At 34.9% G+C, this 54029-nt stretch overlaps 5 protein-coding genes and 1 long non-coding RNA gene across 10 annotated transcripts; 2 read left to right on the top strand and 4 right to left on the bottom strand.

Annotated features, from left to right (window-relative positions):
• Nucleotides 1–411: 411 nt before the first annotated feature.
• Nucleotides 412–1122, bottom strand: LOC127904905 (uncharacterized). The gene is made up of 2 exons (XR_008058335.1): nucleotides 858–1122; nucleotides 412–757 (listed from the first exon to the last, which is right to left on the bottom strand). It is a non-coding gene; the product is annotated as an uncharacterized LOC127904905 (long non-coding RNA).
• A 19058-nt stretch (nucleotides 1123–20180) lies between these two features.
• LOC7478508 (protein CIA1) lies at nucleotides 20181–23611 on the top strand. Its single transcript, XM_002299752.4, has 9 exons — nucleotides 20181–20608; nucleotides 20700–20918; nucleotides 21058–21119; nucleotides 21274–21339; nucleotides 21484–21555; nucleotides 22184–22246; nucleotides 22475–22544; nucleotides 22662–22745; nucleotides 23261–23611. The coding sequence occupies exons 1-9, from the start codon at nucleotides 20264–20266 to the stop codon at nucleotides 23330–23332; spliced, it is 1053 nt and encodes a 350-aa protein (XP_002299788.2). The 5' UTR covers nucleotides 20181–20263; the 3' UTR covers nucleotides 23333–23611.
• A 1273-nt stretch (nucleotides 23612–24884) lies between these two features.
• On the top strand, nucleotides 24885–26084 carry LOC7467972 (thaumatin-like protein 1). The gene is made up of 2 exons (XM_002299751.4): nucleotides 24885–25136; nucleotides 25233–26084. Exons 1-2 carry the CDS (start codon nucleotides 25088–25090, stop codon nucleotides 25925–25927), a joined length of 744 nt encoding a protein of 247 aa, XP_002299787.1. The 5' UTR covers nucleotides 24885–25087; the 3' UTR covers nucleotides 25928–26084.
• A 971-nt stretch (nucleotides 26085–27055) lies between these two features.
• LOC7467971 (SNF1-related protein kinase regulatory subunit beta-1) lies at nucleotides 27056–29677 on the bottom strand. Its single transcript, XM_002298254.4, has 4 exons — nucleotides 29157–29677; nucleotides 28130–28314; nucleotides 27870–28032; nucleotides 27056–27461 (listed from the first exon to the last, which is right to left on the bottom strand). The coding sequence occupies exons 1-4, from the start codon at nucleotides 29376–29378 to the stop codon at nucleotides 27159–27161; spliced, it is 873 nt and encodes a 290-aa protein (XP_002298290.3). The 5' UTR covers nucleotides 29379–29677; the 3' UTR covers nucleotides 27056–27158.
• Nucleotides 29678–37420: 7743 nt separating this feature from the next.
• LOC7467970 (ABSCISIC ACID-INSENSITIVE 5-like protein 2) lies at nucleotides 37421–40826 on the bottom strand. Of its 3 annotated transcripts, none has more exons than XM_002298253.4 (4): nucleotides 40686–40826; nucleotides 39437–40110; nucleotides 39264–39335; nucleotides 37421–37829 (listed from the first exon to the last, which is right to left on the bottom strand). In XM_002298253.4, exons 2-4 carry the CDS (start codon nucleotides 40082–40084, stop codon nucleotides 37749–37751), a joined length of 801 nt encoding a protein of 266 aa, XP_002298289.3. In that variant the 5' UTR covers nucleotides 40085–40110; nucleotides 40686–40826; the 3' UTR covers nucleotides 37421–37748. The 3 variants fall into 3 exon arrangements, with proteins under 3 accessions (XP_002298289.3, XP_024449588.2, XP_024449589.2); XM_024593821.2 differs by lacking the exon at nucleotides 37421–37829 and adding an exon at nucleotides 38116–38303; XM_024593820.2 differs by having other exon boundaries at nucleotides 39437–40806.
• A 4127-nt stretch (nucleotides 40827–44953) lies between these two features.
• On the bottom strand, nucleotides 44954–48254 carry LOC7467969 (UBP1-associated protein 2A). Of its 3 annotated transcripts, none has more exons than XR_002978973.2 (3): nucleotides 46679–48254; nucleotides 45467–45667; nucleotides 44954–45260 (listed from the first exon to the last, which is right to left on the bottom strand). XR_002978973.2 is itself a non-coding variant. In XM_024589979.2 (2 exons), exon 1 carries the CDS (start codon nucleotides 48116–48118, stop codon nucleotides 46679–46681), a length of 1440 nt encoding a protein of 479 aa, XP_024445747.2. In that variant the 5' UTR covers nucleotides 48119–48254; the 3' UTR covers nucleotides 44954–45260. The 3 variants fall into 3 exon arrangements, 1 of the variants encoding a protein (XP_024445747.2); XR_002978976.2 differs by having other exon boundaries at nucleotides 45511–45667; XM_024589979.2 differs by lacking the exon at nucleotides 45467–45667.
• Nucleotides 48255–54029: the final 5775 nt, after the last annotated feature.

Below are 54029 nucleotides of genomic sequence, written 5' to 3'. Positions count from 1 at the left end.
AGAAATCCAAAAAATAATAGGAGCGAGAAAAGGATGTTGGAATGCCGAAAAAATGCCAAAATTGGTTGAAGAAGTTCAAAAATGTAAAAGGTTAAAATTTGACAGTATATTTTTTGACAGATGAGAACCCTATTGACAAAGAAAATTCAAGTTGAGGAAGAAAAGTCTAAAATCAGATGTTTATGGACTCAATTAAATTTTATCTAAGGTTTAATTGAATTTATGGAGGGTTGGATTGTAAGAAAATTGAGTGTTAAGTCAACATAGGCTTTTATTGGGACAAATTAAAGTTCTGGGTCCAATTATAATTTTGAAAGAGTTGATTTGGCCAAATTAGGGGTTTAATTGTATAATTATTAAAGTTTGATGGTCAATTAGGGACTTAATTGAAACAATCCGAGACCAAGGACCAAACTAGAAAAGGCGCTAACATTAAGGGATCCAATTACAATTTTGTTGGGGATTTGATTACAAAACTGCAAAACATTCAATGGCCAAATTGAAAGAAACCCAAGCAGCGCCGTTTCCACCATTTCATTGCCTGCAACAGCTGGTATTCTGTGATAATAAAGGAAGGAGACGTTGGCAGCGATAATGGAGCCGATTCCAAATCAAGAAGGGAGCGTATCGCGGCTGACAACCCTCGCCACCGTGATGCACGCCGGCTTACCAAAAACACTCGCGTCCTCTGGCTATAAAAGCCAGAAGAAGAACCGAACGCAGAGAGGAGAAAAAGGGAGAGAGAGGAGAGGCTACACTGAAAAAAATAGGAGTGAAACAGCTTAGGGGAAAATGTAAGAAATAGGAGGGAGCAGAAAAATATTGAGAAAGCAAAAGGGAGAGCAGAGGAATCAAACCGAACAGAAACAGAGGACACGGTGAAGCAAAGAACCCAGCACCACCATCGTCTTCGCCTTCGTCTTCTCAAAATCAGGTATGTTCGATGCCCTTCCCCGTTTCCCTGCAAAATGAGATGATGCATGTTAGTATGTAAAAAACAGAAAGAAAACATAAGGAAACCGACACCAGAAATCGCCAGTTACAATGCTCTGTTTTGTTTTCTTTTTTCATTCTCGCACTGCAACAAAGATGGTTAACAGAGCGAAGGTAATTTAATTACCTTCGCCCTGTCCATGTAAGGCTAAAAAATATTATGGTGCCGTTGGTTAAAAGTATGTCTTGCAGTCTAGATGGTCAGCTTACCCGGATCTCATCCAAGAGACCCGGTTTCAAGTCCCAACAAGGGAATTCCTTTTTGAAGATGGTCACTGGCATGGGCCAGTGACCATGCTGGGCTGGCTGAATCCAGCCCAGCTACGCAGGTTGGCTGGGGTCCAGCCCAGCTATATAGGCCGGGTTGGGCCCAACAAAATAATAATAATAAAAAAAAAAATTATCAAAGAAATTATTTAAATATCTGTGATTTTCCGCCAATTTTTACTGCATTTTAATCAATACCGGTTTGTATTTTTATACTGTAAAGATACAAATCCGGTATTAAAATACCACGTTTTCGTCCAGACATAAAAAAAAATGTTTTGATTTCATGCATACGGCCAAGTCTCTCAAAAAAATAAAAAAATCATATTGTATTTTCATACAGCAAAGAAAATTTCAAAAAAAATATGTATTAGCATGCATTTTGGCTTTAATAACCAGTTTATTAAAGTCACGAGAACTAAGCCAATATTTCAAAAATTCTAAAAAATTTTATTTTGTTTTCTTTTAATATCTGGGGTTATGATCTTATACGTAAGACGTGTTCCGGATATTAAATTTTCTTTGTTGGCATTAGACCAGTTAGGTTTTACCCGATAAGATAAGGATCTCTTTACCGAAGAGAACTTTTCTTAAGCCATAGATGGATCAACAAATAAAAAGCACGACATGACCTTAGATTTTATCAGACAATAAAACAATGCAGCTTACCTTAGGTAGGGCGTATTTGGGGTGCTAATACCTTCCCTTTACGCAACCAGTCCCCGTACCCGATCTCTGAGACCAGTTAGAGTTCCTAATGACCAAAATACTAGGTGGCGACTCCCATTCCATTTTTCCACTAATAAAAGACAAGAATTCCTTGTCTCCACACATTTGCCACATAAGATTAGATTTTGAGGGTGGATGTTTTCGCCGCGACGCCGCACCCGTGCGACAAGCTTAGTAAGCATTAATTGGAAGGAAGAAAAATCTAGTGAAGGTGAATAGAAAAGGAGAAAGGAAGTTCGACGAAGATTAAATAAGAAAAGGAGTTGGAGGCTTGAATTGGGTAGTGTTTAGAGTTTAATTACTTGCTTGGTAAGGCATTCTAAAGACTTTTGATCTGATTTTTAATGGCTTAAAGTCCTTAATTGATTGAATTTTTGAAATTTGAAAAGTTAGGGTTCTTGAATGAATTTGGGGGAAATAAAAATTTACTGTAAATTGTCATGGGGAATAATGTGAAAGTTAGAGTAAAGTGATTAAATTATTGTAGCTGAAGTAAAAAAAATTGATAATTAAATAGAGCTAGTGGTCAGCCAATGAGGAGAGTCTTTCAATCTTGTTTTATGCTACTTTGTTAATGCTTTATACTCCATGATGTGTGTTGTTACTCATTTTTTGACCCCACGTGCTGGAGACGGTGTATACCTCTTTTGAACTGAGTGTTGGAGTTTAGCTCATGTTTGCTAGAAGATTGACAAAAATAGAGAAAGAAATATTTTTTCGAAACCCTGTTTGAGCTATTTTTTGCTCTCTTTATCCTTCCCCTTTGCTGCCAAAGTGGTCAGGTTTTCTTAGATAGAGCAGGAGTCTTCATAATGCTAAATTTGTTCCTTCTTTATCTGGTCTTTAAAGTTGGATAAATCCCTCAGAATTTGCACTAAAAAAATGGTTATGCTGCTGTCGTAATTTTTTGTTCCAACTTAGGCTCTGATTCTGACTCGGTTTCGTACGATATCTGACCATTCTAGGTATATTTTGTCACTCATGACATGTTGAAAAATTGATGTACACCTTTATTAGGTCCTAGGGATCATTGTTCTTAGGGCAGATTCTCAGTCAGATTTGGATGCTCAGCATTGTCAGATGAAGAACCTTTTTGACCAACTAGATTACTGCCAGATTATGTTCTCTAAAACAATTTTATCTCACTTCGAATCCTTCATCAAAGTTGTATTCCTAGACGCGTAGATGATTTTGGGCTTTTGAATCGCTTGATTTCGATATCAGAAGCTCAAGATATTCCTGTTTGAATATCTAACGTAAAGGTAGAGAATTCTGCCGCGAGAAGGATATTGACCCGAGTCTGCCCTAAAAAAACTCTATTTTTGGCCTAGTTTTTGTGATTTTTGTTCTTAGTTCATACTCTCAGTCATATCAGGATTCTCGGCATTCGTCAGTTTTTGAGTTAGACTTGGAGATCCCTTTTGACCAACCAAATTACTGCTAGATTCTGTTCTGTAAAAAGATTTTATCTCACTTCGACTCCTTCATCAAAGTTGTAGTCCTAGACGCATAGATGAATTTGGGATTTTGAATCACTTGATTTAGATATCAGAAGCTCAAGATATTCCCATTTTAATATCTAACATGAAGGCAGAAAATTTTGCCGCGGGAAGGATATAGCCCAAGTTCGCGGGACTGATTCAAAAGATTTTTTTTGGACCAAGGACTGAATCGAAAAGTGTTAAAATGAGGGGTTGAATTGAAGAAGGATATTGAAAGCTGGAGAGGGGGGCTGAATCATCATAAATAACAGGATTTTTTCCACACCGAATAAGGAAAATGAGACTTTGCAGCTGCACCCTCCATCTGATTTTTTCCTTTTTTCGCTGCAAATTCCTGCTGTTTTTCCTTTATCATCATGCCTGATTTTTGGAGCTGCAACCATGTTTTTTCTTGCCTCATTTCAAAGGGAGCAGCTGGCCCTATGGAAGGAAAGAAAAGAGCCACACCCTCCTCTAAAACTGGAAAGAAATCAGACGTAAAGCACCAACACAAAATCAGAATATTGCAGTTTCCTTTTTGCGTTTTTTTACTGCAAATCAGTAGGGATTTGCGTCCTAGGATTAATGCATTGAATCCTTCCTGAATAGAGACATAATTAGACTATATAAAGCCCTTCTAATGACCTAACGGTGGCAAAAAAAAATAGAGAGGAGAAAAAAGGAGAAAAATAAGAAAAGAGAGGAGAGAATAGAGAACGAGAGAAAAACAGCAAAAGAAAGAGAAGAAAAACGCAAGAGAGAGGCAGTAGAAAAAAATGCAGAAAACAAGACGGAGTCAGGGGTTTTGCTCTAAACTTTGACAGCAACGTTCGTTTGGTTTATATTTCAGCTGCTGCAGTAAAACATTTCAGTGAGACCTGCAGGTACTTGTTTTTTATGTTTAAAAAACTGTTTTGTCTTCTGGTTTTGCACCTTCGTTTTCTATCTTAGCAATAAATTTGCATGCTTGCCCACTGTTCCTCCCATGTCTTTGAGTTAAGAATTTTTTATTTATGTTAGAGCTGCGTTTGTTTTGCTCTCTTATTGAGGGGAACTCTAAACTTTAAGGGTCTTCATCATTCCTTCATTTCTTTGTCCGAGTGCTCTCTGTTAGAACGTTGCATAGGAATAGTTGGCATATAGGCGCAGTTTGTTTTTTTACAGAGACAGAAAAAATAAAAACATGAGGGAGAGCACTTGCTAGTTAAGGGATTTTTGTTGGTTTTTTGGCAGATTCGTGGGTTCACGCTGTCCTGTGCTTTGCTTTGCAGAAATAAGATAGCAGGCATTTTCCTTTAGCCTTAGTATTTACTACACGTTCCTTTTTTTTGGTGTGAAAAAAAAAGAACATGGCAGTGCTTAAAAAAAAAAGGGAGAGGCGTGAGTCAGGGGTTTTGCCATAGGATTGGGTTCAAAGGGTTGTTTTTTTTTTATGTGATATGGACTTACTTTTTTTTCTGTCGAAAATAATGGGTCATGCTATGTTTAGGTTCTGAGTGATTTGATGGATCAAATTCTATTTGATGAGTTTTGGCTTTAGAGTGCTTTCCTTTTTTTATTTTTCTCGTGCTTTATTTTAGCTGAAATGTTTAAGGCTTATGATTTTATTTTATTTTTTTGAAATATATGTGATGACTTGTTGTCTTTATTTGTGATTACCGTGATGCTTTTGTTTCGATCAAATAAAAAACGTTTTCTTGTGTGTTGCATACGGCCAATACCCTAACATGTTTTGAATGCTCTTTTTTTTTATACAAAAAATATTGGAAGTTTTGAAAATGTGTTTTCGCATGGATTTCTTAAACACACAAAAAAATTTGTTTTCTAATATTTCTGGATTTTACAACATGTTTGTAAAACTCCAAAGGGTATTGGCCAATATTCCAAAAAATATAAAAATCTTATTTTGGGGGGAATTCATCTATTATTCACCGCTAATGTTTGGATAAAGAAATCCTTAAATGACAAATATCCAAAATATTATTGGGAATAATTTGTTATTATTCACTGTTAATATTTGGATAAAGAAACCCGGAGTGGTAGATATCCAAAATAATTTTCTAGGAATAATAAATCCGCACACATCCTTGAAAGAAACCTTGATTATAATCGAGGACATTTCAATTTTTTACTCCACGGTTTACGAGCCGTGAGAGTATAAAACACTAAGACAAAAAAAAAAGGCTTTTAAAGCACCCTAGATTTCTAAATTTTTGTCCCTCCTCCTTGCGATTTACGAGTCGCAAAATCTTGAAATACTAAGGGGAAAATAAGCTTTTAAAGCACATGGAACCTCCTTGGATTTCTATCTTAATAAACTTAGTTTGAATCAAACCTAAAAAAACTGATAGGATTAGAAAACACCAACACCATAGCAATTATAAAGCAAACCAAACACCAAGCAACTTATCTTAGGTAGGGCGTACTAGGGGTGTTAATACCTTCCCTTTACGCAACCAGTCCCTTGCCTTAGAATCTCTGAAAGACCAGTTAGGTTTCCTAGTGACCATAATACTAGGTGGCGACTCCTATTCACAAAACAAAACAAAAGACCCCGAAATCAATCGAGGATCACCGCGCTCCGCCAGGAGGGTGCGACAATGTGAATTGATGAATAATGTAGGCAGTAGAATAATTAGTACTTAAAAGTGCATTTTTATCAAGGTTTTATATCATCATTTTGCACTTGAAGTATCAATAACTCCTTAACTAGAGCATGTTTTATAATAACATGTCTAATAATATAAAATACCTTTAATTTATGGTAAATGTTCATCTTAAATGCAGGCCTATCACATAAATCAAAGGATTGATTGATGAGTTTAACTACTGAAATTGAGAAGACAAAGAGAGGATTAAGCTTAGAAAAGAGATGTTGGTTCAATCCAAACTGGAACACCATTCGGTTATTGGATCATAACTAGAGCTGTAGAACTTGGATTTAGGTCTGGTTTATATGTATGGAAAGCTAAGACATAAGCCTAAAACTTTCATAAAGAGTTCAAGATTTAAAAGTTCCATTTTCGAGTTCAAATGGTAGCAACAACGGAGAAGTCGGAATCTGTCCTGCAGCCTAGACACTTTTCAGTGTTCATCCCATATCTCGAGTTCTAGAAGTCCAACTATACTGATTCTTATTTTGTTGGAAAGCTGAGACAATTTTCCAGAACTTTCATGAAGACTATCTGTTCAAATTCTGATGTTAGCAATGATGTTTTGTTCAAACAAGAAGATAAGGATTGTCATCAAGTCAAGATGTGGTCACCCACTCAACAATTAGTCATCAAATCAATAGTTATGAATTTTGGCCTATAAAAGGAGGCATTTGCCATGCATTTAGGCATCTTGGTTTTTCAGATCAAGATCATTTCCTTACTTGCTTTCTTTATTTGTAGTTTTAATGTTCTAGTTTTATTTCATGTTATAGTTTCATTAATATCTTGTTTATGTCTTTCATTTCATTTACTATACTTATATAATTATGTTCTCATCTTGTTTATTTATATTTCTCTTCTTTGTCGTAACCCATTTTTGGGTTCTTCCAAGTTACATTTTATTTTCTGAAAAAAAAAAAAAAACCAGAACACTTTGAACGCATTGTTCTCCTTCTTCCCTACGCATGCAGAGGCAGGGAAGAAGAAGATTTTAAATGTTTTTTTCCGCTCTCTCTCTCCACCCCACTTGCCTAGGAAACCCGACACTACCCATACCCACACATACCCTGCCACCATGATGAAAAAACCAGGAGAGCCTTGCCTTGTGGACAGCCATGCTCCGCCCCTACCCTGCGCCAAGACAGTGGCAGGGTAGCCACCTTACCCTGCTCCGTGGCAGAGGTAAGGTGCCCCTCTCTTTGTGCGCCTATAAATACAGAGAGGAGGGAAGGAAAAAAGGAGAAAAGAAACGAGAGTAAACAAAAAATGGCCGGGTGTTTCGAGTAGTTGAAAACAAAAAAAACTGGGGGCAAAATTTTGGAGAAGGAGAGCAAGAGAAGTGACAGAGAGGGAAGTGAGACGAGAGAAGGGAGAAAGGAATAGAAAACAGAAACTGCGGTCTCTACACAGAGAAGAAGAAGAACTGTCCTCACCCCCGGGCACCACCGCTGCTCCTCTCTCTCCACCGTGGCCTTCGGCCACCACCATCCAGCACCGCCATTCCGCCACCATCAGCGCTGCCAACGCCAACAGAACCAGAGAGTGGGAGAAGGAATAAAACAGAGAGAGGAGGACGTTATTGACAGAGGCAACACACGGGGAAGAAGAAAAAACCGCAGCAGCTGCCGCCGTGCCTCTCCCCCGCCACCGTGATCCACTGTGAACAGGAGGGAGGCCACACATCCACTGCAGAGAAGGAAGAAACCATGTTGACAGAGAGAACGAAAAACAGAGGAAGAAAACAGCACAGAGAAGCAGAGGGGAGAAGAAGAAAGACCGCCGCCTCAGCCACCGTCTGCCACCACCACTGGCACCACGCTGCCCTTCACGCCGACCAGACCACCGTCATCGCAGGTCAGCCTTCCTCCCCCCTTCTTCTTCTTCTTCTCCTCCCCCGCTATTCACTGCATGAACAGTAGGCGTGAATTAATTCACGCCTTCTGTTCATGCATGAACAGTGGGCATGAATTATAATTCACGTCCACTATTCATGCAGCAGTGGGATCCAGCCTAAAATGAGTGGGCCGGGTCCGGCCAGTAAAAACAAATTTCAAAAATACTATTTTAAGAAAATTTTTTATTTCCCCGTGTAATTTTGTACTAAATTTTGTTTAATATTGGTTTGTATTTTTATATCGTAAAAATACAAATCCGGTATTAAAATACCGGTTTTCATCAAAACTAAAAAAAAATGTTTTTGTTTTCATGCATACGCCCAAGTCTCTAAAAGCAAAAAAATCATATTGTATTTTCATACAACAAATAAAACTTCAAAAAAAAAATTTATGTTTTAGCATGCATTTTGGCTTTAATAACCAGTTTATTAAAGTCACGAGAACTTGGCCAATATTTCAAAATAATCCAAAAAATTATTTTGTTTTCTTTTTATATCAGGGATTACGAATTTACACGTAAAACGTATTCCTAATATTAAAACAATAGTTCTTTTATAGATATTAGAACAGTTAGGCTTTACCCGATAAGATAAGGACCTCTTTACCGAGGAGGACTTTTCTTAAACCATAGACAGACCAACAATTAGAAATACAATGAAACCTTAGCATTTATCAGACAATTAAACAATGCAGCTTACCTTAGGTAGGGCGTATTTGGGGTGCTAATACCTTCCCTTTACGCAACCAGTCTCCATACCCGATCTCTAAGATCAGTTAGTGTTCCTAGTAACCAAAATGTAATAGTCCCGACATAATCAATGTTAAAAGATTCCAACATATCCTCTTTATTTGAGGGTAATTTTTTTTTTTTTTTCAAAATTTCGGCAGAGTTTCGTTTGCATTTAGGATATCCCAAGTTATCGACTACTATCAGTTTACTCAAACGACCCATCATCACAAGGTCCCTTAATTCCGGACCTCATATCAAACCTCATAATTCCACACACAATATATATATATATATATATATATATATATATATATATATATATATATATATTGTGTGTGGAATTATGAGGTTTGATATATATATATATATATATATATATATATATATATATATATATCCTACGAGTAAGTTCAATATGAACATAGTCCAACACAATTATATCATAAAATTTAAAGGAAAAGGAATACTAACATGCAAAGAAAGTATTTACAATATAAGAAGTGTTCTTAGATATTTCAAAAAGGTTAATTACAAGACAACTAAAATACTACATGTTAAGCTGAACCCTTATAAATACATCAAGGCTTGCACAAAAGTATACTACATAAACACGTTAATTCCCTTTTGTTTTAAGTTAAATATTTACATAAATTTTGCAAGGTAGAGTCCTAAACTAATGATCTTCCTGGATGTTTGATGGACCTGTTACATAAATAAACATACAATTATGTTGATAAAGAATATATGTATGCTCATGTAATGAATACGAATGAAGTATTAACTTTCTATCGAATCCATGAGAATTCTAACAAAGAACATATATTTTGCTTGTAAATCTTTTAAACCCAATTAACACCCATTTGTATATTCTTAATTGAATAATCTTATTTACTTGCATAAACTGGGTGACCTTGCAAGCTAATCGTGTAAATCATATCCCAGCAATCCCATCACAGATGCCATTAGCCGAAGCTAATCATGTAAGTCATATCCCGGCAATCCCATCACGGATGCCATTAGCCGAAGCTAATAATGTAAGTCATATCTCGGCAATCCCATCACGGATGCCATTAGCCGAAGTTAATCTTGTAAATACACTAGGCTTTATTTACATTGAACACGATATTTATTATAATTGCATTCACCAGAAGGATTCTAAATTATATAAGTGCAAATAGGAGGGAAAATCACGCACCTGCTTCGCCTGTCTCGCGACCTCCCCTAACAGAAGATCCGATCCTGGTTGCTCCTCCTGAATCACAAGGAAGTTTTTTTTTTTTGTTATGATTCTTTCAAGCCGATATTATAAAGAATTCATATTCATCCATTACTCATATGTTACTTTCTATGCATGTTCAATTCCTCATAATAACATACATACATATATCATGTATATTTTCAGAGTTAATATCTCAATACACAAGTGTTCGTATGACTCAATTCTTTTATATTCTTATTTATAGTATTAACATGAAAGTCTACTGTTACTGTCCAATTTCCAACTGTTACTGTTTGACTTTGAACTGTTACTGTTTGACTTTGAACTGTTGCTGTTTGACTTTTCCAACCGTTACTGTCTGACTTTTCCAACCGTTACTGTCTGACTTTGAACTGTTACTGTTTGACTTCCAATTGTTACTGTTTGACTTTGAACTGTTACTGTCCAATTTCCAACTGTTACTGTCTGAACACTCATCAGATTTTTAACTATATCTAAAGTTCTAAAACTCCATTTTACATTTTTATTTGCTATAAAGGAGTGAGTGGCACCAGAATCAAACAAAACATGCATTTGATAGTCATTCATTTGCAGCATACCTGCCACCACATCTGATGCTGCTCTGACATCCTCCTGGGTCATATGGAAAACCCTTCCTTGATCCCTTTCATTTTGCACTCTAGGTCGTCCCCTATTTGAGTTAGCTCCTGACTGAGTTGACCTTCCCGGTCTATTTACTGTGATAGACTGCTGATGACTCTGACTTTGCTGCCTATGTCTCTGAGGCTGTTCAGTGTTTAACTGGGGGCATTCCATTTTAAAGTGACCCTTCTCACCACAGTGATGACATCCTATTCCCAAGTACTGACAGGTTTTCCACTTATGACCTTCTCCTCGACATATATAGCATCGTCCAGGAGAAACCATACAACTCCCAGGGTGTCTTTGTTCACACTGAGCACATCGAGGGTAGCCAATTTCCTTCTGATCATTATGCCCCCTTGCAGCTATAACCCTGGAGCGGGTCTGACCACTTCCCGACCTCCCACTGATATCCTAGTCGGAAGCTAGTTGACGTCCCCCCCTTTCTTTTTGAATTGAAGGAACTGTTCGCCTCTACCTTTCTTTGGAAGTGGTGGCCTGCCTAAAAATTCCATATCCTTTCGTTTTCCTGCACCCCCATGACTCTGTTGGCCTTCTTCCATACAAGCCTCCAAGGCCTGTGCTGCTTCAATCAGTTCCCTTACTGTCTTGAATTGCAAAGCAATCAACCCCTACTTCAATTCTTGTCTGAAGCCATCCCTTAACTTTTCTATCATGTGTTGTTCTGATGGGACATAATGTGGTGCGAATAGTGAGAGATCATGAAATCGTCTCTCATACTCGAGTACTAACATTCCCTCCTGTCTCAAAGCTAGGAATTCTTGTTCCTTCATCTTTCGATGATATTTGGAGTAATATTGATTCTCAAACTCTATCTTGAAGTCATCCCAGGATAGGGTTTCTGTAGCCCTCCTCAACTGAACTATCTCTCACCAAGTCATAGCACCGTCTGATAGTAATTGAGTAGCACAATCTACCCGCAGATCATGTGGTATCTTAATTTGAATCATGGTTTTCTCCACCTTTCTAATCCACCTTCCTGCCACTTCAGCATTCTGTTCACCTGAGTAGGGTTCACAACCCATTTCTCTCATACTTTTCACCAAACGAACTAGTTGTACCACGTCATTAGTAGTTGTAGCTGCTTCTGAAACGGTTGGTATGATGGGTACAGGTGGGGGTGCTGGCATAGGAGTGGCAGCATTAGCCATACCTTCCATTACTGCTTTGACTAGCTGGGCCAAGAGCATCGGATCAACATAAGAAACAGATGGCCCTGCAGGTGTAGTCTGAGGGGGCTCCTCTACTCGTTCCCGTGGGGCTGACGTGGTCGGCCGAACATCCCCAGTTTGCCTTGGTGCCTATCTAATTTGAGGCCCCGACGATTCTTCATGCCCTGCTTGAGTCGATACTACCGGTGCATGTGAAGCAGTATCTTCCAAAGGGCTCTCTTCTTGCCCCTCAGAAAAGTCTATATTTCTATTCCCCCTCCCTGCAGTGGATAGATCTGTTCTAATCTCTTGACGGGTACGTACCATCCTGCAATAAATTAATGAACATCAACAACCCTTTTTGATTTCTTCCCAGAACCTATACCAGGGCTCTGATACCAACTGTAATAGTCCCGACATAATCAATGTTAAAAGATTCCAACATATCCTCTTTATTTGAGGGTAATTTTTTTTTTTTTTTTAATTTCGGCAGAGTTTCGTTTGCATTTAGGACATCTCAAGTTATCGACTACTATCAGTTTACTCAAACGACCCATCATCACAAGGTCCCTTAATTCCGGACCTCATATCAAACCTCATAATTCCACACCTCATACAATCTACACACACACACACACACACATATATATATATATATATATATATATATATATATATATATATATATATATCCTACGAGTAAGTTCAATATGAACATAGTCCAACACAATTATATCATAAAATTTAAAGGAAAAGGAATACTAACATGCAAAGAAAGTATTTACAATATAAGAAGTGTTCTTAGATATTTCAAAAGGGTTAATTACAAGATAACTAAAATACTACATGTTAAGCTGAACCTTTATAAATACATCAAGGCTTGCACAAAAGTATACTACATAAACACGTTAATTCCCTTTTGTTTTAAGTTAAATATTTACATAAATTTTGCAAGGTAGAGTCCTAAACTAATGATCTTCCTGGATGTTTGATGGACCTATTACATAAATAAACATACCATTATGTTGATAAAGAATATATGTATGCTCATGTAATGAATACGAATGAAGTATTAACTTTCTATCGAATCCATGAGAATTCTAACAAAGAACTTATATTTTGCTTTTAAATCTTTTAAACCCAATTAACACCCATTTGTATATTCTTAATTGAATAATCTTATTTACTTGCATAAACTGGGTGACCTTGCAAGCTAATCGTGTAAATCATATCCCGGCAATCCCATCACGGATGCCATTAGCCGAAGCTAATCATGATCCCATCACGGATGCCATTAGCCGAAGCTAATCATGTAAATCATATCCCGGCAATCCCATCATGGATGCCATTAGCCGAAGCTAATCATGTAAATCATATCCCGGCAATCCCATCACGGATGCCATTAGCCGAAGCTAATCTTGTAAATACACTAGGCTTTATTTACATTGAACACGATATTTATTATAATTGCATTCACCAGAAGGATTCTAAATTGTATAAGTGCAAATAGGATGAAAAATCACGCACCTGCTTCGCCTGTCTCGCGACCTCCCCTAACAGAAGATCCGATCCTGGTTGCTCCTCCTGAATCACAAGGAAGTTTTTTTTTTTTTTGTTACGATTCTTTCAAGCCGATATTATAGAGAATTCATATTCATCCATTACTCATATGTTACTTTCTATGCATGTTCATTTCCTCATAATAACATACATACATATATCATGTATATTTTCAGAGTTAATATCTCAATACACAAGTGTTTGTATGACTCAATTCTTTTATATTCTTATCTATAGTATTAACATGAAAGTCTACTGTTACTGTCCAATTTTCAACTGTTACTGTTTGACTTTGAACTGTTACTGTTTGACTTTGAACTGTTGCTGTTTGACTTTTCCAACCGTTACTGTCTGACTTTTCCAACCGTTACTGTCTGACTTTGAACTGGTACTGTTTGACTTCCAACTGTTACTGTCTAACTTTGAACTGTTACTGTCCAATTTTCAACTGTTACTGTCTGAACACTCATCAGATTTTTAACTATATCCAAAGTTCTAAAACTCCATTTTAACTGAGATTGATCTCGTTGGAAAGCTAAGACACGAGGCTACTAGTTCTCTGAGGGAGGAGAACCCAGTTTTGCCTTCAAGATAGTCAAAAGTGTTCATTTACTAATTAGTCCTACTGCCCTACATAATCAGTCACAACTCAGTCTCAATTGGTAACCCATAACTGGAGTTTTACATTTCCAAATTGAGCAAGACCAGTTTCCTTAGTTAGCTAACATTCAAATCTACAATTTCTATGAGGAACCCGATCCTAATCCCCTCATCCTCCTACCCGACATCTCATCGAAAGTTAGGAGACAAGTCTGTCCAGACTCGTCTCCCCCTTCCCTTCACACAATACTTTCATAAACTACATACCACACACATGAATTAACTTAATCTCAATAATAAGTATTTTTTCCCCAATTTATGTCTAAGAACCCTAACCTATGATTCAATATCAAGGCATCAATTCTTTATCGAATTTAAAAAAATGATTTTTTTTTTAGATCAAGTTTAGAATACCTTACCCGGTACAAATTAAGATTTTGATCTTCAACCAGTTGAAGATTCTCAACTCCCTCTTTTCTTTTCTTCTTGTTCAATTCCTCTCCTGTCTTTTCTTCTTGTTCAATTTCTTGGTAATCCTTTGCTCTCAAGTGTTTATCCCATCTTTAAGCTCTTAATCTTGGATGGGTTCTTAAAATTTTAGTGTTTCTCTCTTGATTTCTCGAGAATGGGTATAAAACTCCCTATTTTCTCTCCTTATGGTTCCTACAGATTTTTTTTGATGAGGAGAGAGTATTTATACTCTATATTTTCCCTTATTTACATTTAGACCCCCTTTTTTTTCCTTTAAGTGCATTATTCTCTTCAATTAAATCTAACCCTCAACAGTACCAGGTTTATTATAATGTCTCGAATTATTTCGCCCAGAAATTTATATTCAAAAATTTCTGAATTTCTGTTTTTATTTAATCATATACATGAATTTCTTCACTTTTATTTATTTATTATTATTTTTTTCCCGGGGTTTACACAAAATATTAGGTGGCGACTCTCATTCCATTTTTCCACTGATAAGAGACAAGAATTTCTTGTCTCCCCATATTTTCCAGATACACACATTTGAGTGTGGAGGACGATCACCGCGACGTCGCACACGTACGACATTCTTCATAATGTTTAGCTAAGTTTAATATGTCAAGGTAAAAAGGTTTCACTAATGGTGTTAGGATATGTATAATATAAACTCAATATGGACTTCAATGCTTACATCCAAGAAAGTTTGATATTAACATGTCTTATCATTTTTATCTTATTAATTCTTAATACCTTACTTGTTAAATGGTTAATCTAGATTTATGTTGTATAACACTTGGTACAATAAATGTGTGATCCTTCATAGCCAACTGTATGGTATAACCGACACCTGTGCTATGAAAGGAACTTGATTTGTTGTTAACATAAGTTAGCATCATGAATTCCTGACAATATTTAAAAGTATTGGTGTTACTTAAATAAGATAACTAATATGATCATGTTAATAATTTATAATGAGCTATTAATGACAAATCATCCGATTGGAACCTCCTTTGTGTGTGGTTTCCAGTTGAGTAATAAAAGGAATTTATATTATACTTATTTGAAATATCATTAGTGGATCCTCTAACCTTGACATTTATTTTTATTATTGTTTAATCCTCACATTAATCTCACATCTCAAAATTCTCTTTAACTCATTATTATTATTATTATTTATAATTTATATAGTTAAACTTTATGTAGTTTGACTCCGGTCTTACCGGATTATTTATTACTTCGACATTCCTGCACTTGGGATAAGACATCAATCTTTTGATCGTGTCAAGTATTGTGCCCTTCCCCTGTATGATGGATAGTATTTGCTGAATATGCAAATCTGAAAATCCAGTCATAACTGAAGATGCCTCATGCATGAGCTAACCCTTTTTAACATTGTTAGTAGAAAACTGAGTGCCATTATTGCGCTTGAACTGAGCCTGCCTGGAGCAAACTTGTTGGATGGATTTTTAGGGTGTTATGGTGAATATCCATTCAGTTTCCAACAGGTTTCTCGCATATGATGACCACAATCATAGTAAGAGCAATGCAAGGGTTAGCAGATAAAGAACGAGAATGAGCACATTGTCCACGTCTAGCAGCCAGGGCCACTGATTCTGCCTTCCGCACAGCCATGGCAGAATTATCTAATATTTCATGAATACTCCTCAGGCTACGCTGCTTCTCTTCCTGCATAACAGAAGCATAGGCCTTAGCAGCGTCAGGTAATGGGTTCATCAACATAATCTGACCCTGAATGGCACTATAGGTGTCATTGAGTCCCATGAGGAACTGCATCAGTCGGTGTCTTCTATGGTCTGCCCCACAAGAACAAATGGTATTATTATAGGATCCTTTAAGTTTTGTGTAGTAAACCGCAACAGTCATCTGATCTTGAGTAAGATAAGAAATATCTCGTTCAATCTGAAAAATGATAAGGAGCATTGCTTTGTGAAAAATGATCCCGAGAGTCTTCCCATACCACTTGTGATGTGGCTGAAAAAATGACATTGTCCGCAATGTCTTATGTGAGCGAATTAAGAATCCAAGAGATAATCATATCACTGCACTTTTTCCATGAAGCATACTCATCTGGCTTGTTTGTTTTAAACAGCATGGTAGTGGTTCCATCTTAAAACCTAGCTTGGATTTGGCATTCAAAGAAATCATCATGGCCCTACTCCGTGTCAGGTAATTATTGCCGTTAATTAAGAGGCTTTGAAACGAGCATCATACCTGGATGATGTTAATGGTGCAGGAAATATGAATTGTTTTTTTATATATATAATTATCCAGAGTATATTAAAAAGGTGTTAACATCCAAGATAAAATATAGAAACATAACAAAAAAAAGGAACAAATTTAGGAAAAATAATAAAATTAATCTACTACAACAAAAACAAAAAGATTACCTAAGATTTATTATTACATCATAATTTGATGTCATCAGAAGATCTTAAAAGGTCATTTCCTGTATAAGTGAAGTTTAAATTCAGAGTATACAACTAAATAGTAACCCGATAAAGGATAGTGGAGAAACAAGCTTATAGTTCCCTCCTCAAAAACAATTTTGTTCTTCAATAACCAAATACTCCAAGTAGTAAATACTACTGGAGATTAGTCTCCAAGCTAATCTTTGAAATTTGTCTGGCACTAATATTTCAAACCATTGCAGAAGTAACAAGTCTAGTGTGTTCAGTAAACAACATTGGATACTCCACTAATTCAAAACTTTCATCCAAACACTTCTAGAAAAGTTACAGTGTATATAAATATGTTATAAAGTTTTCAAATCTAAGCTGCAAAAGACATATGAAGCTTATATGACAAACAAAACATTTCAATGATAGAGAAAAGCTTTGTACTAACTTTATCCTTCAAGTTTGTTCCTTCATGCTGGTCTGTGGCCCAAGCTAAAGACACCTGGCACTGGGGCTGCCATGCCCTGGGTGCTAGGGCCAGACCCGCGCGCTGGATCTGCAAAATCGTGCGCTTGGCCTGGTGCTGACTAGCACGCAGGTGCTAGGGCCAGACTCGCGCGCTTGCGGTCTGCAGACCTGCGTGCTAGTCAGCACCTAGGCCAAGCGCACGATTTTGCAGATCCAGCGCGCGGGTCTGGCCCTAGCACCCAGGGCATGGCAGCCTCAGCGCCAGGTGTCTTCAGCTTGGGGCACAACCTCACACACCCCCCTGCAACCTTTGGAACTCTCTGTGGCAGGGCATGGCAGCCCAAGTGCCAGGTGTCTGCAGCCTGGAACCTGCAGCCATACCGTGCTCCACTAAAATTTGCATTGACCGTTTTCTCCCAAACTATCCCTTCAATGCCAAACGCTATATCCCAATGAAAAGACAACCCCACCCTTCTCCTGTAGTTTTTGCAACTCTCTAGCAATGACAGCTCTACCATTACACTGCTTCAATCCATAGTGTCATGAATCTTGATGAACAGGACTTTTACTAGCACTGCTCCAATCCACAGTATAATAAATCTTGATAAACAGGACTTTCCCCGTACAATTTTGCTTTGTGTATAATAATTGTTGCCAACAATACAACCAAAAAAAAGTTAAATATGCAAGTTTTCTTGTTGGAAACAGTGCAATCTCAAGAAATTACATAGGTTATGTTGTTCGCAACCTAAACATTTTAATAAAAAAATATTTGAGTTATGTCAGTGGAAATAACATAACTTACAGATTACGCTATTCTCAACTGCACATCTCCATAAGATGTGCTATTTCCTCAGCAAAATTTTTAAGGTCATATTATTTTTTCAAAACCTTTTTTTGAAAAAGTTCTAATTTAAAAAAAAATCAATATGAGGTATGTAAAAGCTCTGGACATGAATATTATATACATTGTGTAATACATCCAAAACATTCATGGTTATCAAACTGGCTAAGGTTCACGATTTTTCGAGTTAATCTAAATTAACTCTAAAATAATATTATTTTAATATTTTTAAAATAAAATAACTTTATTCTAAATAAAAAATAAATCTTGTAGTTGACCTGACAAGGTCTAACTCATCCCCACTAGCCCAGTCAGGTATTTTGCTTGATTCCGAAAAAAGAAGAAGAAGAACACCTGAATATGGATTTCAATATATATGCCTTATAAATCCTGCACAAATTCTAAGAATAATCTCTAATAATTCATCAAACAATTAAGGAAGTTACAATCAAATCATTTAAAAAATATTTTATTTCCTTGTGTATCTTTAAATGTATTTCTTTTGACCAATCTCCTGTTAATTTCTCCTCTCGATTCATCTGTTTAATTTCTCCACAGGCTGCGACTGTCGAGTGATGCGAATTTAATATTAATTTGCACACACAATCTTTTCAATATATATATATATAGTGTTTCTTGCTCACCTCAAATCTCTTAAAAAAAGACTGGAAAAAATCTTCATTCAGCCGATCGATTTTCAAGCAGCAGTGTCCTGAAGCTTATAGTTATGCTTATGATGATGAAACGAGCACGTTTACTTGTCCTAGCGGAGGCAACTATTTGACTACCTTTTGTCCATGATCAACTATTTGATTTACTAATCAGCTTATATATATTTTGATTAATTTTATAATTTCTAAATATAACTTTTTCTTTTTATGGAAAGAATTGGAGGACAACACATTTAATAAATGGAGTATCTTAATTAGATAAATTCAAAAGAAACGGAGTACTAGATTTGGGATTCACATACCAATGCGATTAGAAAAAAGTTAGGGTTTAGACGGACCTTTTTTTTTTCTTTTTTTTTCTAATTTCATTTTTTTTTAACTTTTTAATTTTATTTTCAACATTTTATTGTTTCTGAAATAGTTTGGTTATAATTTTATTTTTATTTATTTTCTGTAATATTATTGCAATCTCAAACAAATATTTTAATATTTGATTGGTGAGTTAAATTATGAAACCTATATTAATTCAATATATCATTATCTTAATATTAGAAAAATATTATCTTTAATTTTCTAAAAAAATAAAATCACGCTTTTACCGCTCAACCATTGCCCTTACTCAATTCTAATCTTGAAATCTTTACCTGATCTGATTGGCTTTGAATAAGCTAAGTCTACTAGGTCACGTAGAAACAACTTCCATGTAAATTAATTTTAAGCTCTAGTTAGGTAAGGAATCGAATCGGAAGATTTCAAGGATACTCACTAGATTAGGTTTAATAACAATATCAAATAGTTTTTTTATTTTTTAATTATATTTTTTAAATTTTTTTTTAGATATTTTTTTTAATATTTAATTGATTTTGAATTACTTTTCATAATTTATTTTAGTTTGTTTTATATAAGGTTATTGTAATTTTAAATAAATATCATTTTATTTTGGTTGATGTTTAATTTTTAAAAATTTTATTTTTATTATTATATTATTAAATAAAATAATTATTAAATTCAATAGAATCTTAACGGGGATTACAAATTTGGTGAGTTATACTAAATGAATGTCGTTCTTTTTATTAAAAAAAAATATAATAAAAATTACAAGGAAGAGTGTCAAGCTGGTCATTCTTCTAATAAACTAAAAATATAATTAATAACATTATAATTATATTATATATAAAATATCTAAATTAGATATATAATTATATTAAAATTAATTTAATATAAAATATATTAAAATATAAATGGTTTTTTTAAATAATTTTTTATTATTAAAATATATATAATTAAAAAAACTATATTAATATTATTTAAAAAATTATTTTATTAATTTAGCTCGTTAATTTAGCTATTTAGATGGAGATCCTCTAAAATTACATAAGGTAATTAAGAGAGAGAGAGAGAGAGACGTATAGAAGCTTAACATCGGGAAGCCGAATTGATTTTGACCATGGAGGATTTGTGCGATGGCAACATGGAGTTGAAGGAGATTCAAACCCTGGCAGGACACTCCGATAGGGTTTGGAGCTTGGCTTGGAATCCGGCCACCGGAACTTCTAATAATCCTCCTGTATTGGCTTCTTGTAGTGGCGATAAGACTGTTCGAATTTGGGAGCAGACTCCTTCCAATCGCCTTTGGCATTGCAAGGCAGTTCTGGAAGAAACCCACACTCGAACTGTTCGGTCTTGTGCCTGGTCTCCTTGTGGGAAATTTTTGGCCACCGCCAGCTTTGATGCCACCACCGCCATTTGGGAGAACATTGGCGGTGATTTCGAATGCGTTTCTACTTTAGAGGTATTTTATTTAAAAATCTCAACTTTTGGTATATGTTCCCGCAGAATGGTGTAAAAAGATGCTAATTTTTTTTATGGGTTTTGAACAATAGGGTCATGAAAATGAAGTGAAGTGTGTGAGTTGGAATGCATCAGGTTCGCTCCTGGCGACGTGTAGTAGGGATAAGACTGTTTGGATATGGGAAGTGATGCCTGGGAATGAATTTGAGTGTGTTTCAGTTTTGCAAGGACATACACAAGATGTTAAAATGGTTAAATGGCATCCAACTATGGATGTTTTGTTTTCTTGTAGCTATGATAACACTGTTAAGGTACTCTTTGTGGGTAAATTTGCTTATCCCATCTTTTATTTTCTCTTCAACGACTAAGATTGTGTAAATGTTTCGTTGCTGCTTTCGAAATCAGTTTAAGAAAATGTAGAACAATGTTGAATTTTTGGTAGAATTACAGGTTTGGGCTGAGGATGGTACTGGTGATTGGCATTGTGTTCAATCCTTAGGTGAATCTAACAAGTACTACCTCTCTCCTTTTGTAGCTGATATATATAGGTTTTACATAGATTGAAATTTGTGTTACTCAGTTCATGTTATTTGTTGGTTTATTATCAACTCTTGTTTTATGATATGACGAGTTTATCTAATTGGAAAAGGGTTGATTTCTACTCAGTGGTCACTCTTCTACTGTCTGGGCACTTGCTTTTAATGCTGAAGGAAACAGAATGGTTACCTGTAGGTATGTAAATCTTTTTTTCTCTGTTCTTTTTCATTTTGATGATCATTGATTGGGGTGATTTTTAAAAAAAAAGTAATTTAGGTGAAAAAAACAGAGCTGTTCATGGAAGGGAATTGAACAGGTGTTTTTGGATTGATTTTGCAGTGATGATCTTACACTAAAAATATGGGAAACAGATGTTGGAGGGATGCAATCAGGCAATGACCTTGTTTCTTGGTGAGAAACATGTTCTCTATGCATAATGGATCTTCTACTTTTCATTTTATTACAGCATATTGAAATGTTCCTTGGATGAATTTTAATCAGTTATAGAATTTGTTCTTGTTAATGTTAGAATTCAAGTAAAGAAAAGGCTTTGAATCAAGTGTGGATGAAACTCATGACAGAAATATTTGAAATTCGTGATGGAAATTATGGTGGTGCTAAGTGGTAGGCTGCATGATAACAGTTATTAGTATTTTCGCACCTGATGATAGATTATTGGTTATGGTGCTCTTAGGATACATTTACCATGTGAAATGATGTGAGATTTATGCAATGTGAGAGAATTGTACCATATGATCTCCATCCCAAATTAGAGTTGCACCTTATTTTAGGATGTCCAGAATGTCTTTCCATGTTCATCAACATATCCTATTTATTGGTTTTATTAAAGTTTATTTAGTTATGTTGGTTACAAAAAAGAATGGAGTAATAGATTTGGGATTAAATTCCCTGAGGGATCGATTATTCATTTTCATGCTCTGTTTGTTATGGTGAAACTATAGGCCTTTCTTTTTGGATTGTGCAGCATACATGCCCAAACACAAAGCAACACTTATTGATAACTTGGTTTGTTTTTCAGGAATCACCTTTGCACTCTCTCGGGTTATCATGATAGAACAATCTTTTCAGTTCATTGGTCAAGGTAGCAGCCCTGCAAATTAAGTTTACTAATTATCATGTCCAACTCATGGTTTTACTTGGTTTTTGGCTGCTGTTGTGCTCTTCAATTTCGAACCACCGTTACCTTCCTTTCTTGTGTTTTGTTGTCATTGGATGCTCTTCTAGACTTTTTCTGGGCTATCCTTTGTCTTTTTGCACAGTTTTTTTCCCCCTAAATTCTCAGTTTTTACACCTCTTCACACTTGAATAGGGAAGGTATTATAGCAAGTGGAGCAGCTGATGATGCACTGCGGTTTTTCGTGGAGAGCAAAGATGGTTTGGTATTCAAGATTTATATCCTCATATCTATTATATCTACCGATTCAATTTAACATAGAAAGTGCAACGATCCTTCATGTAATGAAAAATCAAATGAGACAATTGCGTGTTTGTTACAGGTTGATGGTCCTTCATATAAACTGTTGTTGAAAAGGGAAAAGGCTCATGAAATGGACATAAACTCAGTGCAATGGGGCCCTGGGGTAAGATTTGTTCTGGATATGTGAGATTAAATTTATGCATATAGCTATCTTTGTATAATGGATATGATGAGAGGAATGAGAAGCAGGGTTGTTTGTAGATTCTTGGATTCTGTGGCGATCTAGTAATGCTTTCCATTCAAGTGTCTTGGTAAACTGAATAGATATTTCCCTGCTCACCCTGACATTATATATTACTTGAAGCATACTACACTACTGTACCCTGCACAGAAAAAATAATGAAAAAGAAAAACCATCCTGTCACTTGATCATGGGCTGCTGGTGACCCTGCAGGTGGTTCCAACAAACAACCCACTGGATCAGCGCAAGCTTCCAGCACTCCTAAAATTTGAAACCATGTCTTGATTTTTGTTCTTCTCTTGTGTGCGTGTGGGTGGGGGCAAGGGCGGGGTGGCATGGTGTTGGGCTTGTTATGTATTCATGTGGGTTTAATGGTTAGTGTTGAAGTTACGACTGTATTCTTAATGTGTTCTGTATATGATTGTCATTTTTGCTAGGAAACCGGGCTGCTTGCTTCCACAAGTGATGATGGGACAATAAAGATATGGGAGCTGGCAACTCTGACCTGATTTTTTATACTTGGCACAGCTTGTGAGACCAAGAGATTGATGTTATTAGATATATCCCTTGTTAATCTCTTCTTATTAGTTGATCAGTGTGATAGATGGCCTTAGTTCGACTTGAAATCGCTCTCTCATGGAAGCCATTTGCTGGTTTCCATATTAAATAAAGCATTTGTGTTTGTAATCTTCTTTTGGAGTGATGTATGACTGGAATGTTCGAATTGACTGTATAGTCTACCAGAACTAAATTCAATAGAAAACATCCGGACCTCGGTATTTCCTATATTTCTATATTGTGTTCTCTTGATTTTCCTCCTGCTTACAAGGCTTGCTGTTTGTATATTAATGGCTAATTGATTCTCTCTCTCTCTCTCTCTCTCTCTCTCTCTCTGCTTGAATTGTAATGACGAGATGTTCAGTGTTTGCCTTTTTCTGCTTTATATCTGTCCATAAAATATCTTGAATTGCTTCAAAATGAAGTCGGCTATAGCATTCAGACAAATGTCCAAAAAAATAATAATAATAATAATAATTTGAGGATGGAATAAATCAAATTGATAATTGATAATGAGACTGTAGCATCTTTAGCTGGAAACATGTATTCATGCATAACAAAATTAATAATCTGAAAGCAATTAGTGGTGCAATCAACAAGATGCAGACAAGTTGTGCCTAAGTCCAAGCATGCTCCAGTTTGTTTAACACTTAGTCATAAAGCTAGGGCCTTTTAGAACATGACGTCCAATCTCGTACTTGTGTTCATACTTGTGTTCATACTTGTGTTCACAACGTGATTTATGATTTTAGATTATACGTTAGCGTTAAAAATAAATTTAAAATTTAAAAATATTTTTTAAAGAAATTATTATCATAATTTCAAATAGTACTATACCAAAAACACAACAACTAGCAGTCAAAATTCAACTGCAAATCTTTCTCTCTTTTTACCCCACAAGAGCAAGTTAGAACTAGTCTTGAATGTTTGCAGCATGTTAATTCGTTGGTGAAAGTCAAATTGCTAATATAATTTGTAGGTAAAGAGATATTTTTCTACCTTCAAAGATTTACAGTTAGTCAAAACCTTTTACAACAACAGCATGATTTTGCCTACTATATATGTGAAACATCTTCTTCTTCTTCTTTTTCCCAAGTATCTTGCAGCATTTTCCAAAAACAATTCCAAAAATATTCTTGTAAATTGAGCAAAGGGTTTTATCATTTTATTCACAATTCCATTTTTTTTAATATTTACAGAAATGGAATATTTTTGTAGCTTTTTTACTATTCTAACTAAATTTTTTATGACTTGCGGCCTATCAGTTCAACAAGATAATTTTACAGTTTTCTTAAATCAAAGCAATTTGCAAGTTTGAACAAGAAAGAAGATAAAAAAAAAATAGTAGGAAATGTTCCATACAGATAATAACCCATCACAAGGACATTTCCACATTCTAAGCTTTTCCTATCCTAACAATACAGTACAGATAACCAATTTGTCATCAAAACCTTGTGATTTTAACATATTTATTTTTCTTATGAAATGAAGATCTGAGATTGACGTGCATGATTTATTCATGTTGAGACAAGAAGCCTAAATCTTGTGAATAAACAGCTCCCTCTTTCTCATGACTCCACAGGTCTAATGCTAAAGAATCCAAATATCCTCCACAGCTCCCTGTAATCAATTATATAAGCATATCCCTGCTTGCTTGCCCTTCAATTCCTTAAAAACAGAAATATCTTCAGCCTGAGTTTCCAGCAATGGCCAATCAAATTCCCTTGGCACTTACCTTCACCTTACTCCTCGTCTGTAAGTACCTCGTCTCCGAGTTTTGGTTGCATGTAAGATGTCAACACACTCATTATATAAACCTATTCTAACATGAATGAAAAAAATCTTGTGCAGGTTTCAAACATGCAGGAGCTCTATCGGTCACCTTTTCCTTTAAGAACAACTGCCCATTCACTGTTTGGCCAGCAAGCCTAAATAATGCTGACAGTCCACAGCTGTCTTCGACAGGCTTTGCTCTGACAGCAGGTGCTTCATCCTCCCTGAGTACCCCTGTGCCATGGTCTGGTCGGTTCTGGGGTCGAACGCGATGCAATACAGATTCCTCAGGCAAGTTTACTTGTGCAACCGGTGATTGTGCCTCTGGTCGAATAGAATGCCATGGTGCTGGTGGTATACCACCGGCATCCTTGGCAGAGTTCGCTCTAAGAGCTAATGACGGGCACGACTACTATGATATCAGCCTGGTGGATGGTTTTAACATCCCCCTTTCAGTAATTCCACAAGGAGGTTCTAGCGAGTGCCGTTCCACGAGCTGTGCAGCTAATGTGAACGCTGTTTGTGATTCTAAATTAGCTGTTAAAGGGTCTGATGGGACTGTGATTGCCTGCAAGAGTGCATGTTTGGCATTCAACCAGCCACAGTTCTGCTGCACTGGTGAGTTCAGTACACCAGACAAGTGCCTTGCTACCAACTACTCAAGCACTTTCAAGCAACAGTGCCCTGAGGCTTATAGTTATGCTTATGATGATAAAAGTAGCCTACTTACTTGTCCTAGTGGATCTAACTATGTGATCAACTTCTGTCCATGATGAAATAACTATTCATCTCCTTCGAAAATCAGGAGCAGCACAGCTTTAATTTGTTCAAGGACAGAATAACCTTGGATAATAGAGGATGTCAGGATCAAACATGAGATTCTGACACTCAGGATGTGTTCATATTGAAAATAAAAGGAGATTATTATCAGTAGGTTGTTACAAGCGTACAAACAAAGCACCAAAAAAAATCCAAACGCAAATGCATTCAAGAACAAAACACAGAAGCACAAGAATGATTTGTTCTTTTCAAATTCAACTGGCCTGCTGAGTTGTAGTAATTTACAGGACATACACGATCAGTAATTTGCAGAACTATGCAAATCTTAGCCGAATTGATTGTCAGAACGCATTCCTGCTATTGTTTGATATCCTGAATCTGCAGTTATTTTCGTGATTTTGGCATTTCACTGCAATAAGCAGGTGTGCTGGGTTTCCTTAATGCAGTTTCTCAGGACCCTGAGATACCATTTTGTGAAAAGCGAAACCATAACAATTTGAGACTATATGAATTTTTGGCTTAGAAGCATCGTAGTAAGTTGAACTGGCAGTGAAACAATCCAAGCTCACTCAAGAACTTTTGCGGAGCTGGCAGGGCAATTTATTACTGGACGCTAGGACAAATTTCAATCTGGAGAAATGAGCACTTCCCCCATTTCCTCAACTATAAATGAGTTAGATTTGAAAGACCTGTTATTTTGGCTAGAAGTGAACCCATTGAGCTGTTGTAAGGTACTCTTAGCGTTGCTGAATGGGCACAGCACATCATTTGCAATCATCATCAACTAAGTAGCAGAACTTGCACAACAGACCAATAATGTCTATGCCCGAAAACGAGGTAGTTCATATCTTTACCAAGCCAATATTGTCAGCTAGAAGAGTCAGCAGCCTGAGGGTAAGAGTTAGTTTTTTAGCTTCGCCTAAAAGTAGCTTAGGTTGAATTTCAAGTTTGAACCTTGAGAACTATTCCTCCCCTAAAGGACTACATCCACTAGTTCAAACAAAAGAATCTGATGACCAATATATGTTACTCATTTTCAAACTATGTGTGGACCTTCCTGATAATAATATTGAAGCAGGCGCGCTTCAAAAGAATGAAAGTTAACTACAAGAAACAAAACATGTAGAAGTAGAGAAAATCTATAAACAGAGAAATCTCAGAACAAACCATATTACAAAAGCGATCATCTTTCCTTCAGAGTCATGAATGGAAAGTGGGAGGGTGCTACCTTCTGAGTGGCTTATAAAGACAAACAGTTACAAACTTGGATTGGAATCTATGGGTTAGTCCAAGAGCAACTAGAGATTGAGATGCCCATCCCTTCTCAATGTAAAGGTGGTTCAGCACAACATGTTGAGGCTTGGAAGAAGAAGCTTCATCAAGGACTGTTAGACTTAGCTGCGGTGGAACTGCTGAAGGATCCTTCGCAAAATCATCCTCAGCTGGAAATGCTTGACTGTAAGTGGAGTCTGGAGATGGTGGGGCCTCAAACTCAACTGCACTATCAATATTTTCTGGCACAAAATCCTGCAAGAAATAGCAAGAGGAACTTACAAATCTAATCATTAACAAATACATGTGTTCTTTTTGCAATTTTTCCAGACACTAAAAAATGGTTCTTTGGACCAAGAAGTCTTGTATTTCTTCCTCATACATGAATATTAGTAGGGAAAATATTTATCTAGCAAAATCTTGGTTATATATGCATATAGAGGAAGCAGAATTCGTGTTGCTAACTCCCATATGACAAATAAAAAGCATGTTTCACATCGCTGGTTTGCATGAAATCCCAGTTTTTCAAGTGCATCCTGAACATATCCCTTGAAACCCATGATTCTGGGCTTATTTAGTTTCCAAAACCATTGGCACTAATGACTTTTAAATAATCAAATGCCTCTGGATTTGTAAGACCAAGAGCCATGTCAAGATACTTACATGAACATCAAGAAGATTACAAACACGGCCCATTTCATCAGTTACAGAAGGGAGATCTGGAATATATCTCCACTCTTCATCCACAATGAACTTGTAGTGGTATATACCTGATGGAAGGACCAAAAGAATAGAATGATCCTTCCCAGATCTTTGTAACTTTTTCCTGCAACAGAACAATAAATGATATCATATAAGTTTCCTCCGAAGCAACAACTGCTCCTTTTGGATCTTTCATGTTTAAGATGGTGGCTAAACCTTACCTTGAAGAAAAGTTGTCCCATGATCCTTCGACAGCCACATCGTTTCCACCATGGCTCCATGTGATAACTGTAGGGATTCCTTGCTCAGGGGATTGGTCTTCATCAACAACTTCATGGGAATCATTCTGCCAAACTTGATCAAAAACAGGAGGGGCATCAGGCCTTCGCAAGGGGGCAACAGGAGCCTGCAAACATGCACAATACAGAAGCAGTTACATCAGCTAAAGTTCTATCACATGCAGAGATAAATCCACAGTTCAGTCCATAGAGCAAGTTTAACCTTTAGATTCCCCCAACAAGTACGAAAATAGAAATCAGCAATAAACGTAAAATGCAACTATCCACAACAATATCCACCAGAGAAATCACACCTTTTCTCACACATAAAACAGCAATTGAGCTGCTGAAATCAAACCATCCCAACTCTAACCCACAATATGACAGCATCACACGCGGGTTGCAAATGCCTTAAATAAGCAAACATAACGAGGCAAGTACGATAGACTAGTGGATCAACCACATATATGTTAAGAGCCCCATTGTCATTATTGATTCTCAAAAAGTTAACAAGGACATCTAAGGAACAGAAAGAAACCAAACTCTCAAATCATATAACATTCTTAAGAACTACAGTCATGATTGAATCTTCAATTCAGCCCCCTTGGCATCGTAATAACTTTCTTTTTTAGTTATTTGATCACAATATTGACAAATACATTCACAAAAACTATGCAGTTTAAAAGACATGCATCAGATTTAAATAAAACCCACTTCAAAAAACAACTAAACCACCTAAATGGAGATCTTAATTATTAAAAACAAATCAAAACAAACTGAGAAAATAAAAGAAAACCCATTTCTCAAAATGCTTAAAATCCAAGCATGAAGGCAATTAGTCACCACTAATCTTCCTCTTCCTTCCTTTTCACAGATCTTAATTGAACCTATCTTTCATCCAATAAAAGACACAACCTTTGAATTAAGAATCCAAAATTTTACAATCAAATCATCACAATTACCATTATACCTGAGGAGGGAACAAGAAAGGAGACGTGGATCGAGCAGGGGCATGATCTGGAGGACTATTATTATTTTGAGTGTGAACATCATTACTATCCAATATTGAAACCGACTGGCTTGTAGTCGACGCCCCTCTTCCGATCACAGGCGACGGCGACGGCGACTCACCGTTTTCTAACCCTTCTTCATCGTCTCTTTCTCCTTCCTCCCTACCGTTTGCATTCCCCATTAAAATAACCCTCTACCCTTTAGCCCACGTACGGTACAGAACTAGCGTTAGCCCAAAATCAACAAAAGAAAGGTAGTTCTCGTCCGAAGATGGTGAAAATATATTGCAATACAATATCGTATTTAATAATATTTTTTTTCTTTTTTTGGTAATGAATATGATAAAAATAAGAAGAGACGTGTGAGGAGTGGAGGAGGAGTTGTGGAGGAGATCGGTGGTGGTGGAAGTCTAGTGATATGGTTAATGGGATAGTTTAGTTGTGTTGCAGAGGAGAGAGAGCGGAAATATGGATAACGATTGAAGGAAGAGAGTTATAGGGTAAGGTCGATCTTAGTTTTAGTTCTTGAGACAATAGGAGGATAATATGGGCCCACCACGCATCCGATGTGGAATATATAAATGTGTTTGGTAGGTATGTATTAATTATTTTTTAAAATATTTTTTATTTATAAATGTGTTAAAATAATATTTTTTTTTTTAAAAAATTATTTTTTTAATATCATCTCATAAAATAATCTAAAAATATAAAAAAATAATTTTAAATAAAAAAATACTTCCACCATATTTTTGAATTAAAATTTAGATTGGTAATGAGATTTCTTTATGTTTTACACTTTGGACTCCTAGTTTTTAATATTTTCAAAACTTAACAAATTATACCTCAATCCGGATATAGAATGACAGAATAAAAAAAAGAAAAAGTGCTACAATAAATATCTTGTTTAGCTCGAGTTTAAAATTAAATCGTGTGGAAGTTAACTCAACGCGACATAACCGACATGATGTATCCAAAGACAGCCTAGACACTAGGTAAAAAACGTGGTTTAACTTTAAAAAAAATATTAAGATAACTTTTTTTTAATATTGAGACGTCGATATATTAAATCATCATAGACTTCACGACTTACCCTACTAAATTCTTCATTCAGATTATAGACTCTACTGGATTTGATAACTTTGTTTTTAAAAATTATTTTTTTACTTAATTATATGATAATAAAATTAATTATTTATAAAATTGAGTACAAATTAAATATTAGGATATTTGTTTTAAAATTGTGATAATTTTATATAAAGCAAACCAAAATAATATATGAAAAATAAAATAAATATTTAATGATAAAATTAAAAAAAAAACACCTTCATTACCTATGAGAAATAAAATTCTTACAAATTTTTAATTCTATCATATATAATTTTTATGTGAGAATTGTTTTATTTATTTATTTTTAGATATTCACAATCCCGATCACATGTTGGGCTTTAAGAATATTATAAAACAGGTTCTATATTTATAGAAAGAAAGAAGCAAAGAGTGCACTCTTGAGAAAATCAACATGACAATATCACACCTTACACATATAAAGGGGAAAGGAGAATTTTTTTTTTTAGCTCCATGAAATAAATGAGTTGTTTAATCCTTCATGACAATATCACTCATTTAATTAGAGAATTAATATTCAAACTTAATATTTATTTTTTACTTTTTAGCTCCATGAAATAAATAATTAAGTTGTTTAATCCTTCATTTTCAATATATATAATAGGGGTGAGCAAAAAAACTGAAAAATCGAGAAAACCAGAAAAAAATAACTGAAAAAACCGAACCGTGAAAAAAAACCTATTAAACCGATTAAAATTTTGAAAAAACCGACCGGTTCGGTTTTATAAGCATGAAACCGAAAAAATCAAACCGAACTAAAACCAGAAAAAAACCGAGCCAGACCGAAAAACCAAGTCAAACCGGTCGGTTTGAACCGGTTTTTATCCTAAAAAACCGAACTGAAACCGGTCGGTTTGAACCGGTTACATTAATAAAAGTGTGTTTGTTACTGTTATAATTTTTATTTTTTATCTAATCACAAATAATAAATTGTTTGGTTACTAAATAATTACCCTTTTTTTATATTGTATCACATTTATAATCGTGTTTTAAATCTTGATTATATAAAAAAAATATGTTTTTTATTTATAAAAACTTACTTTTTATTTATTTTATATACAAAAATCAATATTACAGTAATTTTAACTAAGAATATGTTTTTTTAATTACAATTAAAAATATTTTTTTAAAACTAATTTTTTAAAATACAACCGCAAATCCATCACAATGACAAAAACACACACACAAATTATGATCAAGAGAAAGAGAGAGAATGGACAAATGGAAGAGATTTCACGACAGCTAGCCTAAGAGATGTCTTATGTTAAAGAAACCTACATGCAAGAGATGATTCCATCGATAATGTTGTGTTGGGCCCACTCTTTATTCATTTGGACCCACTGTTGTTTATCTTCGGCTGTCCCGGTTAGAAACCTAACCATGATGGCTTCACGTCTAACAATTCGCAACAATTTTATTTTTTAAACATAATTCTAAATTTGGTATTGAGACTTTAATTAAATTTCTATTTGAGTACCCTCATTTTTAATTTTTTCAATATGATCCTATGATACCCCCCTTAATTAAGTGTTGATTAGATTTCATGTTGAGAAATTATAACATGCTATTAGTTATACCCTAATTTTATTTATTCATATGTCATATCATCAAAACCCGTGTTGGTAATATAAAAAATTTTAGAAAAACATTTCTCTATTTTCTTTTGTTAATAAATTATTATATTTATTATCGTAATTTTACATAACCACCCGTCTTTTTATGCAGTGATCTCTCGAAATTAAAAAAATTGCTTTCCTAAACTTCACTCAACTATTCAAAAAGTATCTGCGATACTTTTGGGGCTAAATTAAAATGTTTGTATTAATTAAGGGCTATAATCACATAATTGTGAACTTTATATACGAACAAAATAATTTGAAAGATTAAGAGTGATTAGTAGCTAAACCAAATTTTTAACCACTGATTGATGTGGATCTGACGTGGCGAACGAAAAACCACGTGCCTGATTGAGGGGGGCCCACTGTAAAGCTTCCGTTTCCTGTCCACTCCTCTTGACGTTAACATCACGTGACGTGGGCCGTATTTTGGATAAGATTTGATTAGCATGTGGCAGCGGGGATCTTACTGTCACTTTAATATTAAAAAATAAAAGTAAAAGTTTTTGATAATTCCAATGATGAAACGCCAGCTAAGCCAGACCATTAGTAATTATCCTTACGTTTACTCCATGAAAAGTGATTTTTTAGATTTCACTTTTTAGGTTTTTTTTATATTTATTTATCATTAGTGAAGTTAATTAATTGAAATCGTAAAGAAAAAAAAACTTGATTTTTGGAAAAGTATTTATAATATTTTTTTTCTCAAGTCATAAAAAAAAATTATATCTTATTATTTGTTAATTATATCAAATTTTATCTTTAATTTTTTTATTGTTGTATATTTTGTTTTAAATATTTTTATATGTATTTTTTTCAATTTTTCTTGAAATTTATTTTAATTTGATTTTTATATCAATTTTTATTTTTATTCTTTTGATTATTATTTGTTTCTATTTTATTATTTTCTTAAAAAATTTTATCTATCGGATTTGGTTTTTATTTTTTTATTGTTTTTTATTTTATTTAAAATAATTTATGAAATTGAATGTTTTTTAATTTCATTCTCTTTTAACTTTTTTATCTATCAAATCTGATCTCCATTATTTTTTTTATTTTTTTTATTTGAAATAATTTATGAAATTGAGATTTTTTTTTAATTTCATCATCCTTCAACTTTTTTATCTGTCAAATTTCATCTATATTCTTTTAATAACTTGAAAAAAAAATAAAGCATTAATAATTTATTTTTCAACTTATCTTTCATGGCATGACTAAATATTAAAAATATTTTTAAATTTATTTTTCATGACACTATCAAATATCAGAAATTAACTTATTTTGCATGAATCTACTTTTCATGTAAACCACTTTCTAAAAAGAAACTATTTTTTTTCAAACAAACAGGATCTTGGGATTCACTACAATAACTATTAACAAGACAACATTTGATAATTAAATTTTTATAATTGATGAGCAAGGAAGGTTGGTTCATTGTAATGAAACTTGACATGGCAGGTCAACTCGGTGATCCATTAACTCAGGATCTAGATCGAGACGGGTTTTAGATTAAGTCAGGTGGAAGTTGACTTGGTAAAACTCAGTAGGGTTAACCTGCGACCTGGTTAAAACCCGATTTGGTTTCTATTTTTTTTAAACGAAGTGGTTTTTTTTTTAAATATTGAAATGATATCGTTTTGAATTGACTCGGGTCAAACTCAGGTCAAACTCAAGTTAATTAGCTCAATTCATTATCTGAGACTTAAATCAAGTTAGGTTTGGTAATTTTGTGTTGGTTTGGTAATTAAAGTCATTGTATTCTCATTGTAAGCAATAATGTTTTTAATAATTAATAATCATGACATTATAAAGAAAGTTAAATGACGTGGGGATTTCACTGTAGCTTTAGACACATATTACTGTGGATTGCGACAATAAAATTATATGAGTATGTTGTGTAATTAAGAGGACTATAAGGGCATTTTAGTATTTTTACGTTGTATTTTTTAATCAAAAAGTTGTTGGCACGTGTTCCACACGCCTCAGCAAGTGGGTGGTGCCCGCTCCATTAAGGAGGTGTGTGGGACACTTTCTAGTGGCCAAATCTTGTCATCAACTGTATAACTAGATGTGCAGTTGTGTCCTCTTGCACATGGTGCGACGCGTGTAGATATATCATGGTTGGATTGTTGTCGGTGATCGATTATTTGTGTTTTTTCTTTCTTTTCTCTCTCCTAACAACTAAAGTGCACAATTATCCTCTATTTATTTATTGTTTGCTTGGGTCTAGCTTCGTTGTTAGACCTTACCCTTTTACGCTTTAGTAACTTAAATTTAAGCCTTTGATTAGGGGTATTTGGATCTTTTCATCTAACCCAGTAGTCAGTAGAAGATTGTTTGGTGATGTATGTGTCTTTTCTAATTTCTAGCACAGTTAAAGTACTATTTTACCCCTGGAGTTAACATATATTAAAACTATTGACTAAGAGCTTTCTTAGCTTTTCACAATATTCATAACAGTAAAAATATTTATTTGCCCTCAAGATCAAAGAAGCATAGGTTGCTGGACAAGAGTATTTCAGGTTTTTCTAATTTCCATGTACAGTAAAATAATACTTTTAACCTTAGAAAAGACAAAAAAATAGCTCGCGTCTGGCAAACGCATCAGATCCAAGGTAAGTCAACCTAGTGATCCGTCAACTTACGATCTAGATCGAGACAAGTTTTAAATTAAGTCAGGTGGAAATTGACCTGGTCAAACTGAGTAAGGTTAGCTTGCAACCTGGTTAAAACTCTGTTTGGTTTCTAATTTTTTAAACAAAGTGGTTTTTTTTTAAAATCTTGAAATGACATCGTTTTGAATTGATTCGGGTCAAACTCAAGTTAATTAGCTCAATTCATGATCCCAACCTTAAATCAAATCGGGTTTGGTAATTTTATGTTGGTTTGATAATTAAAGTCATTGTATTCTCATTGTAATCAATAATGTTTTTAATAATTGATAATCATGACATTATAAAAAAAAGCTAAATGGCGTGGGGATTTCACTGTAGCTCTAGACACCGATTATTGTGGATTGCGATAATGAAATTACATGAGTATGTTGTGTAATTAAGAGGATCATGGGGGCATTTTAGTATTTTCACGTTGTATTTTTTAATTAAAGAGCTGCTGGCGCATGTTCCACACGCCCCAGTAAGTGGGAGGCACGTGAGACGCTTTCTGGTGGTCAAATTTAGTCATACACCGTATAACTAGATGTGCAATTGTGCTCTCTTCCACATGGTGCGACGCATGTAGATATATCATGGTTGGATTGCTATTAGTGATCGATTGTTTGTGTTTTTTCTTTCTTTTCTCTTTCCTAAAAACTAAAGTGCACATTTGTCCTCTCTTTGTTTATTGTTTGCTTGAGTCTGGCTTCGTTGCCATATGTTATCCTTTTACCCTTTAGTAAATTATATTTAAGCTTTCGATTAGGGGTATTTGGATCTTTTTATCTGGCTTAGTGGTTATTAAAAGATTGTTTGGGGGTTTATGCGTCTTTTTTAATTTCTAACACAGTTAAAGTACTCTTTTACCCCTAGAGTTAACATATATTAGAACTATTGATCAAGGACTTTCTTAGCTTTTCACAATATTCATAACAGTAAAAATATTTACCCCCCAAGATCAAAGAAGGATAGGCTGCCAGAGAAGGGTATTTCATGTTTTTCTAATTTTTAGGTACAGTAAAATAACACTTTTAGTCTCAGAAAAAACAAAAAAAAATAGCTTGCGTCTGGTAAACACGCTACATCCAAGATACTTGAGTCTGATAATCACGACAGGCCAAACGTCTTGTTATAAATATTTATAATGATACTTAACTAATAGTGAAATGAATGCAATTGAATATTAATTGAAGTGGAGTTATATTATAAATTGATAGGGTGCACAAAACCTAATAAATAAAAAATAAATATCTAATCGAATGAGCAATAAATAAAATATAAATGTACTTAAAACTCAACCTGCGAATAACCATTACCATCCCCAACAATCATACATGGATTCACTTTTACTGAGATAAAGGAATATCAACCACGTGAACCAGTCCTCTTGTCTCATATGATATGTACAGTGTACCATATTGCCGTGCACCCAAGCATGAGAAGTGTATTGAATTGTAGCTATACCTACTTTATAAGAGACATGCAGATTAAAAATAAGTTGAAATCTGGCACTAAAAAAAGTTCAAGATGACAGGGACATGTTTAGATGATGTTGAGCTTATCCCCAGCAAATTCTTATCTTCTTCTTCCTTTTCTAGCTTTTCCTGTCTTCTGAAGTAATTGTTTGTCTCTTCTTACTTTTTATCCATTTATTGGCATGAGGGTGTTCATACGTTTTCCCACATTGATGAGTTCGGATAAGGCTGTCAATCGACTCTGTTAGGTGAAGAAATGAGGAGTGCTATGAATACGAATGTTCTTAGCATTCTTATCAAACCTTGCTCATTCTTCGAGGTCGATTCGGTGAATTGTTGACTCGTAGCTCGGCTGTGGTCAGATTTACTTTTGACTTGTTTGGAAAATTTAGATCCAGGTTGATTCAATGATCTACGAATTGACCCATCTAACCTACGATTCGAGCCTTAGTCTGAGTACTGTATTATGATTCCTTAGATGCTAAACACCATAGTATCCGAAGCATTCAACATTCATCAGGTGAAAGTGTCAGCCACAAGCAAATCGAGCGCCTTGTTCATTGCTGGTGCTATATCTAGGGTTTGTTCAGAAAAAGGAAAGCATGGATTAAAAATTGGAGCTAAGGGATTGGCTTTTACAAAACGTACTTTCTGCGTTCCCCTCAATTTGAATCCAAATTCACGTGGCGCATGGGCAACATGATGTTGAAAGCATTCCCTTAGCAATAGTATTTTCGCATAAAAGATGGCTGCTCTTAGAGTGTACAGGATGTTATGTGAACCTTCAGAATCATTACTTTTTTCTGGGCTTGAACTCTCCCAGATTTGCAGTATTGTATAGCCCAAGAAGACGATGTTTTTCAAGGAAGATAGATAGAACTGGGATTTCGAGAACGATGCCACTGTGAACTGTTTTATAGCCAGACTGAAAGTTTAGTTTTACTTCCTGCGCTGACTGAAGGGCTTGGAAATTGGCTTTTGACGATTTATCTTGCGGGTGCAGAAAGGCTTCTATTACATGCAAAGATTTAATGATGCCTGCCAAAGGTTAAGAGGCCTTTCGGCAACAAAATTGTAAACAATTAATATTACAAAATTAATATTATCCGACGATTGCTTTAACAAATACAAAATCCCTCTTCCAGAAGAGACTTGCAGACCAAAAAAACAATGGCTGGACTCCAGAATCTGCCATCAGCTTTTGACGTTGTAAATTTGGAAATCCTGACAAGATCGACCAGCCCATAAAGCTCCAAGCACTGTGAGAATGACATGAATATCAATGCATTACACATTCGGCAATATCAAAGTTGAAGTCTGATCCGGGCAGAGAAAGAGGGCAGAGACAAAGAAATTTCGAGAAATTGGTTACAATTAAGTTAATGATGTCCATGTCTTAAAATTCTCACAATCTAATACACGGGTGAGACACAATTCTTTCTCAAAGTCGGAGCCTAGACATATAAAGTTATAAACATTGCACATATGGTGCTGTATAAAATACCAAGATCATCTTGAATGTACATATGATGAAAGCTAATGGCGGGCTAGGTGGAATCACAACAGTAGCAGCAGCGGTGAAGCAGCATTGTGATGAATTTCCACAGCATTTTCCACACAAACCCAGGAGGCTAGCAATAACGCTTGATCAACTACAAATCTTTCACATAGAGAGATGTATGTCAGAAAGCAGCAGAACTCGTTCTTCTAAGCTGATATTTCTGTTCAGGTGAAGGTTCAATTGGGAACTTCTTCTCAAATTCCTAGAAACAAAGAAATTCAAATAGAAAGCGAGAAAAATCAGGATGCAAAACTCCTTGTAGGACAAAACCGTTGCTTCAATGTAAAGTACTCATTTATCTAAGATAGAGCTACCATCGACTTGATAGCCTAATGCTTATAGTGCCAAATTTCATCGATGCAGAAAAGAGAATTTGACTATTTTAATCCAGTTCCAGGGTTCTTGCAGCAAGAAGGCACTAAAAAACAAATATAGAAAGAAAACTTTACAATTAAATGAAATTTGCATAAGCTTTATCAAAGAAAATGTTTAGTAAAAGAATCAAAAGATAATTTTTGAGTGATATTAGACTTGTGGAATAAGGTTTGTATACGCTACTCAAACACAAATACTTTAATGTACTCTGGTTGGCATTATAAATTACAGCATCTTATAAAGCTAAAACTTGCCACCTTCTATCCAGTATTCAGGTCCAACAGCAACCGTCAACAAGATTCTGCAACAAAAAGCGAACATTTTTCTACACAAATGTAACAAGTCCCAAGGAATGTATTATTTAATTACTGCCCTGCTTGGCTGATTAAATTATTCAGCCAAATGAAAAAATATTTAGCAAAGTCTATCTATGTCCCTCAACCAGTTAGGTGACCTCTTCAAAATACCAGTCAAACTCCAAATCCCACTAAACCAGCACAGCTTGTTAGGGTTGAGTTCAGGGCCTTTGAACACTGGCTTAACTAGAGGGAATTGATGGGAAAGCTGGCTGAAATCAGATCTACTTCTAGATTTAATTGTGGAAGATTAATGGAGTATAATGAATGAATGGAAGTACAGTCTAACTATCCACCAAAACCTACGGTTTTTAGGAGTCACACCTGAGATATGATTGATCAACATCTCAAGGAGCAGTGTTAGCCGGATTTTTTTTAAAAATTTTTTTCATATTGTTTAACTACCAACAACTGACGTGACCGTCTCTCTTTCTCTCAACGCGTGTGTGTGCCGTGCAAATGTTTCCTCAAATTGACCATAATGTGAAAAAAACAGATTTTTGTCATAATTAACATGACAAGGAGAACCAAAACAATAGCACAGCATTAGAATGACTAGCACCCGACAACATGCAGCTTGTCAGGTTACATCTAGAGATGGATAAAATATGGCTTTTCCAACTACTGTCAACTTACTTAAGCCTTGCTCCTAACAGTTATGATCAAGACCAAATATCATTACTACCTAGTCCTCTCTACCGAGTGCATCATCTCTATTAAAATAGTTCAGAATATATATCAATCCGAACTGGGCCGAAATTAAAAATTTGGAACACTAGTTCCAATTCAGTGGGGGCATTTAATCATTTGGCCATTTCTTTCATCTTTCCTCTTGGAGTGGTTGACAAGTGTTCACGGAAAAAGAAATAGAAAACAGCTTGATTAAAATGAAATATCCTTCCTACCTTCTCTTTCTTGAGCTTTATATTCTCCTCCTCTAAACGTGAAACCTTGCTCACCAACTCATTATGATAGGCCTGCATGTTTGCAAATTCAGTTTTAAGGACATGGGTAAGCAAATAGATGTCCACGGTACAGTAAAACCCTGAAGACAAATGGAAGCTGTTTAAAAGCCTACCTGTTTTCTAGCTCGAGAACGGGCAGCAGATTCCCTGTTCTTGATCTTTCTCTTGAGCCTCCTCTCAGTACTCTTCTCAGGGGCATCCCTGTTCCATCCCGATGTCGTAGAGTCAGATAACGTGCCAGTTGAAGGGGATGAGGAGAGGACCATATTCTGTGGAAAACATTGCGGAGTCACTGCAGCAACAGTAACCAAATCCAAAGAAGGGCTTATAGTTGCTTCGGCAAAAAGTCCTGCTTGTACCAAAAAATCCTCCAAAGTTGTTTCGCCAAGTGTCTGCTCTCTTTCCTGAACTTTCATTTCCTGACCAAACCTCTTCTTCTGCCCTTCTTGAATCTCTTTCCAGACTTGAGCCACTGTCTTCCCACTCAATGCCCTAGCCAATGTGAAACTAGCCTGACGTTGAAGAGAAGATGTTGCTGTACTTTCACTATCCATTCCCATCGATTGATTTGCTTCGGTGCTCCATACATTTTTAAGAAGCTCATCAAGGTTCATGCTACACAAGGGCTTCCCTAAATTTCCCATTTGGTTTTCAACTTCGTTGAGAGTGAGGTTATACCACGAGGTTTGCCTCATCAATTGACACGGCTGCATATGAGATTGTTGGCCATTGCTTTGCGATGCCATCGTTTGAACCCCCATTCACCATCAAACTCTTAACCCCAAACCTATCTCCACATTAAAAAAAGAAACGGAAAAAAAAACGGCAAAACCCAAAGTCACTAAACAACTCCCAAAAACCCTAAAACACTTATCATCTTAATATCCTCCATTTTTCCATCTAGAAAGTAATCCCACTGTCCTTCTTCAAAAAATAAAAAACACTCATGAATCTGCTAAGCTAACCCATAAAACCTACCAATTCAAAAAACCCATTTTTTTTCGTTAAGCCTCAAAACTTTAACTTTGAAAAGCAGCATTTACTAATGCAATCCCATAAATGAATAGCTAAAAAAAAAACAAACTCATTAAAAACAATAACAAAAACCCACTTTTTAAATCCCAAATGCTCCTCTCCTCTCCTCTCCAGTTCCAAGAAGGGAAACCCAGAATTTAAATATTCAAAGAAATACCCAAAACACAAACTTTCCAGTAGATTTTTCATTTTCATATTTTTTCCCTCCTTTTTCTCGCAAACCAAACAAGGGTTTAACTTTCCTCAAGAAGAGAATAAATCGCTCACATCAATCATACAATCAATCAACCGCGTAGAAACTAAAACTAAAAATAATTATAATAATACCTGGAGGAAAAGGATTTAGTACTTCAGATGATCTGGGTGGCACTCTGAATCAGAGAAACAGAGGACCTGAACGAGGAAAAAAAATGTTTTTTTTTTTTTTTTGTTGAGTTGTTGTCACGTCAGAATTCCACGTATCACTTTTGCGTTTTATAGGAACAGACAAAAAAGACAAGACCCTAACCTGTGGGCTTTTGCCACTTGGGCTCGTTAAAAAAAAATTCGACATTCGACTAGCCTGGCCGAGTCCGATTGGGTTTTATTATTATGGAGAAATTATACCATACACTCATCTCCCATTAATTGTTACAACTCCCTGGCCAGGATGGACTCGCCACTTCAAATTTATTTCGAGTTGAGTTTTATATTAAATTATATTGAGATTAAATTTAATTAAATTTAATTTAATTGACTAGGTGGATTAACTCACAATCATGTTAAAATCTAATTTAATTTTTTAATTTTTTTTAAAACCTTGTTAAAACTTGATTTGATATTTAATTTTTTTTAAATATATTTTTTTATTTTTTAAAAATATTTTTGAAAAATATTTTTTTAAATTAATTCACCTAACTCATAAATCATAACCTGAATCTTAGATCAAATTATGGACGGACCAAGTTTTATAAGTTTGCTCACATACTCCTTACACAAACATAGGAGTCCATTTTAGTTCTTAGAGTTTATAATAATGTAAAAGGTCCTAGATTGGACAAGAAATGTTGCTACTATATTGTCATGGTTAATAAGTATCCTTTGATTTAGAAAAAACTAGTCGTATATCCACATTATGCTATGAAACTTTTTTTTATGTTAAAAACGATATTTAGATGGTTGTAAACACGGTTTATAAAAAAAAAAATTGACTTGATTTATAGAATAAACTAGGTTAAATAAGTTAATTTTATTTTAATCAAATGATCAAAAAACAAATGATGATCGTAAATGAACTAAATTTTAAAAAACAATTATAACAATAACATAGGGGGGGAATTGTAAAAATAAACAAATAATGTAACTCAATTCTCAAACCATTAAATATAAAATGATGAAATTTGATAATAAAAAAATAACAAAAAAAACTAGCTAAATTCAATCCAAGTTAGCATAACAAATCTGTAACTCATGGAATAAAGGACAAGCTAACTCAGGTTAATCCACCAAAACACAACCAATGTCATGAGATTGAGATAACCTAGTAGAAAAGAAAACATAAAAAATCACAGAGATGAAAAAAGAATAAGTAACAGAAAAAGATATCAACACATGTTAACTTTTTAAACCTGTGACCTAGGATATTAGATCGAAAGTATTCTATCTAGAAAAACCATGAAGCTCAGTTCCTAGCTAATTCAGTTTTGAAAGATTAACTTGGAAAAATAATATTAATTACATAAGAAAATCCAAAACAAAAAAATAATAATTAAAAGAACGGGGATAAAAAATGAAATACAAAATAAATTTTATTTTTAATTGAAGGGTGAAATTTTAAAGAAAATTCAATTTAAAAAAAGGCCTAAAATAATCAAAAGAATGAAGACCAAATTAAAAAAAATAATATTTGGCAAATTGGGATTGAATAGTGAAATTAAAAACAAATAAAATTTCTACAAAAAAACCAAGAATAAAAATTAAAAATCAAAAGAATAAGGATTCAAGTTGAAATACCAACAACAAATAGGGCTAAGTTATAATTTTCAGGAGAGAAGAGAGAAAAAAAGGTCAACCGACAACAAACCAAACCACCATCGCTTACATGCGCCGCACTACCAAGAAGAGAACACGATGACGCTTTCAACGACATAGCGGGAGGACATTTTTGGATATCGGGAGGCGTCACACATGCCCCAACCCTTATATTTTTGTATTTTTATTTTTATTTCTTTTATATTTGATCAAATACCAAACTGCCCCTAAGCTAACATGATAATAACAAAAAACTCATTGCGAAAAGATGAAAAACCCCTTGACACTAGTTTTAAATTTTTTGCTTTTATGAACATTTTGGTTGTTTCACTTTGTTTTTTATATATATTTGATTAAATATCAAATTGCCCTCAACTAAATTAATAATAATAAAAAAATCATTGTGAAAATACTAAATTGCTCTTTGACGCTAATTTTTATTTTTTTATTTCTAATAATATTTTGGTTGTTTTGCTGTATATTTAAAAAGGAAAAAAAATTATTACCCCCAACTAATTTGCTAATGAATATTATAATTTGTATGAATATTATAATTTGTGTAAACACCTAAATGCCCAAAATAGCTACTGGTTGGAAATTAGAATTAAGTCTTTGCGGGAAAGGATGTAACTAGACATGACTAATCATTTGGTACCTGTTTGGTTTTAAGGTAGTTTTTTCTTTTAAAATTATTTTTTTCTTGAAAATATTAAATTAATGATTTTTAAGTGTTTTTTTAATGTGTTGATGTTAAAAATAAAAAATAAATTATAAAAAAATATTATTTTGATCCTAATTATAAATTATTAAGGATTACAGTGAAACTTGAATAAGAAAAATATACTAATAAACAAAATCCTAATCATCATTTCACCACAAAAACATCTTATATTTATTTATTTAATAAAACATTAAAGGATGCAGTCAAATGACTATAATCACATCTATAAAATATTATTCATTGAAATAGTATTTTGTATATTACTTTTTTTAGTTTTTTTGTCAATTTGTTTATGTTAGGTTTTATATTTATCTCATGAATTTATTTATTTGATTTTATTGTTTAATATTAGATTTGTTGGAAATTAGACTTTGTATTTTTTTCAATTTTCTTTCTATAGAGTTATCCTGATGTAATGACTCGGGTCATAAGTTTAGTAGGTTGTCCGGGTTAATTCTAATTATTTCTTTTCCTTTTTTAATCGGGCTTCATAATTTTTTTCGATTTGTTTTCTATAGGGTTATCTCGATCTAATAACTCGAGTCGTGAGTTTAGCAAGTTACCCGGGTTGACTCTAATTATTTCTTTTTTTTTTAATCGGGCTTCATAATTTTTTTTTATTTGTTTTCTATGGGGTTACCTCTATCTAATAACTCGAGTCGTGAGTTTAGCAGGTTGCCTGTGTTGACTTTAATTATGTTTTTTCCTTTTTTAATTGGATATTTTTAATTTGGCTTCATAATTATTATTTTTATTTGCTTTCACTGGAGTTATTCTTATCTCATGACTAGAATCACAAGTTAAGCAGGTTAATTCTAACTAACTTAATTCAATTTTTGGGTGATTTTTAATTGATTTTTTCTTTCAATTTTACCTTTCAAAAACTCAATCTTTTTTTTTTCAATTTCATTTTTTAATATTAAGTTATTTGATAACCGAGTTTTATATTTTTTATATCATAACCTCGATTGCAAGTTTAACAGGTTAGCCTAGGTTGACTAGTTTTTTTTTTCTTTTTATTTTATTTTATTTTATCCTTCAACATTGAGTTGATTGAGAATTGAGCTTTGTAATTTCCCTTGATTTACTTTTCATGAAGTTATCCCTATCTCATGACTCGGATTGCTAGTTTTGTAGGTTAACCTAAGAAGTTTTTTGTTCTTTTTTTAATTTAATATTTTTTTTTAATTTCACCCTTCACAATATTAAATTGATTAGGAATTTACGTTCATAATTTATTTTGATTTGCTTTATATAGGGTTATCATAGTTTCATAATCGGGGTCAAAGATTTGACAAGTTAACTTGAGTTAATCCAATATATTATCTGTCTTAATAGTTGAAAACAAACTTTGACTAATACATCACTGTATCAATATCTAAAAAATATATATATAGTCTACTATATATCATATTTTGAATTTATAATAATTTTTTATTATTATTATAAAACATGGTAATAATACTTAAATATTTTTTATATTAAAAAAATTAATCAGACGCATAACTACACAAGCCAATAACTAACACAAGCCAATAATCTAGTCTAATCTATATAGTGTTGGAGTATTTCTTCTGATCAATCATGTCATCTAGTTTTATTGATATAAGCTCGTGTCTTTGAGATTCAATTGTTCAATTAATTCAAGAGATCCCTTATCTATATTATCAAAAATAAATGTACACTCAAACCTATTTCTAAATTCAATAGAAGCTAGGAGAGATGTGCTTGTAAAAAACAAGTCCGTTTACTGCTATTCCTAATCTTAAATGGAATGGTAGCAAAGAGGATAATATAGCTTATATAAGAGAACTATGTTGTGTGTGTGTTTATATATTTAATTATTTTACTAAAAACAAAGGGATCAAATAATAACTTATTTATAAGATGAATCTCAAACAGGGTACTTGAAAAGGAATAAAAATATCAAAGTGCTCATGTTAGGGCTTTCAAGACAAAGTGCTTTGTGTTGATACTGTTTATCTGTGTTCAATAGCCATTACTTGTTTGATAAACAAATTGCTAGGAGCACAAAGGCTGCGGTGCCCATCTTCACTCTACCTCCCTTCTTAACTCTACTATCCATGGTGATACTATGGCTCAGCTCTTGAACGTCTTATTCAGCTCCTCAAATTCTCTCATGGTGCTACCTGCATCCGTGTCCGGCGAGGCTGCAACATAAAAACAGTAGAAGAGATTATTATTTAATGGAACCAAATTAAATGCCATGACAGACTTGTTTAATTGATTCCAGCTTATTAGAAAATGCAATGCAACAACAGATATCAAGCAGCTGCTTATGAGATGTAGCGTAGAATTCCAAAGGAGGAAAAAGCAAATCCATTAAAGACAGAACATCCAGAAGCAAATATATTACAAGTGTGCACAAAGAATTGAAATGTGCTGCAGAAGTTAACGAACTGATAGGATCTTCTTGAAACACTCTTTTGCTGAAATTGAATCCTTAGCAATTAATTTGAGATTATCGAACAATTTGTTTATCCAACAAGTGAATACAAGTACGTATTGTTATTATGAACTCGAATCCAGTATCTCCCATTTCCCTGGCGTCCTGTTCCTGTTACGATAACATTTGCAGCAAAAGTCAAATTCTAAAACCTGCAGCATCAATAAATTGAAAGAATGGTTCCAAAATTAAACCTCAGTGGATAAAGAAACCCACAAAAAGAATCTTTGCAAAGAGCAAGAAATTCAAGAGGTTAAAGACGAATCCCTGATAGTAAGATGAGATATCAAGTTACGAATCTTTTCTGGTAAATATTGGACTAGTCCATCTATATGGGCACCAATTAGCCAAGGCTTCATGCATTGCTTGTAGTAATTGAAATACAGCAGCACACCATGGTCCATACATTGTGCCAAAAGAGAATCCTACTTCCACATCACAGATCACATTCATAATTAAACTAGCCCATCAATCATAGCTCTCCCACAAGCTAATCTCCACATATTCTCCTAACTCTCTCATGATCAATCTACCCCTTTTTGCCATTTTTGCCAAAAATCAATCTCCTCCATAAATTATCACCTTCATTTTATCTCAAATGCCATTTGCCATTTTACACAATGATCAAAACAAAAATTCCTCCTCCAACTCCAGCCATGTATTGTCAAAAGGCTGACAAAAACAAACTGCTGACAAGAAAATCCAGCAAACAACTTCTACATTTCAAAGCTTATTCTCCTTGGATTAAGTAAAAAATCCATCTCCTCTTATTCTTCTTCAATCCATAACATTACAGATTTCATAGTATAAACAAAGTTGAGTACAAAAGGCACGATTCTCATTGTGTTTATTAGTTCAACTAGGACCCTAAATTCATACTCTCATTGTCAATATATATATATATAAAAACAAGTGAATGTGTCCAGACATACAATTTACAGTCACGTCAGTGACAAGTGTCTCATGCACTAATAATGGGGACAACAAATTTACGAAGATTGTCAAAACCTCGAACACTATAGGAGCCAGGTTACACAGAAAGCTGAAAGTAAAATTCATACTGTTATTCTAACTGCACTAAGAAGAGGTAGAAATATCACAAGGATCCACCAGATGTCTCACCTAGCGCCCAAAATAACTCGGCACAGATCCAATGCCAGCCTGAGACCTTGCTGCTGATGCAGAAGGCTGACTCAATTGAGAACTCTGATAAGCACCCAATCCCTGCAAAGCAGCCTGAGAATTATAACTACCAATCATACTGTTGCTTATAGTATTAATCCCATGCTGTGTGGTAAATCCTGCACCCAATCCAATAGAAGGACCAACATTCCCAACTCTGTTCAAAGGCTGCGAAACCCCACCAGGAAACAATGGACTCAACCCTGTCTGATTCAGCATCCCACCTGCACCAACACCTAGACCCAGCACCGGATTCAAAACCCCCAAAGCAGGATTCTGCCCCAAGAAAACTGCACCTGTTGGATTCACACTCTGCCCCACCATTCCCTGGTTCAATAAACCCTGAATTCCCAAATTTCCCTGCACAACTCCTGCATTGTTACCAGCACCAGCACTGGACGCCTCCGCAACATTAGCATTACCACCACCACCACTGCTATTCTTAGTAGATAGTGAACACTGCAACTTTAAACCTTCAAAAACCTTAACAGGCTCTTCTAATGCCTTCCTAATCCCCTCTAAACTCTTATAAACAATAAAGGCAAAACCCCTAAACTTCATAGTACTCTTATCAAAACCTGATGGCCCATCTTCAATTTCTCCAAACTGAGCAAAAAACTCTCTAAGATTCTCCACACTAATCTGCGGACCCACATTCCCTATGTACAATTTCCTCAAACTGACATCAGAGCTATTGTCCTGTTTCTGATTCTGCCCCTTTCCTAAAGACGCCAATTGACACGAAACCGTTCGATTCCCCACCTTTTTTTGTGGCTCTTTAAGCGCTTTCCGCGCAGCAATTCGCGTTTTAAAGAGAAGAAAACCATACCCTTTTGAGCGACCTGTAGCCTTATCAGTTACAATCTTGCATTCCTCAATTTCACCGTATTTTTTGAAAACTGAGATAAGGGTTTCGTTGTGGGCATCCCAACCGAGTCCGTGAACGAAGATTTTGCGGTGGACTGGGTCAGAATCGACGGAGTTGAAGATTTCTGTGGCGATACATGGGTCAGTGGAGGCTGCTTCTTTGAGGATTTTGATAAGTAGTTCTTTAGTGAAGGGTTGTAAGATTTTGCTTATGGTTTCTCGTTTAGAATCTTCGCTTTCTTCTTCTTCTTCTTCGGATTCAGATTCAGATTCAGATTCCTCCTCCTCTTCGGATCCTGAATCCCCTGACTCTGTTTCTGACGAGGAACTGTCTCCTTCTTCTTCTTCCTCCTCCTCCTCCTCCTCCTCCTCCTCCTCCTCCTCCTCTACCACTGCTGCTACTTCTTCGGCTTCTGAGGAAGGTGGTGGAGGCTGCGGGGGCTTTTCAATTTTGGGTTGTTTAGAAGAGGATGGTTGTTGGGGTTTGGAAGTGGGCTTTCGTTTCTTGACCATTTTTGTTACTGTGTTTTCTGAGAGAGTTGAAAGAAAAGGAAAGAAGGACGGTGCGTTGCGGTGCAGGCAAAGGCAATAGAGGGTTTTGGAATTGGAGAAGAAGGTTGAACTGCACTTGGTTTATATCGAGATAAAGTTGAATTTGGGGTTTTGTAAATGTTGTTTTCTTTAAAAAATATATTTTAATATATTTTTTATATTTTATTAAATTTATTTTTCATATTATCATATTAAAATAATTTAAAAATATTTAAAAATATAAATATTTTAAAAAATACAATTCAGTTAAATCGTAAAGCTAGATAAATATTTAGGAACGCGGTGCAAATTGTATTCTCAAATAATTTAATTTTTTATATATATAAAATTATTATTTTTTTGTATATTTTAGATCATTTTCTCTTTCTTTCTTAGTTTCCATGCTTACACTTGCAACATTTCACAACAACCCTTCTATTTATTTTATTTTGGATAGTTTTTAGAATTGTTTTTTTCTTTTTACAATTTCATCCTCCTTTATTATATTTAAGTATCATATTTTTATCTTTATTCTTTTGATTGCTATTTTTTAACCTTGGTAAGTTTTAAAATTGATTTTTTTTTTATTTTCATCCTTCAACATTAAATTGAGTTTCTTGATTGACCTCTAGTATAAGATTTAATGGGCTGTGAATTTGAGAGATTAACATAGGTTTAGAAGATTCGTCTAGGTTCACTTTTTTTCTTTTTTTTTAAACTTATATTTTTAGTTTCATCATTTGACATTTGACATTTGATTTAATTATATATTGGGCTCCATAATTTTTTTTCTTTGTACATGATTTTTCCTTGCTTTTAAAAATAACTTGCGTTATCTCAGGTCTTTTTATATTTTTTTTAAACTCATGTTTTTTTAGTTTTATCCTTCAACATTTGACGTATTTGGAGAATGAGCTTCTTTTTTTTTTTTTTTGTTTCTATATGATTTTTCACTAATTTTGAAAATGACATGAATTATTTCGAGTCTTTTTATTTATTGTTCACTGTTATTTTGTAATCATCTTTTAAATTATCTCGGCTTAATGAATTTAGTCAGGTCAATTACTCGAGTCTCAAATTTCTCTTTCTTCTTTAAAAACATTGGTCTGAATTGCTTCATAGCGTGGGCTACCGTTCTAAGCTTGCTCAAGTCAATTTTTTATTTTATTTTTTTTAGTTGAATGTATTTTTCATTTTAGACCTTCAATATTTGGTTAATTTGAATTGGGGTTCCTAATTTATTTCGATTTGGATTTCATGGTGTTGTCATGAGCTCATGTCCTAGATTGAGAGTTTCACGGGTTAAATATGGTTGCTTCTACACTACCAGAAACTCGCTTAATACCAATGGAATTTCCGACGGAATAATTCCGTTGGCATTTTGAGGTCGCCATTACCGACAGAATTTAATCCGTCGGTACGGTCATCGGCATATACCGACGGAAACAATCCGTCGGTATTTACCGACGGAATGTTGAGAATTCAAAAAAAGAGGGTGGTTCGCTTACGTGGAGGTTATTGCGGGTATTTTTTACCGACGGAATCACCGAGAGATTAAAAAAAGTCAGCTCCGTACGGCGAAGAGACGGGTTCACCGATGAACATGCCGACGGAATCACCAAGGGATTCAAAACGGCAGCTTCGTACGGTGACGAGACCGGTTCATCGATGAAAAATGCCGACGGAATCACCGAGGGATTCAAAACGGCAGCGCCGTACGGTGACGTGTTCTATTTACCGTCAGAATAGCCGACTGAATCACGGACGACATATTCCGTCGGTGAATCCGTCGGCAAAAGTTAATATATCCCCTTCCGACCCTATCCTCTCCTATTTCTCCTTCTTCTCCTTCTTCTTCCTCATCTCAACTCTCCCCAACTGCAAACATCCAGCCCCCCTCCCAAAAAAAATCTCCCTCTTCTCAGCACAACAAGTCATATATCTTGAAGTCTTCTTGTCACAGTATCCGTGTTCTGATTTACCTACGGATTTTTATCAGTTTTTATAAGTAATTCTATCTTTTTAAATTTTAACATTTAAATATCATGGTTTTTATTGTTTTTTTAGTATATGTATTTTGTTAGTAGATGTATATGTTTTATTGTTATTTCTCAAACAAACTTGTAGTATATGAATGTATAATTTTATACTTATTATGGTTTGTTTTAGATTTTGTAAGATTGTATTTGTTTGTAAATTGTTGAAACTTTATTGAATTACCGAATTACATGTGTTGTTTTGAAATAATTAATAGCTTGTTTAATAGGTCCGTTTTAATTTTTATCATTAATGATATTGCGGAGTTGTAATTTTCGTAAATTGATATATATGTATTAATTTGTATGGACGTTAATGATAATTGATAATGAATATTTAATATTTATGAGAAGTTGTAATTGGTTTGTTGGATAATCTCGAGGTAAACTAATTTTTTTACAAATTTATTTACCTAACATAGTTAATTAATACATGTTGTCATCATAATTTTATAGAGATTCGATAGAAGTCATGGATGATCGTTCATGGATGTATCAAGATTCACCCCGAGGATTGCGGAGGATAGATTATTGTAACGGGGTTCAGGGTTTTATTAATTTCGCAACATCTATTCCCAGAAATTTTACTGGAGGCGGTATTTGGTGTCCATGCAGGAAGTGTCAAAATAAAAAGTATCTGCATCCAGATGTTGTAACGATGCATCTTCTACACAAAGGGTTTATATAGAATTACCAGTGTTGGTATGCATGTCATAACCCAATTTTGGCCCTTTGGCTTTTAATTTAATTTTTACAGGGTTTAAAATGAAAAATTAAAATATCAGAGATTTATTTCGATGAAAAGTGTGATTTGTCAACTTCCATGAAAGTTAAGGACTATAATGTGCTTTTGTCATTCTATCTTTATCTTCAAGATAATCCCTATCTTCAAGATAATCTTTATCTTCGAGATAATCCTGGTCTTTAAGATAATGATAGTTATCCGCTTTCAAATTTGATTCTTAATCAAATTCAAACTTCAAAGAAGAGAATGAGTTTGATTGAAACTTGGTTTCTCACACGCGAAGGGACTCTAGCACTATAAATACAGATCTTAGGGTATGAAAAAAAGGAGGAGAGGACGATTAGAGAGAAACCCTAAAAGAAGAGACCCCAAAAGGAGGCCATTACCAGAAACCCTAAAGAAGAGACCCCAAAAGGAGGCCATTACCAGAAACCCTAAAGGAGAGAAAAAAAAAAGAAGAGGGCGGCGAACCCTGTACTAGCCGCCGCCCCCCCTCAACCTTTTTTTTTTTTAACCCAGTCTCCCGCAACTTCGCCTCCAGCAGCCGCATGCCTAGGTAAGTTTCCTTCCTTTCTAATTTGATATTTGACCAAACGAACCCCTTTTCGATAACAAAAAATTCCAAAAATATTTAGGGCCTTCGTTGATTTATTTGTGGGCCCCTCGCACTTTGTTTTATTTTTTTGCTTTGTGTTTGTATTTTTTTGTAGATGTGCTCAATCTGTGGATTATTACTGTTAAATGCAAATATATCGTGCAATGTTTTTTTTTTACTTCCATCTAAAAAGGGCAAATAATAATGAAGGATAAACAAGAAAAATGACATAGAAAATTTCTTCTTCAAATTCATTTTTTGCGAAAATATTCACTGACGCCAGAGTCAGGAGTATCGTATTTTTGGATTTGTGCGATATTTACCAACGCTAGAGTTGGAAATATTCGCAGGAATTGTTCACTGACGCCAGAGTCAGGAACATGAAAGGAAGAATAAAAAAGGGAAAAAGGAGAACAAATTCTTAGCAATTTTAGACAAAACCAGCAATGCAGCCTGCCTTAGGCAGGACGCTTAAGGGGTGATAACATCTTCCCTTTTGTGTAACCAGTCCCGTACCATAGAATCTCTGTTGACCAGTTAGGGTTCCTAGTGACCATAATACTAGGTGGCGACTCCTTGAACAAGACCTTTTCCCCTAAAAGAATAAGATGCCAGATATCTGTTCTTTTTCTATATCGAGATATTTTTTTTGGTCGCCGCGATGTCCGGGTGTGACAGAATGGCGACTCCACTGGGGACCTTAGGACTAAGCTTTGCTATTTGTCTTTTTTATTGCTAAACTATATTTGTTGTACCGTTTTCTTTCTCTCCTTGTTATGGCTATGTTGAGTTTATCAGATTTTATTTATCTATTTATTTATTTTTGCTCCTTTTATTGTTTTAGCATGCATTGTTTTTCATGTTTATCATGCATAGATATTGGATATGGATCTAAGGTTTTCACGCATCACTTATCTCATTTTTAAATACGTGTGGTATCAACTTTAAGATAAGTGGAGGAGTAACGGCACCCCAATGGCTTTAGCCTGGGTAAGGCTCGCGAAACTATCCAACTCTCGCATGATTGTTTGCTCGACAGTGGTCGATATGCCAAACTGATATTACTCAGGACCTCTATCTTCACGCTGCTTGTAAACCTCATATCAACCTTTCGAGGACGATCACTGAGCATGCGAAAGACCTTTGAGACTAGATAACAAAGCTACCCCGATGCATTTAAAGATTAGAACCTATCCTTTAGGTGGATCCCTGCGTAATTTCACTGAGATAAGCTTAAACATGTAAGCATCATTATTACAGGGCTTTCGGGTGACATAATGGCTGCTATTCCTAAGATAACAACTGTTGAGTATGGACTCGAGTCTGAATCCTTGCAAATGACCGAGGGAGACTGCCTTAGACTGAATGTCGGTGAGATATCGCTACTCAAAGACATTAAATGCATAATGAAGGACACCAAGAATGTGGCTGAAAGCTCAGATGACAAAATGCTATACAGATCTCCTCTCGGCATTGCAATGAATATCGGATTCGGATCTGACCACACATTTAAAGAATAACGATCGTTATGTCACCCCCTAAAAGGCGAATCCATACCCAATATGTTGTATTCATCTTCATGCATGTTTGAACATACAATTATGACCTGTCATAATACCGCACTCCAGGTGAAATATAGGTCCCCCATTGAAACACACTTATAACACTTGACTGTGAAAAAGACAAATGAAAAATGAAGAAAAAGCCCAGTTGGAAGCCCAACACCGAAAAGAGACGGAAAGTCTTAGAGAAGAAGTCGCAAAGCTTACTAGCCTACTCGAACAAGCCTTGAGATCTAAACCTGAAGAAGCAAAATCTACAGCTCAGCCTGAACCTATGCTCGTAAATCCACAGAATCTGGGGGCAAATGAGGTGTCTCAACAGGCCATGTATTCCCAATTTGCTCAACCAACATATCCCATAAGAATGTCATTTACCATTTGACCTTACAATAAAGGAATCTCAAAAGAACAAGATGGTAAAAGAAGATGGCCTGGACAAATGGGTTGCCCTGGAACAAAGGCTGATGGCATTCGAGGGATCCACCCCACTTGACTATATAAAGGCTGCTGAGATGTGTTTGGTGCCTAACGTTGTCATTCCCAAAAAGTTTAGAGTGCCAGAATTTATCAAATATACGGGAACTCAATGCCCTATAACTCATCTCAAAGCATACTGCAACAAAATGGCTGAGGTGGTTGATGATGAGAAACTGCTGATTCATTTCTTTCAAGACAGCTTGAGTGATGTTGCCCTCACTTGGTATATGCGGTTGGACAATACCAAGGTTAAAAAATGGAAGGATTTAGTTGATGCCTTCATGAGGCAATATAAGTTCAATATAGACATGGGCCCTGATCGGTTAAACTTGCAAGCTATGGAGAAGAACAACAAGGAATCCATAAGGGAATACGCCCGAAGATGGAGTGAGGTAGCTGCACAAGTTAACCCTCGTATGTTGGAAAAAGAGATGATCAGTTTATTTTCCAACAGCTTTAAAGCTTCGTACTTTGAATA

Source organism: Populus trichocarpa, chromosome 1 (assembly GCF_000002775.5).
Source record: "Populus trichocarpa isolate Nisqually-1 chromosome 1, P.trichocarpa_v4.1, whole genome shotgun sequence".
Taxonomy (NCBI): Eukaryota; Viridiplantae; Streptophyta; class Magnoliopsida; order Malpighiales; family Salicaceae; genus Populus; species Populus trichocarpa.
The sequence above is the reverse complement of the archived record's forward strand: the minus strand, read 5'-3'. Positions and strand labels throughout refer to the sequence as shown.

Bases quoted from the DNA above. Each gene is read 5' to 3' on its own strand.
- LOC7478508 (XM_002299752.4), top strand. From the start codon at position 20,264: ATGGAGGATTTGTGCGATGGCAACATGGAGTTGAAGGAGATTCAAACC. The intron at 20,919-21,057 runs GTACTCTTTGTG...GTAGAATTACAG, and splicing joins GCTATGATAACACTGTTAAG to GTTTGGGCTGAGGATGGTAC. The intron at 22,545-22,661 runs GTATTCAAGATT...TGTTTGTTACAG, and splicing joins TGGAGAGCAAAGATGGTTTG to GTTGATGGTCCTTCATATAA.
- LOC7467972 (XM_002299751.4), top strand. From the start codon at position 25,088: ATGGCCAATCAAATTCCCTTGGCACTTACCTTCACCTTACTCCTCGTC. The intron at 25,137-25,232 runs GTAAGTACCTCG...AATCTTGTGCAG, and splicing joins CTTCACCTTACTCCTCGTCT to GTTTCAAACATGCAGGAGCT.
- LOC7467971 (XM_002298254.4), bottom strand. From the start codon at position 29,378: ATGGGGAATGCAAACGGTAGGGAGGAAGGAGAAAGAGACGATGAAGAA. The intron at 28,033-28,129 runs GTAAGGTTTAGC...GTTCTGTTGCAG, and splicing joins TGGGACAACTTTTCTTCAAG to GAAAAAGTTACAAAGATCTG. The intron at 27,462-27,869 runs GTAAGTATCTTG...TATTTCTTGCAG, and splicing joins GTAATCTTCTTGATGTTCAT to GATTTTGTGCCAGAAAATAT.
- LOC7467970 (XM_002298253.4), bottom strand. From the start codon at position 40,084: ATGGGGGTTCAAACGATGGCATCGCAAAGCAATGGCCAACAATCTCAT. The intron at 39,336-39,436 runs GTAGGCTTTTAA...GCAAACATGCAG, and splicing joins GTTCTCGAGCTAGAAAACAG to GCCTATCATAATGAGTTGGT. The intron at 37,830-39,263 runs GTAGGAAGGATA...CTTTGTTTCTAG, and splicing joins TAAAGCTCAAGAAAGAGAAG to GAATTTGAGAAGAAGTTCCC.
- LOC7467969 (XM_024589979.2), bottom strand. From the start codon at position 48,118: ATGGTCAAGAAACGAAAGCCCACTTCCAAACCCCAACAACCATCCTCT.